This window comes from Ornithorhynchus anatinus, chromosome 4, assembly GCF_004115215.2.
Source record: "Ornithorhynchus anatinus isolate Pmale09 chromosome 4, mOrnAna1.pri.v4, whole genome shotgun sequence".
Lineage (NCBI taxonomy): Eukaryota > Metazoa > Chordata > Mammalia > Monotremata > Ornithorhynchidae > Ornithorhynchus > Ornithorhynchus anatinus.
This window is the reverse complement of record NC_041731.1, coordinates 53,326,276-53,398,364: the sequence shown is the minus strand read 5'-3', so window position 1 is coordinate 53,398,364 and position 72,089 is coordinate 53,326,276. Positions and strand designations below refer to the sequence as shown.

The 72,089-nt window shown below is 41.2% G+C and overlaps 1 long non-coding RNA gene across 1 annotated transcript; it reads right to left on the bottom strand.

Moving 5' to 3' along the window:
• Positions 1-47,521: 47,521 nt before the first annotated feature.
• On the bottom strand, positions 47,522-52,151 carry LOC114811071. Its single transcript, XR_003758767.2, has 4 exons — positions 52,030-52,151; positions 51,736-51,844; positions 48,616-48,681; positions 47,522-47,622 (listed from the first exon to the last, which is right to left on the bottom strand). It is a non-coding gene; the product is annotated as an uncharacterized LOC114811071 (long non-coding RNA).
• Between the last annotated feature and the right edge of the window lie 19,938 nt (positions 52,152-72,089).

Here is a 72,089-nt window from a genome sequence, read left to right as displayed (position 1 = left end):
GCTTGTCAACAGAACAGGAGACACCAAACTGGAAGTTGGGACAATCAAAAATGAGACTATTAAGTGAGCAAAGAAGATGAAAGGAGGAAATTCCTTATTAGACATGGTGGGTGTGAGTATTCAAATTGTCAGTGAGTTAAAGACCCTTGGTCCCAATTTGTTGGTATAAACTATGCTCTTCTGAAGATGATAGATAGGATCTTCTAGCTGCAAATCTATCTCCATAGTGTAACTGTTCCAAAGGGATGAGTATTATTTCCTTACAGTTAAATGTGTGGGCAGAAGTCTGGAGTTTATATCCATAGTTGTGGAAATTGATGGGATAAGGATTTTTAATTTCTTCAAGAGGCTAAACATCTTTTTTTAGATAGTGTTATCATTTGGCTCGAGATAGTTAAATGTCTCAGGCCTCATAAAGACAACAATTTTCCTGAGTTGTCAATAAAGAGCCAATATCTTGAAATATCATCAAACTGAATATTAAATAATATTTGCCAAATGAGCAGCAGCAATGCATGTCCATTTGAACAGCTCTGGGAGAAGGAATTTAAAACAATTCTGCATTTTGGGGCTTTTCCCAGAAATATCTTAAAGGACAGGGAGTAGGGGGTATAAAAGCAGCCTAACAGGACAAAGTAGAACAACTAATATAGGAATTTTAAACAGAGTAAATAAATGACTATTCATTTCTGGAGAAGAAAGTGTGCTCAAAATATACTATTTCTAGCAGATACATATGTCAACCTTTCATCATGGATCTTGGAATTCTTTTTTGAAACTGTAACAGAGCTGACAAAAGACTATAACTATTATCAGTGGACTTCTCACTGGAAGAGTGAGATTAATCTTTAAAATCTACAAAAATACTTTTTTCTGGATTCTTTTTCTAGAGGGATAATTAAAAATCTACAAAGATCACATATATTGATCTATTAAATGCCTGTAGACATATGATGAAGGCAGTGATGAGGGAATATTTCATATTTAAAGGCAGTATCAAATTCACATGGTTTGTTTTTCAAACTGGCACTTCTCCAAAATGCTGCCATTAAGAATGTGCTTAGATAGGGTTATATCTATAATGTTGACAAATAAGAGTGATAACAATGTAAAATACTATTTAGTGTTGAATGGCCTATACTTTATTCCTTTTTTCTGTTTGGAAAAAGAGTTTGTTCCCTGTGTTTCTAACTCTAGTCAAGTAAAATTAAGTGATGGGAAGATACAATCTTCATTGAAAACTCTGAAGAACCTTATAGCCAGTGGAACTAGTCCATTTTATTCCAACAACTCTTATTTAAACATAGACATTTAGATTTTAGCACTCTTTTTTCTAAGGAAAGGTTTTTTTTACTCAGTAACTCAATTTTTTACTCAAATAACTTTTTCTGCATAAAGACCAGAGGTTTCCAGCCATTCCCTTTGAAGAGACAAAGAGGATATTTAGCATGGCCTAATAAAAAAGCACAGGCCTGATAGCCAGGGGGTCTGGATTCTAATCCCCACTCTTCCACTTGACTGCTGTGAGCTTTGGACAAGTCACTTAAATTATCTCAGTTTCCTCATCTCCCTACCTCTTAAGGCTGTAACCTCCATGTGATGCAGGGACTAACATGATTATCTTGTACTTTGTCAGTGCTTAATACTGTACTCAGCACATAGTAATGCTTAACAAATGCCACAGTTATTAAGCAATTGTCAGAATCGTTATTTTTCTGGAAAAATCTACTATGGTCCAGAAATAGGTTTGTAGGCTGACACCTGAGTTTGGATGTTAATAATAGTCTGAGATGGTGTCGTATTAGTAGCATTTATAAAGCATCTTGTAGGGCAAGAAAATGGGAAATTGTCCAGGTGCTTATTATAGTACTCTGTCCACAGTAAGTGCTCAATAAATAACAGTGATTGACTGTTAACTCTGTGAAGGCACCCAGGGCTTAGAATAGTGCAGGCACATAGTAAGTGCTTAATAAATACCATAATAATTATTATTAAGGGAATATATGTGTATGTGTGCACATGCGCGCATGAGCATGCATCTGTCTATTCCCAGGATGAGCTGGTCCCGGGAATTTAGAGATTTAAATAACAATTTCAACAACCAAACATAATGGAATTGTCTACAAAATGCACGTATTCACTGAGCTTCTAAGGATATATTGTGCCCGCTCCTCTCCCCCTGGATTTCCCTTGATCTAGTTGAGTGCAATCGAGACAGAGGGAGAGAGGTATTCCTGCTGTTAGCTCTCTCTAATCCCATCTGGCAACCCATTTAAAGCTCAAGGCAGGCATCAATCTGTAGTCTTCCTGCCAGCTTCATTTTCCACCACTAGCTCTAATTTTTTGAAAAAAAAAAATCTTTCACCTCAGTTGAATCCACCACAGGAGCCGTAGTCATGTAACCAACGTGGACAGTGGAGCCCCTTGATTCTGGCGGGTTACTGAGGTGCTTGAGTAAACTTGCCTTGCAGTGTTCAGGGGCAAATGGCTCTCTCCAGTGGCTAGTGTGCCCTCCCTGCTTTTACTGTCAGTAGTGAGCCCTGTATGGGCGAGGGACTGGGGGCAGCTGTGCTCTTCAGTCCAGTGTTTGGCCCAGAGTAAGTGCTAAATCCATACTGTAAATAACTAATAATAATGATGGTATTTGTTAAGCGCTTACTATGTATCAAGCGCTACTCTAAGCGGTGGAGTAGAGACGAGCCAATCAGGTTGGACACAGTCCCTGTCCCACCTGGGGCTCACAGTTTTCATCTCCATTTTACAGATGAGGTAATTGAGGCACAGAGAATTTAAGTGACTGGACCAAGGTCACACAGAAGACAAATGGCAGAGCTGGGATTAGAATCCCAGGCCCGTCTCTATCCACTAGGCCATGCATAGCGGTGAGCCCCTTTTGGGCCAGGGAACCTGTCTAATTTTCATCTGTGTATCCCTTCCCAGCACTTAGTACTTTGCTGTGCACACACTGAGCACTTTACAAATACTATTACTATTTGTATGGGTGTGTATGGGTGTGTATATGTGGTGGGTACGTAACAGCATATTGTCTTTGTGGCCTACCAACTCTTTACTAAGTATTTGATAGAGTAAAACAGTGTTCTGCACATAGTAAGTGCTCAATCAATTGTGTATGGGACAAGAGTAAGCTTTGTGTTTACGTGTAGGTGCTCAGTGTGTATGAGTGCAATTGATGTGCATGTGTATGGTTCTGCTTAGGCAAAGAGCAGGAAGGATATGATCCATGAATGCAGAAACACAGGATGAAAATGAGAAATATTGAAAAGACAAGCAAGCCTATGATATAGCCACTAGCTCTGCCTCTTGAAAAGCCTTTACCTTCTGTATAATAAGGCTTTACCCTTTAAATAATAAGGCTTTACTTTCTAAAAATGAACCAAAGTGGGCCAAATGACACTTGTAAAGGGGAGGAATCTGTGCATCTCTCTAAGCAGAGAATTCAGTCTGCCCCCAAACTCCAGTCTAGCTGCTCTAGTGAAGGGTTCACAAAGGAAGGTAAAGGATCTCTGTTGATAAAAAGAGGAGGCTTCTCCAGAATGGGTTTTAAACAGACCTCTCTACACAGCAGAGCAGAAATAAAGGTGCAATTGAATCAACTCACTTTTCATACTGCTTAGCTAGGCAGTTTATTCCTATGGAAAGCAGTAAATATTGATTATAGGTTAAAGGCAATTAAAATAATGGACTTGTAGTTGGCCACCCGTACCAGAGAGTTCTTGGCACTCACAGCATTTACCACATAAGCAATGACTGTCAAATTTAATGAGCAAACACATTTTCCAGGAATAAGCATTTAATATTCATTTGACTGGCTTTTATGGAACACATGCTTTATTAAATCTGTGGGTTAACACTCTTAAAAAGTGAAGAGACTCAAACTGTGAGTCTTTTTTAAAAGAAAAAAAATGGGTCTCTAAAGAACCCAATTAGAATTAAAATTATTTCACAATGGATTTGCCATCGAAAAGCCAATAAAGTGAAATATAGCACTCTGACCCAGCAGAAAGTAGAGTAGGGAGTTCAGAACATCAGATGCAATTACTCCAACCCTCCTTTTTGCTGGGATGTTAGCGGTATTTGCCAAGGCAGCTTTATGTTATGATTGTGCAGACTTGGCACAAGGCAGTGGAAAAGTCAGCCTTTTCTTAAAGATAAGATGGCTGCAACTTACTGCAGATTAACTTATTGTTCCTAGCCCCCCAGCTCAAATGTATTTGTTTTCAGTGCGTACTGGTATTACTGCCTTAGACCTAAGGCTTTTGTAAACATTTACAGCTCACCTTGCCCAGGGAATTGATCAAATGCCACCTACTCCTGGAGACTTTGCCTAGTTAATTTTTCTTCTCCAACTCCTATCCTGTCAACTATCACCTGAAAATATTTGTGCCATTTATGAACACTTAATAATAATGGTATTCATTAAGTGTTTTCTATGTGTCATGCACTGCTCTAAGCACTGTGGTAGATACAAGCTAATCAGTTGTAACTCAGTCCCTCTCCAACAGTGCTCACAATCTAAATCCCCATTTTACAGATGGGGTAACTGAGGCACAAGAAAATGAGTGATTTGCCCAAGGTTACACTGCAGGCAAGTGGTAGTGCCAGGATTAGAACCAAGGTCCTTCTGATTCCCAGGCCCTTGCTCTATCCACTAGGCCATGCTGCTTTTCAATTATGCACTTACGCACTCATGAGTGTGTATATATACATAGTAGAGAATGTTGATACACACATACCCACACACCTTTATATATTCGCATTCTCTACTACTGAAATACTTAGTCAATTCAATCGTATTTATTGAGCACTTACTGTGTGCAGAGCAATGTCATCCACATATTCATTTGCTCATTTCCTTTTTCAATCTATCTGTAATTATTTTGTGTCCATCTTCACTACCAAATTGTAGACTATTTGAGGACAGGAATCATGTCCTCATGAATCATGAATTATATCTATTGATTACTGGATGTGAGTGCTGAGTTGACATGACCAGAATGGTGAAGACTGAATTAGTACAATGCTTGGCATTTAGTAGGCATTTGAGATACTACTATTATTATTGACCCTTTGAGGAGGATCCAGGAGTCTCCGGGAGAAGGGATACCAGGGCAAAGAAGGATGAAGCAAAGTTACTTCCCAATCAAATTTGATAAAGCAGAAATTAAATGTTTCAAATTAGAAAGAGAAGTGATTTTTTACCCCTTTGAGGTGGGGCCCTTCCTACTATTTTGGAAACCTATATTCTTCTTTGTGTACCCAACTATTGGATTGAGTATGCATCTCAAAATTTCCTTTCTAATGGCCGTGGTTGTATGTATTTTCTTGGTTTTGAATTTGGTGATCTGTAAAGAAGTTCCTTTAAGACTAAGCTCCTTCTGGGCATGGAACATGGCAACCGATGCTGTTATATTGTACTCTCCCAAGTGCTTAGTATATTGCTTTGCATGCAGTAAGCACTTAATAGATATGATTGATTGATTGCATAGTGAATGAACAATTTCCAGAATCAAAAAAATGTTACATTCTGGTGCTTTTGCTCAATGTCTGTGTCATTATTATCAACAAATTGGTTTTCATCAATTTGCTTAGTTTCTCAATTTCAGAACCTGAGACTTTTGGACTAGGGGAGAAGGTGAGGTAAAGTCACACTTGTCCTTTCTTATTCTAATATGTAGTAATTCACATGGCTCCACAAAATGCTCTCCCCCTTCTTATCCAGTAGGACATTACTCTACCCCCATCTTCAAAGCCCTACTAAAATCACACCTCTCTCAGGAGGCCTTCTATAACTGACCTCTCCCCTTCCCCATTCCATTTCACACCCTACTACAAAATCTACATGCATACCTACATACCTACTACCCCCCCCAAGTTCATCCACATATTCTCCCAACAGCACTTATGTACATGGGGGGAAAAGAGGGTTAAGCTGCAGAGAGGTGAAGGAGGGGCGGTAGAGGGAGTAGAGGGAGAAGGGGAGCTCAGTCTGGGAAGGCCTCTTGGATGAGGTGAGCTTTAAGTAGGGTTTTCAAGAGGGGAAGAGAATTAGTTTGGCAGAGGTGAGGAGGGAGGGCGTTCCAGGACCGCGGGAGGACGTGGCCCAGGGGTCGACGGCGGGATGGGCAAGACCGAGGGACGGTGAGGAGGTGGGCAGCAGAGGAGCAGAGTGTGCAGGGTGGGCAGTAGAAAGAGAGAAGGGAGGAGAGGTAATAATAATGTTGGTATTTGTTAAGCGCTTACTATGTGCCGAGCACTGTTCTAAGCGCTGGGGTAGACATAGGGGAATCAGGTTGTCCCACGTGGGGCTCACAGTCTTCATCCCCATTTTACAGATGAGGGAACTGAGGCCCAGAGAAGTGAAGTGACTCGCCCACAGTCACACAGCCGACAAGTGACAGAGCTGGGATTCGAACTCATGAGCCCTGACTCCAAAGCCCGTGCTCTTTCCACTGAGCCACGCTGCTTCTCTAGCAGCAAGGGAGGTAGCAAGGGGCAAGGTGATGTAGAGCCTTGCCAGTCCTTGCATAGGGCTCACAGTCTAAATCCCCATTTTATAGATGAGATAACTGAGGTACAGAGAAGCGAAGTCACTTTCCCTAGGTCATACAGCAGACAAGTTGCAGACCAGGGGTTAGAACCCAGGTTCCCAGGCCAGTGCTCTTTCCGTTATTCCAAGCTGCTAGACACTTATCCTACTTACGCAGATCTAGCCTGTAAGATCCAATGCAATTGCTCTAGTGTTCTCCAGAGAGTAACCTATAACATTTTGCTTGATTTTAAAACTCAGATGGTGGGGTTTCTATTACCTCCCTAGTGAAAACAGGCCAAAGCAAATAGAAATTGTACTGTTGGGAACAATTGTGCACCAGCTCAAGGGAATTACTCAACAATGAGATCCATTCTTAGGGCAGGGCTTCCTGATATCCAATCTAACATTTCCTTTTCTGGGATTTTTATCCTACTGTGCCCTAGAGTATACTCAGAAATATCTTCCTTCTTTGTTGCTGAGACCCAATTGCAGACAGTTATTGCTAAAGCAACACCAACAGAGATAGTAATTTATATTGCTCTGTGTGATGTACAAGAAAGTTCACTCTGCCAACTCAATATAGCTGCAGTTCTGCAAATATCAGTCTTAGAAATCCTGCTTTGTCATGCTTCTAATCCACTCCAGTGTAAAGGATGGATGGTGAGGGAGCCTCTGGAGGGCAGGCCTAGGGGGTGGAAAGGAAGGAGAAGAGGAAGGGAGCAAGGGAGAAGAGAAATGGAGAGAACATGACACTGGGTGTCAGAAAACTCAGGTCCTAGTCTTATGCCTGGTGTATGACCATGGGCAAGTAATAGTCCTCATTTTCCTATGAGTAAAATGGAGATTAGATACCAGTCCCTCTCTTCCTCTTGGATTATGAGTTAAGTGTGAGGCAGGGACTGTATTGGATCTGATTATATTCTATCTACCCTAGAGCTTAACACAATTATCTGGCATATAGTAAGTACTTAGTAAGCACTGTACTTATGATTAGAGGTGGGAAGATAACAGGAGAAAGAATTAGAGAAGAACTGTTAGAAAAGAAATTTACAGTCCTCTAGACTACCAGATCATTGAGAGCAGGGATCATGTCTATCATCTCTGTTCTCTTGTACTTTCCCAAGCATTAGTGCAGTGCTCTGCACAAAGGAAGTGCTCAATAAACATGAATGACTGAAACCTGAAGTGAGGGATAAGGAAAAAGATAAGGGCAGAGAGAAGGAAAGAAGAAAATAGAAAAGGAGGGAGAAGTGATGAGCTGAGACACTGTCATCATCCTGTGCTTTTAGGGACTACTGCAATCCCATACCAATTTTTAATATATCAATGGATTATATTTATTGAGCACTTACTATATGCAGAGCTCTGTACTAAGCATTTGGAAGAGTATAATATAGGAAAGTTGGGAGGCACATTCCTTGCTATTGGAGGAAACAAACCTTAAAATCAATTACAGATAAATCCTGGTGGGCCAGGGCATGCTAAATATCAAGTGCCTAAAGGGTGCAGATCTAAGTACACAGGTGAAACAGAGGGAGTGGAGAGATGAGGGCTTAGTTGGGATAGGTCGCTTGGAGGAGATGTGATTTTGATAAGGCTTTGATAACTGGGGAGAGGAAGGGAGCTCCAGGCCAGAGGGAGGATGTGGGAAAGTGATAAAAGGGGCAGACGGTGGGATAGATGAGCTTGAGGTACAGTGAGTAGGTTGTCATTAAAGGACCAAAGAGTATGGGCTGTGTTGTAGTAGGAAATCATAGAGGTAAGATAGGAGGGGGCAAGGGGATTGAATGATTTAAAGCCAGTAGAAATAAGTTTCAGTTTGATTAGGAGGTGGATAAGTAATCACTGGAGGTTCTTGAGGATGGGGGAGAGGTGGACTGAATTTCTTTTTAGAAAAATGATCTGGACAGTGGAGTGAAATATGGACTTAAGGGGAGAGAGTCAGGAGGCAGGGAGTCAGCAAGGAGGCTGATGATCAGTGAAAAGTGCTTGAATCAATGTAATAGCAGTTTGGATCAGTCAATCATGCAATCATATTTACTGAGCACTTACTATGTACAGAGCATTATACTAAGCACTTGGGAGAATAAAATACAACAGAGTTAGCAGAAATGTTCCCTGCCCATAAAGATCTTACATTCTAGTGGAGGAGATAGACATTAAAATGAATAATTAATTTATAATATGTAATTTAAAGATGTATATATAAAGATGTGTGCTATGGGGTTTCAGGTGAGTAGAATATCAAGCTTCCAAAGGTCACAGAATTGTGGTGCATAAATGACACAGAATGGAGAGTGTGCTGGGGAAAAGAGGGCTTAATCAGGAAAGGCCTGTTGGGGAAGATGTGACCTTAGTAATGCTTTGAAGGTGGAGAGAGTGGTGGTCTGGAGTATATGGAGGGGGAGGGAGTTCCAGGATAGGGGGAAATGATGGGAAAAGGGGTCAATGTCAAGATAGACAAGATTGGAGCACAGTGATAAGGGTGGTACTGGAGGAGTGGAGTATGGGGGCTAGGCAGCAGGAGATAAGTAAGGTGAGTTAGGGAGGGGAAAGCTGGTTGAGGGCTTTAAAGCAATTGGTAAAGCTAGAGTTTCTTCTGTTTGATGTGGAGGTGGATGGAAAGTCATTGGAGGTTCTTTAGGAGTAGGGAGACATGAAATGAATGTTTTTGTTGGAGAATGATTCATGATAAATGGGAAGAGACAGGAGACAAATGCAGTAGTCAGGGTGGAATAGGATAAGTGCTTGGATTAGTATGATAGTAGTTTGGATGGAGAAGCAAGGGTGAATTTTAGCAATGTTGTAAAGTTAAAACTGATAGGATTTGGTGACAGATTGAATATGTGGGTGTAATGAAAGCAATGAGTCAAAGACAGTGCCAAGGTAATAGGCTTGTGAGGTTGGAAGGATAGTGGTGTGTCTATAGCGATGGGAAAGACAGGGAGGACAGGGTTTGGGTGTAAAGATAAGGAGCTGAATTTTGGACATTTTTAATTTAAGGATTTGGTTGGACAATCAAGTAGATATGCCTTGAAGGCAGGAGGAAATGTGAGGTTGTGGGGATGGAGGGAGGACAGGGCTAAAGATATAGACTTGGGAATCTATTTGCATAGAGATGGTAATTGTAGCCATGGGAGCAGGTGTAGAGGGAGAATATAAGGAGACCTAGAACTGAGCTTTAAGGGACCCCTACTGTCAGAAGGTAGGAAGCAGAGGAGGAGCCAGGAAAAGAAACAGAGGAGTGGTCAGAAAAATAGGAGAACCAAAGGAAGATAATGTCAGTGAGTCCAAGGTTGGGTAGCATTTCAAGGAGAAGGGGATTGTCTAAAGCATCACATAAGGCTGAGAGGTATAGAAGCAATAGAGGCAGTCGAGGATGGAGAAAGGGAGGGGAGCAAGTGTTTTAAAATAGTATGAAGGGATGGAGTCAGAAGCACAGGTGTAGGGGGTGGATTTAGAGAGGAGGTAAGAGATTTTATCTTGAGTTACAGAAGGGAACATAAGGAAAATCAAAGAATTTGTGAAGGGATTGGAGAGGACCAGGGGAGATTTTCAGGGAGATCATGCATGACGGTGTTTCGATTTTGTTGATGTGGCCAGGTCATTAGGGGAAAAAGTTGGTGGGGCAGGGGAATAGGGGATTTGAGAAGGGATTTAATCAGGGGAGACAGACAAAAACAATAACAATAAATAGAATCAAAGGGATCTACATCTCATTAAAGCAATAGCAACAAATAGAATCAAGGTGATGTACATCTCATTAACAAAATAAATAGGGTAATAAAAATATATACGAATGAGCGGACAAGCACAGTGCTGAGGGGAGGGGAAGGGAGAGGAGCAGAGGGATAACATGAAGAATGTGGGTTCAGCTTTATCTCAAGAATGCTCATTTTTAGAGGCAAGCATGGGTGTCTGTCCTGGCTCCTTCTTTAATCACTAACCACTAAATTTTCAGACCAGCTGGCGGGGGCAGTGGGTATGGGAGAGAATTAGGAAGGATAAGTATTGATGTCAGGCAGTGGAGAGGGCCAAAATGAAACAGACCAGAATGAATTTAAGGTCAACAAGGCCAGAGAGATGTCTGGATTTCCTCCAACAGCACTCCACAGCTCTTCCACAGGAGTGGAAGAAGTGGACTGCAGAGGAGAGGTGCTCCAGGGTTTGGGTTAGTATTATGAGACTGAAGGAGGGTCAGGGATCAAGGGAGTTCAGTTCACTGGAGATCTGTGTGTCAGGAGAAGGAAGTTGGGTTGTGGAGATGAAATGAGATGGAGAGCAAAGGGCAGATTTTAGTGATGTGGTGAAGGTAGCATCGACAGGATTTGGTGACAGACCGAATAGATGGGTTGAATGAGAGAGATGAGTTGTACCACCTTCACTTTGACCTAGGAAATGACATCCACTGAAGTGAAACATCTGCCATCCCAGCTGAACTATTCCTTCCCATGTCATTCCTTAGAGGTCTTAGTGTAGTTGGAAATGTGTTGTTATGGAAACAGTGGGTGCCCCCCTCACCAAGGAATGGCCTGAAAGGACCAGTTCACTTGCAGCTGCTATTATTACTGAAGAGAAAAAGAAGGCCAGGCAGCCCCTTCTTCACTTGTTCTCCATGATATTAAACCACTTCCACCATCACCCTGACTTCCTCTAACCCACTGCTAGTTCCCTCCAGAGGCCATTGGTGTGAGGGAAGAATCTTAAAATTGTGATAATGTTACCCTCATTGGGATGCCTGGTCAATCAATCCATCAGTCATAATTATTGGGCACTTACCATGTGCAGATCACTGTACTAAGTACTTGGGAGAGTACAATACAACAGAGGTGGCAGACACACATTCCCTGCCCCCAGACAGCTTAAAGTCTAGTGGGGGAGACGGATATTCATATTAATAAATACATTACAAATTTGTACATATTGTACTTTCTCAAGTGCTTAGTACAGTGCTGTACATGCAGTAAGGGGCTTAATAAATACAATTGAATGAATGAATGAATGCTGGTCAATCGCATTACTCTAGGTCTGTATCTGTCCTTAGATTCCCAGCCCTGAATTCCTGGCTCCTAACCTAGCGATGTCATGCATCCTTGGCTAAATGCTCTTCTTCCTATCACCCAAGTTAACAATTATGCCTGGTTAACTAAGTGGTAGTCTGTGAAATAATACAATTCTAGCAGTGATTTTCCAGGTATCTTTCAAAAGTAGTTGGGGATCCCATAAAAGTAGACAGGATCCCTGTGTCTCTACCATTCATTCATTTAATAATATTAACTGAGCACTTACTATGTGCAGAGCACTGTACTAAGCACTTGGAATGTACAAATCGGCAACAGATATAGTCCCTGCCCATTGATGGGCTTACAGTCTAATCAGGGGAGACAGACAATAACAATAAATAGAATCAAAGGGATGTACATCTCATTAAAGCAATAGCAACAAATAGAATCAAGGTGATGTACATCTCATTAACAAAATAAATAGGGTAATAAAAATATGTAATAATAATAATAATGTTGGTATTTGTTAAGCGCTTACTATGTGCCGAGCACTGTTCTAAGCGCTGGGGGAGATACAGGGGAATCAGGTCGTCCCACGTGAGGCTCACAGTCTTAATCCCCATTTTACAGATGAGGGAACTGAGGCACAGAGAAGTTAAGTGACTTGCCCACAGTCACACAGCCAAGTGGCAGAGCTGTGATTCGAACTCATGAGCCCTGACTCCAAAGCCCATGCTCTTTCCACTGAGCCACGCTGCTTCTCCATATATACGAATGAGCGGACAAGCACAGTGCTGACGGGAGGGGAAGGGAGAGGAGCAGAGGGATACCATGAAGAGTGTGGGTTCAGCTCTATCTCAAGAATGCTCATTTTTAGAGGCAAGCATGGGTGTCTGTCCTGGCTCCTTCTTTAACCACTTACCGAGAGAGAGAAAGAGGCTTTATCATTCTCCTAAGGGATATTGTATGTTCATCCTCCCTATGGAAACTTTGACAGTCTATCATATTTATTGATAGATTACTATGTGCAAGTGCTTAGGAGAGTACAATATACCAGCATAGGCCCATTCCCTGCCCACAATAAATTTACCGTCTAGAGACTGCACATTACTCGATCAAACTGGCAAGAGGGCTAGACTTGATTGAACGAGAGTGGGTTTTTTGTGGGGTTTTTTTGGAGTAGGTACAAGCTAATCAGGTGGGACACAGTCCAAGTCCCATATGGGGCTCACAGTTTTAATCCCCGTTTTACAGATAACTGAGGCCCAGAGAAGTCAAGTGACTTGTCCAAGGTCACACAGCAGACCAGTGGCAAAGGTGGAATTAGAACCCAGATCCTTCTGATTTAAGCCTTTCTAGCATCCATATAAATTCGGACATTTCTTAGAATCACTGCTATGAGCTGTGGTTTTAAGATTAATTTTTAGACTGCTCAGGTGGCTTTGTGAAGGAGTCAAATGAACAATCAATCAATGATATTTATCGAGCACTTACTATGTGCAGCGCACTGTACTAAGAATTTGGGGGAGTACAATGTAACGGGATTAGTACAACTACATTGATAACCAGCATGGCCCAGTGGAAAGACACGAGTTTGGGAATCAAAGACCTTGTGTTCTAATGTTGGCCGCTTTTCTGCTGTGTGATCTTGGACAAATCCTGTAACTTCTCTCTATCCCAGTTCCTTCATTGGTAAAATGGGAATTAAATACCTGTTCTCCCTCCTACTTAGACTGTGAGCTCCCTGTGGGGAAGGGACTGTGTCCAACCTGATTAACTTATTTCACAAATAATATCATTATTATTATCATCATCATCATCTTAATCTCAGTGAAAATGCTTCACTACAGCATTTATCTAAGGATAACAAGATGGGGGAGGGGCTTCTCAGGCTTGTTTCCCTGTGCTACTTCCAGTCAAAAGACACCCATTTGAGGGATCAATGGAGCACAGAGGGTGAGTGAGTACAGATCTTTGCAAGAGAGAGAGAACATCAATGGAATACTGAATTGCTAAGGTGGCTCTTCACTGTGGTTGTTCATTTGACTTCTTCTTAAAGCAGTGGTCATCAAGGGCCACAGTGACAACCAAAAACACCATCTGCTAGCCTTGGATATACCCCATGAAAATGACACCTTGCTGGGTCAGTTGGGTTATATGCAAATCCTGTAGGTAAAAAACTCCAAAGAACAGAAAACACTTCTAAAATGTCTTTGTAGTGTGCTACACTCCTGCTCCCCTACTCCATTATTGGCCTCTGTGTCCCAGTGGGCACTGGACTGGCAGAGATACCCTCTTTTTGTACCTAGAGCTCATCTATCTCACCTCCAACCTCTTGCCCACAACCTGCTTCTGGCCTTGAACACCCTCTCTTTTCATATCTGACAGAAAATTACTCTCCCAACCTACAAAGCCCTACTTAAGGCACATTTCCGAGAGGCCCTCCCTGACTAAGCCCTCCTTTCCTCTTCTCCCACTCCTTTCTGCATCACCTTGACCTGCCCCCTTTATTCATCATCCCTCCCATCATAACACTTATGTACATATCTGTAATTTTATTTATATTAATATCTGTTTCCCCTTCTAGACTGTAAGCTTGTTGTGTGTAGGGGATGTTTCTGCTTTATTGTACTCTCCCAAGCAGCACACAGTAAGCTGTACATTCCAAGCACTTGGTACAGTGCTCTGCACACAGTAAGTGCTCAATAAATACAATTGAATGAATGAATGACTGTGCACACAGTAAGCGCTCAATAAATACAACTGACTGACTGGTATTACCCAAATCACCAACACAAAATTCAGTTCCTTTACAGCCTGTTGTTCCCAAAGTCTCAGTACTGAGGATTCTCCATCATTCCAGGTGGGAGATTCCATTGTCTTCATTCTCTTTTGGACTTGTCCCACATCCTGAACCCAGAAATTTGGTTTTAGTGGAATGTCTTCAGGAAATTTCTGCCAAGAGGTCAGAAGTCATTTGGTTATCCTGCTGGTGGACAGATATGTTACTATGTCCACCAATCAGAGCTCCCTTTTAACTTATGCAGATCTGAACATATTAAAGACCATATTTGCAACTTAAGAGACTTCATCTCATGTCCCAGCAAATAGAGCAATCCTGAAATTCTCAAATGTCAACAAGAAGATTAAGTGAAGTGTGTCTTTGAAAACTGGGTAAACAATCCCCCAGCCTTATTTCAAATGCAAAATAAATTCAATTTGAGCTTTCAATATATAATTTCAATTCAATTTATATTTAAATAAAATATTTCAAAGCATTAGACATTGCTATGAAAATTGAAAAGCCAATTACTACATTTAAGTCGAACACTAAATAATGTTACCTATTCACATGGCAAGTTACTGGAATAGGGATTCAAGGTAAGGCCCCTAAACCAGTAGCTATTTAGTTTAGAATAAGCAACTATCTGCTTTGGGTGGTCTTACATGTATAACTGCTGTAGGCAGTGGGCTTGACTTAGTAACTTCTTAAGTTCCCTTTCCAACTGAGGATTCAAGAAAGCAAGACTGAGTACAGAAAGATTTAATAGGCTTGATTGTTGACATATTACCCCAAATTATGAACACACTGGGTATGCTTACTTTAAATATCTCTGTTCACTTAGGCACAGTTTTGTATCATGATGCCTCACTATCTAAAAGATGGAGAGTTTTACAATGATTTTCTTGGAAAAAACATTTCTATCATCATTAATAAGATTGAGTATAGAGTTTCTCTTGCCCCTACCATTTATGCTTTCTGTTTGGAATTATTTTATAGGACTCTGAAATATGAGCATGGAATTATAAAATGCCTCAAGCATTCTGATTGGCAGATAACTGGCTTAAATTAAAGTTGAGTGAAGAAACTCAAACACTATACATTTCCATTTGAAATACCTCCAGAAATTCCATCACTATAAAGAATGGAATAGAAAGGTTGGCAGGGGCCTTGGGCATTAAGAACTCTATAACATTTCATATATTATATGAGGTTATGATCTTTTGGATTTTTCTTGTTGAAGTGCTGTTCCTAGGCCTTTCGTATAGAGTTCCAGTGTACTTGTACTTACCTTTAATATGGAAAGTCCATCCTACAGTGAGGTTGGTTGCCTGGAAGGGGGAAATGCTCAGGCAAACAAAACACTGACTCTTAAAAAGTCCTTTGGACAATTTTCCTTCTGTTCTTCTGGAAAGGCTGAAGGGGAGAAGCTTTGCCTCTGCCTCCCTTCAATCAGTCAAACAGTGGTATTTATTGAGAGCCTGCTGTATACAGAGTACTGCCATTCATTATCATTCTCTTTTGCAGGCTCTCCCTCTACCTCCTAACCCCTAGTTCTGAATCATCTTTTATTCTCCATCTACACCCACTCCCGTGGAGAACTCATTTGCTCCCATGGCTTCTACTACCATCTCTATGCAGATGATTTCCAATTCTATCTCTCCACCCTGATATATCTCTTCTGGAGTCTCATATTTTCCACTGTCTTCAGCCACTACTATGTGGATGTTCCATGCACCTCAAACTTAACCAAAACAGAACTCCTCATCTTCCCACCAAACCCTTTTCTCTTCCTGTCTTTCACATCACTGTAGACAGCATCATTAGAGCAAACTTTGCAGGCTTGGTTGTAAAAGGAAATGAGAGGAATGGTAGGAGGAAGAGAACTGATTGCCTTATAATGGATGGTAACAGTGTCTGATGTGGAGGAAAATGGGCAACAGTGGAGGTTTTTATGGAGTGGGGAGATATGGGATGAATTTTTTTTTAGAAAAATGATCTGCTCGGCAGAGGAAATGTTGACTGGAGAGGGAAAATACTGGAGGCAAGGAGGTCAGCAAGGAGGCAGATGCTGTAGTCAAGATGGGAGATAATAAGTGCTAGGATCAGAATGGTAACAATTTGGAATAGGTAAGAAAGATTAGATTCTAGAGATAGCGTGAAGGTAGAACTGACAGGATTTGGTGACCAATTGAGTCTTGCACCAACCTGCCCACTTCACTCCTCTAATACTCACCTATTCTATCTAGTTTCTCTTGCGGCCAACTCCTTATTCATACCATTCCTCTGGTCTTGAACTCCCGTCCCGCTCATATGCAGTAGACCACCACTCTTCCCATATTCAAAGCCCTACAAAAATCATATCTTCTCCCTGACTCTCTTTCCTTCTCCCTATTCCTCCTCCCTTCTGAGTCACCAGTGCACTTGATTGTATCCCCTAAGCACTTTAATACTCACCCCTACCAAACAGTACTTCTGTAACTCTTCCTATATTACTATGGTTCCCCTATCTGTAATTTATTTTACTTGCTAACTCCCCACCATAAGCTTCTTGAGGTCAGGGGTCATGTGTACTAACTCTTAGAGAAGCAGCGTGGCTTAGTGGAAAGAATACAGGCTGGGTAGTCAGCAGATGTAGGTTCTAATTCCAGCTCCACCACTTTTCTTCTGTGTGACCTTAGGCAAGTCACTTAACTTCTCTATGCCTCAGTTCCCTCATCTGTAAAATGTGGATTAGGACCGTGACAACCTCATTACCCTTGTATCTACCCTAGTGCTTAGAACAGTGCTGGGCACATAGTAAATGCTTAACAAATGCCATAATAAGAATAATAATCATTATATAATATTCTCCTTAGCTCTAGGTACAGTATTCTGCACACAATAAGACTGCCCCCACCCCTGCAAATGCCACTGATTTACTGATTGATTTGTTAACCACTTTCTTGTGCCAACCACTATCTATGTGCAGGTGTAAATAAAATGCAATGGGGCTCACATGTCAAAGGATAGGGAGATACAGGTAATTTAATTCCCATTTTACTAATGAGGAAATTGACTCAGAGAAATTGTGTGACCTGCCTAAAGATACACAGCAGGTAAGTGGGGAAGGAGAGTAGAATCCAGGGCTCTCGACTTCCAGGCCTAGGCTCTTTCCACAAGGCAACCTTGCTTCTACCAGTTAATTGAATCTGCAAGCCAGATCTGTGACTAGCCATCTGGAATTTGTTCTAAATGATCTATCATGTCATTGATTTGAGATTGCATTAAGATAACTGCACTAGTGAGTGTCTGCTCTCTCAGCCTATGGACACAGTAGTGATTCACTTTTATGGAAGGGATTTGGGAAAATACCCTTTCTCAATTCTTGTTCCTCAAGATATTTTAATGGTAAACTAAAATAACTTGTTTCCCTGACTTCATATTTCTGGTGCTAACAAACTCATTTTTAATTCATAGAATGAAATATTTTGGCAAAAGGGGTAAGGTTTTATTCCTCCTCCATTTAAAAATCTTCAAAATATTAATACTAATGATTTCTCTGTGAGGGGTGTTTTTTTCTTTTACTCCAAATGGGATTTGTTAAAGACTTACTACATTCTAGGCACTGTATTATGTCCTGGTGAAAATACAAGATCATCAGGTTAGGCACAATCCATATCCCACCTGGGGCTCACAGTCTTAATCCCCATTTTACAGATGAGGTAACTGAGGCACAGACAAGTGAAGCGACTTGCCCAAAGTCACAGAGCAGATAAGTGGTGGAGCCAAGATTGGAATCCAGATCCTTTTATTCCCAGGCCCATGCTTTTCCCAATAGGTCAAGCTGCTTTTCAGTTTTTCCATATACAGAGTAAATGAAAGAATGAAGACTTCTGGAAACTATAGCTGTCATCTGCAACTTCACTCTGGTTTCAGATTATTATCATTCTCTTATTTAATTGCTCTGCAGCCTGTTCTCCACCTGGCATATTTCAGAAAATATTAAGAAAATCATGGCTCTGAGTGTATATCCCTTCCAAAGAGGCTGAGAAATGCTAGGTCATAGTCTGATTTTGTAGAAAGGTTCCCAAAGGATCCAATATAAGTGGTATGGGCTAGTGGAAAGAACATGAGCCTGGGAGGCAGAGGACCTCAGTTCTAATTCTGGCATCACCACTTGTTTGCTATGGGCAGGTCACTTAATTTCTCTGTGCCTCAGTTAACTCACCAGTAAAATGGTGACTAAATCCTCCTCCTTCGGGCTTGAGACTGTAAGCCCTATGTGGCACAGGGTCTGTGTCCAACCTGATTATCTTGTATCTACCCCAGTACTTAACATAGTAGCATGGCATAATGGATGCATGCATGTTGCAGTCAATAGAGCACGGGCCTGGGAGTCAGAAAGTCATAGGTTCTATCCTGGCTCTGCCATTTGTCTGTTGTGTGACCTTGGGAAAGTCACTTTGCTTTTCTGTGCCTCAGTTACCTCATCTGTAAAATGGGGATTGAGACTGTAATAATAGTAATGATAAGAATAATTGTGGCATTTGTTAAATTCTTACTATATGCCAAGCACTGTACTAGCGCTATGGTGGAAACAAATTGAGTTGGACACAACTGTAAATGGGGTTTTTCTGTTCTTCCTTCTACTCAACTGTGAGCCACATATGGGTCAGGGATTGTATCTGATGATTCATTTGTATCTACCCTTAGAACACTATATGACACATAATAAGCATTTAACAAATACCATAAAAAGGAAAGAGCCTTTATAAATCTAAAAAAAATCCACTGTAATAATATTGGCAGTCCTTGAGCTGCATTTATTTGCTTGATTTTGGTCAATACCTCTTCTTCCTCCTATTAAAACTTTGAGACCCATATGTAACAAGGACTGTGTCTTACCTGCTTATCTTGTGTCTATCCCAGTGCTTTTTACAGTGCCTGGCACATAGTAAGTGCTAAACAGATGTCACAAGTATTATTATTTCATCTTTGTCCAGTATTTCTTGTTGGTCATGAATTCCACAGGTTGCCTGTGACTGCTAGTTGGAATTACTTTAAAAAAGGGGAGAACAGTCAGTGGTCTGCATAGAGGTATTATTACCCAGGAAAAGTTTGCCCAAATTTTCAAAGGTTATTAAAATTTGTTTGGTCTTTGACTCAATTTCTAGTTTCCTTTTGGCTCACCAATTTGGCAGAAAGGGATTCGGGGACAGCTCATAGGGTATGCATCCATTTCAGCTATTAGGAAGGTATTTATTTTTCTTATTGTTGGAAGGTTTGATTGGTTTGTACTGCACCAGATCTTTCCAATTCATAAACTACTGCTTGGACCAACAATTAAATATTTCCACTGTGGTATATGAGATGGGACCCTGGGGACATAGAAACTGGCATGTATTTTAGTGAAATATAAAGGGAGAGGTTCTGGTATCCAGTAAGATATTCATATTATCACCATTCATGCTGCTCCCATTTCTCCAGGAGTGCCCATCCCAATTTTTATTTTACAGATAAAAGGCAGGTTAGAAGCAGTGTGACCTAGTCAAAGGAGCACAGGCCTGGGAATCAGAGGACCTGGGTTTTAATTCTGAATTGCCACTTGTCTGCTGTGTGACCTTGGTCAAGTTACTCAACTTTCCTGTGCCTTGGTTAACTCATCTGTAAATTGGGGATTAAATCCACCTCCCTCTGATTTATGTGGGTCAGGGTCTCTGAACCAACTGATTATCTTATGTTTACTCCAATGCCTAAAATAGTGCTTGACACATGGTAAACTTTTAACAAATACCATAAAAACAGAAATGCCTGGCAACATTGCACCCCTTTGGTTTTTATGGGTTTCTTTCTTTCCATGACACTCAAAACTGCCAGCTTTACCAAGATCTTCACTAGCCACTTATTCACCTATTGTGTTTTGAAAGCATCCATATTCATTCATTCAATAGTATTTATTGAGCGCTTACTATGTGCAGATCACTGTACAAAGGGCTTGGAATGTACAAATCGGCAACAGATAGAAACAGTCCCTGCCCTTTGACGGGCTTACAGTCTAATCGGGGGAGACAGACAAGAACAATGGCAATAAATAGAGTCAAGGGGAAGATATTTTGGCAGTTCTTCTGTGGCCAATTTCTGATTCTTCCAGTTCTCCCATCTGACAGACAATCAAATCTTCCCTCCTTGTTTACACCAAATGTCTCACTGGATTCCTTTCAGAGGTCCATTATGTTTGCACTTAGCAGGCAGATCACCATATGGAGCAGGGATTCATAAACCTACCTCTCCAGTGCCTAATAATCTATTCTCACTTACTATAACATCTACTTCTGCTTACCCTGCAGGGATCTTTCCTTGCCCATAATGCAAGTAGAAAGTAGGGCATCAGCAATAGTTTCTTTCCCAACTAAAGGTATCTTGTGTCCTCCGCACTGGGTGTTCTTACTCAAAGCTTACTTTCTCTTCAGCAACAATATGTGGTCATTGCTTTGCAAACTGCTCATTCCTTTCAGCAGGTAGATATGAACTTTTGAGTTACTTTTCTTAAAGAATGCAGAATTATATCAAGGTTTGCAAACATCCTCAAGTAGAATTTTTTGATGGAGATTGGAGAAGTCTCTCCTTTCCTTTTTCGCTTATTCTTTTAGATATACAAAGATGAGCCTTGCTCCTAAACTCATAGCCATTAGCTGCATTTAAACAGTTATCTCAGTCCTGAACTCTCTAGCAGGCCACATGACAGGCAGAAAGAAATCCATGTAGTGTCAGCATAATTACACTTTATGTGGGATCACTGGAGTGTTCAATATGCCTGTCAGTGTTCCCTGAATGTGAATATGTGGAGAATCTCTAGTTCAGATACAAACTGAATAAGAATTGTAGATTTGTCAAATCTCTGACTGTAATTATTACTATCCATAAACAATATTTCACCTCTTAATAAGAACAAATGGAAATGAATTGATACAAGAAGCCAGATTAACTATTTCAGATCTATGCATCCTTAGTTCAGGATGAGTCAATTTTCTTGTTTGGTCTGAGATTTATAGGTTCATGTGAGGTGTGCCATTGTGATGGACTTTAAATCAATGTTGCATTATGCAGTTTTCTCAAGTCAACCCCCTTATATTTCCTATCACTTAATTTCTCTATTCTGTATGTTTGGTAGACACATTCCCTGCCCACAAACAGCTTACAGCCTAGATGTGGAGAAAGACATTGAAATAAACAAATAAATTATGGATATGTACATAGGTGCTGTAGGACTGAGGGAGGAATGAATAATAGGTTCAAATCCAAGTGCAAGGCTGATGCAGAATTGAGTGGGAGAAGAGGAAATGAGGGCCTAGTCAGGTAAGGTCTCTTGGAGGAGATGTGTCTTCAATAAGGCTTTGAAGGTGGGAAGACTGACAATCTATAAGATAGGAAAGAGGAGAGCTTCCAGGCCAGAGGCAGGTTGTGGGCAAGAGTTCAGTGGCAAGATAGAAGAGACTGGGGTACAGTGAGTAGATTTTTTAAATTGTATTTAAGTGCTACTATGTGTCAAACACTGTTCTAACACTGGGGTAGGTAAACATTAGGTTGGACACAATCCCCTCCCTCATGGCACTCAAAATCTAAGTAGAAGGGAGAACAGGTATCCTTGTGTGCCTGTTCTCTCATTCTACCATTGAGGAAACGGAAACACAGAGAAGTTGTGACTTGCCTGATGTCACACAGCAAGCATTTGGCAGAGCCAGTATTAAAATCCAGGGCCTTCTGATTCTCAGGCCCATGCTCTTTCCACTAGGTCACACTGCTTCTCATGTGCTATGTGACCTTCATTAAGTCACTTAACATCTCTGGGCCTCAGTTCCCTCATGTGTAAAATGGAGATTAATTACATGATCTCCCACTTATTTAGATTGTGAGTCCCATGTGAGACCGATTATCTTGTATCTACCCCAGTGTTTTGTACAGTGCTTGATACATAGTAAACATTTAATAAATTCCAGTTATTAATAATATGTATTGAGGAATTAAGCTCCTTTTGGGCAAGGATTGTGTCTACTATCTCTATTGTATTATATTCTCCCAAGTATTTAGTACAGTGTTCTCCACATGGTAAGTGCTCAATGAATACTATTAATTCCCTATTGTGAGCAGAGTAGTTTTCTCAGTGCCGGGGGCAGTACAACACGGAAGAGTAAGTACAGATAATCCCTGCACACCAGGAGTTCACAGACTAGAAGAGGGAGATGGTCAATAAAATAAATTACAGATGGATACATACAAAAATGCTCAGCTAAGGCCGACCCAGCTGCTGGTAGTTGCATTTTAGAAACACTACTACCTACCTGGTATATTTGCAGGACAGGTGGTAGTAATAGTAGTAGTAATGATGATGATGATAACCATGGTATTTCTTAAGTGCTTACCTAGAGTCACTCTAAGTAAGAGGAAACTGAGGCACAGAGAAGTGAAGTGACTTGTCCAAGGTCACCATACAGGTATATGGCTGAGATAGGATTAGAGCCTGGACCTCAGATTCCCAGGCCCATTCTCTTTCCACTAGGACTAATTGCTTCTCAGGAGCAAAAGCAGCATGGCTCAGTGGAAAGAGCCTGGGCTTGGGAGTCAGAGATCATGGGTTTGAATCCTGGCTCTGCCACTTGTCAGCTGTGTGACTGTGGGCAAGTCACTTCACTTCTCTGTGCCTCAGTTTCCTCATCTGTAAAATGGGGAGGAAGACTGTGAGCCTCACGTGGGACAACCTGATTACTTACCCTGTATCTACCTCAGCGCTTAGAACAGTGCTCTACACATAGTAAGCGCTTAAAAAATACCAACATTAATGGTACTGAATAGGGCACTTATTCAGGTCAATGCACTACATAATATTAGAAATAGTTATAGTATTTATCAAGCACTTACTGTGTGAAGAGCACAGTGTGAAACACTGGTAAAGAGAGTACTTAGGTGGAAAATAGATACCGATCCTTTCCCTCAAGGACAATTGATAGTCTTCATTGAATGATTACACTTTTCAAGCCGCTGTCCTAAGAGTTTGGTAAATTACAACAGAAAAATGTGAAAATAAATTCCTTACCCAAAAGTAACTTATACTTGTATTGTGAGCAACAGGATTATCAGAACAAAGGTTCTTCAGCTTTGGAGTCTCACTTCAACAGTGTAGGCAAGCCTCTAGTTAGAGATAGGCCATCTAGTGCCCCTAAATTTCCCTCTACATCCCTTTTGCACTTCCATATTTTTTAATCGTGTTTGTAAAGTGCTTACAGTGTGCCAGGCACTGTCCTAAGCACTGGGGTAGGTACAAGAAAATCATGTCCCACTTAGGGCTCACAGTATTAACCCCCCCATTTTATTCATTCATTCAATAATATTTATTGAGCGCTTACTATGTGCAGAGCACTGTACTAAGTGCTTGCAATGTACAATTTGGCAACAGATAGAGACGATCCCTGCCCAGTGACGGGCTTACAGTCTAATAGGGGGAGATAGATGGACAAAAACAAGACAACATAATCACGATAAATAGAATCAAGGGGATGTATACCTCATTAACAAAATAAATAGGGGAATAAAAATATTTACAAATGAGCACAGTGCTGAGGGTAGGGGAAGGGAGAAGGGGAAGAGCAGAGGGAAAGGGGGCTTAGCTCAGGGGAGGCGAAGGGGAGAAGGGGGAGGGAGCAGAGGGTGGAGGGGGAATAGAGGGAGCGGAGGGAGAAGGGGGGGGGAGCTCAGTCTGGGAAGGTCTCTTGGAGGAGGTGAGCTCTTAGTAGGGCTTTGAAGAGGGGAAGAGAGTTAGTTTGGCGGAGGTGAGGAGGGAGGGCATTCCAGGACAGCGGTAGGACATGGGCCAGAGGTCAACGGCGGGATAGGCATGAACGGGGGATGATGATGAGGTGAGCGGCAGAGGAGAGGAGCCTGCAGGGTGGGCAGTAGAAAGAGAGAAGGGAGGTGAGGTAGGAGGGGGCAAGGTGATTGAGAGCTTTGAATTCCAGAAAGAGGAGTTTTTGTTTCATGCAGAGGTTGATTGGCAACCACTGGAGGTTTTTAAGGAGGGGAGTGACATGCCCTGCAGTGTCATCCTTCTGCAGGAAGATGATCCAGGCAGTGGAATGAAGAATAGCCTGGAATGGGGTGAGACAGAAGGGGAGATCAGAGAGAAGGCTGACACATATTATGAGAGCTTGTACCAGTATGATGGCCATTTGGATGCAGAGGAAAGGGAGGATCTTGGCGATATTGTAAAGGTGAGACCGGCAGGCGTAGGAGACAGATTGTATGTGTGGGGTGAATGAAAGAGCTGAGTCAAGGATGACACCAAGGTTGCGGCCTTGAGAGATGGGAAGGATGGTCATACTGTCCACAGTGACAGGGAAGTCAGGAAGAGGACAGGGTCTGGGAGGGGAGATAAGGAGCTCAGTTCTGGACATACAGATGAGGTAAAAGAAGCACAGAGAAGTTAAGTGACTTACCAAAGGTCACCCATATTGTACTCTCCCAAGAGCTTAGTACAGTGCTCACACACAGTAAGCTCTTAGAAATATGATTGATTTATGTGGTAGAACTGGGATTAGAACCCAACTCCTCTGATTCCCAGATGTGTGCTCTTTCTACCAGGCCTCATTGCTTCTCTAAACCTTTCTTGAACCCACCATTGATTGGGCTTTGGTCTATGTCAAATACTGTTCTTAGCACTGGGGAAGATGAAAGTTGCCGAACTGTACTCTCCAAGTGCTTAGTACAGTGCTCTGCACACATTAAGCGCTCAATACATATGACTGAATGAATAAATGCAAGTTAATCAGTCTGGACACAGTCCCTGTGGCTCAGAGTTTAAGTAGGGGGGATAACAGCTATTAAATCCTTATTTTGCAGATGAGGAAACTGAGGCACAGAGAGGTTAAGTGACTTGAACAAGGTCACACAGCAGACAAGTGGCAGAGCTGGGATTAGAACCCAGGTCCTCTGATTCCCAGGCTCTTGCTCTTACCACTAAGCCACGCTGCTCTTGAGGGTAACAAATGGCACAAGTACTGGAGGAGGAGGAAGTTTTATAAATTATGGAAAAATGGAGTTTAGAGGAGGAAGAGCAGAAGCATCTAGGCAGCAGTTTTCTAAAAGCAATCATGGAGTTTATTTCTTCAGAATACAGTGTAAGCAGATATTTTAAAACGTCTATCATCTCCAGTACCTAGGCTCCCCTAGAGCCGACTCGTAGGTTTACAATTGTGTGGAGGGGAAATCATGAAGATTTTCATTTTTTCCCACTGTTCTCTTTTCTCCTTCACACTTCCATGCTTACTTTTCATCTCCATCCCTCCCCAGGAAACAAATCTAATTTTGACTTCTGTTTATTGTCAAGCATGACATTGGTCCTAAGGAAAAAAAAAAGAAAAAGATAATTATACCGGAGCTCGATTTTTCCCCCATTCACGCTAACAGCAGGACTCTAGCACTGGGCTGTCATGAGGGCATGGGAAACTCAAGGCAAAACACAAAACTTGGCATTATCCTCAACTTACCTCTCTCATTCAACCCACATATTCATCTATCACCAAATCTTGTCGGTTCTACCTTTACAACATCTCTAGAATCTAGGCGGAGACACACAGTCTACTGAATAGAATATGAGCCTGGGAGTCAGAAGGATCTGGGTTCTAATCCGGATCCCCCACTTTATCTGCTGTGTGACCTTGAACAATTCACTTCATTTCTCTGTGCCTCAGTTACCGCATCTGTAAAACGGGGATCTATCCTACTGCTTAGTACAACACGTGACAAATAGTAAGCCCTTAACATTTACCATAAAAAAAGAATACACCCCTTCTTCTCCATCCAAACTGTCACCATGCTGATCAAGTCACTCATCATTTCCCACCTTGGCCACTGCAGAGCAGCCTCCTCACTGACCTCCCTGCTATCTGTATCTCCCTTCTCTAGTCCACATTTCACTCTGCTGCCCAGATTATTTTTCTAAAACAATCTTCAGAGTGTACATCTCCCCACTCCTCAAAAATGCCCAAGGGTCACCCATCTATTTCTCTATCAGACTGTTTACCATTGGCTTTAAGACATTCAATCATCTACCCCCTTCCTACCTAACATCATACTTTTCTCCTCCAGTGCCGTGTTCATTTTATTCCGATCTCATCTTTCTTGCTGATGAACTCTTGCCCAGATTTTCCCTTTATCTTGGAACTCCCTCCCCTCCCATATTTCAGACCACCACTCTCCCCATCTTCAAAATCCAATTAAAATCACAACTTCTCCAAGAGACTTTCCCTAACTAATACTTAATTTCCCCTATCTGCCCTGACTTTTGTGTCCCCAGTGCACTTGGCTGCATAGCCCTTAAGCACACTGATACTCACCCCAGCCCCACAGCATTTCTGAGAATATCCTTAGTCTCCTATCTGTAATTTATTTTGTCTGACTCTCCCTCTATTCTTTAAGGTCCTTGAAGGCAGGAATTGTGTCCACCACCTCCATCATATTTACTCTCCCAAGTGCTTAGTACAGGACTCTGCACAAAGTAAGCACTCAATAAATACCATTGATTGATATTGATTGGTTAATTGCCTGCCTCTCCTCGATTCTTCCCTTCAGCTAGGCTGGTGGGGAGATCCAGTGAGCAATAGAAGAACAAGATGACTGCCTAGGGGTAGTAGAAAAAGCATGGGCTTGGGAGTCAGAGATTGTTCTAATCCTGGCTCTGCCACTTATCAGCTGGGTGACTCTGGGAAATCAGTTACCTTCTCTGTGCCTCAGTTACTTCATCTGTAAAATGGGGATTAGGACTGTGAACCACAAGTGGGACAACCTGATTACCTTGTATCTACCCCAGCTCTTAGAGCACTGCTTGGCACATAATAAGCAGTTAACAATTACCATCATCATCATCATCATATTTATCATTATCATCATCATTTCCCCTACTCTCCTTTATCAGTCTGAATTGGGATGTGAATCCAAGATGGATTTGGATTTAGCTCAGGAACTGTCAATGTGTTTTTCTATTCCAGTCCATTACACAGGAAGCTGTCTTAGTTCAGGGCTATAGATGCTCTCTGGATGTTTCTGGTGTGGCCCTGACTGAAATGAGTCAAAAGCTAAAGCTGTTGGACTCTGTGTCTCCAGAAACAGGCTGAGCAGTATATTCAAGGCTCTGGGACAGGAGATGAAGTTCTCCTAGAATTTGCCTGAGGGTATCCAATGCTTTGTCAGCCATGGGGCAAGCAGAATGTACCAGACAGAAGCTATTTCACTGTCTGCATTACCAGATGGAAATGGGGAAAGATGTGAAGTGACAGCTCCCCAATCAATATTCTGCAATTGGCTTTCATGTCATAAGGCCCTTCCACATGGCATCATCCTTGATTTGGAAAATTGGAATGTTTGGAATGAGATGCTTAGATTAGTGACCAGATTCTTTCCACAGATTTTGAGATGAGACATGTTGAACTCAGATCAATACCGTATTTATTTACATTATTGTCCACTTTTGTGCATAATTTTTGTAACATTTAAAAATAGGTGGACTGTTATACAAGTCAAAATAATTAAGTCTAACAACAAAGAAAAGAGGAGAAAAAAGAGGAGCGAAGGAGGCTAGAAGGAAGAGGAAGGTAAGAGGGCACTTGACATTACATGTCTTACTTCAAATTGCATTCTCTCTTGTGTGGCATGCAATTGGCAACTGTGAATTAAAGTTTACCACCTGCTTTGTTGATGTAGAATTCCCACCCTTCTTATCTTCCTCCTCTTAGCTACTGCATACTTGATGAATTAACCTCTAACCTGGTTGTGGTCACATTTTCACTCTCCTGCTCCTCCTGCAATTATCAATGCTTAAATATTCTTATCTCCTCCTAAAAATCAGGGTTGGACAGTCATTGAAGTAAATATGGTCATTATGGCATGTTGGATTAAGTACATGGTTATGAGATTCAACATAGTCTCTGTCCCAGTCAGTCTCCCAATCTATCACCCTCCTCAGTTTTCTCATCTGTAAAATGGGGATGTGTCTTGCCTAAGGTTATCCAGGAGGCCAGTGGCAGAGCTGAGACTTGAACTTGGCTCCCCCTGACTCCCAATCCCAAACTCATTCCACTAGGTTTTGCTGCCTTTATGATGCTAATAATAATGATAATTGTGGTATTTATTAAGAACTTACTGTGTGCCAGGCACAGTACTAAATGCTGGGGTGGATATAAGTAAATCAGGTTAGACACAGTCCCTTTCCCATGTGGGGCTCACAGTCTCAATCCCCATTTTCCAGATGAGGTAACTGAGGCACAAAGAAGTGAAGTGACTTGTTCAAGGTTGCACAGCAGACAAGTGGCAGAGTCAGGATTAGAGTCCACAACCGTCTGACTCCCAGGCCCGTGTTCTGCCCATTATTCCATGAAATACTAAATGGTAAAAATAAGCTTTGTCCCTTTTAATGCTGCATATAACACTTTCAAATTCCACACACACCAACAAGCCTCCAAGCACTCAGAGTAATTTCAACCCAAGTCACCTTTAGCATTCATAAATATAATTATAATAATTGTATCCAATAGGTGCTTACTATATGCCAATCACTATCCAAAATACTGAGGTAGTTCCAAGGTTAGACATGGTTCCTGCCTCACATGGGGCTCAAAGTCTAAGTGGGAGGGAGAACATAGATTTACTCCCCATTTTACAGATGAGGGAATTGAGGCACAGATAATTCAAGTGACTTGTCCAAGGTCACACTGCAGTCCAGTGGCATAACTGGGATTAGAAACAAGGTGTTCTGACTCCCAGGCCCTTGACCTTCCACTATTAAGTCATGCTGCTTCTCATTTTTAGCACTTGTGCATGTGTATATATTCAATGGAACATTCAACTATTCTAATTTCATTGCTTGCAAACAGTTTTGTCTATGCTTCCTCCATTAGAGTATAAGCACTCTGTGAGTAGGTAACATGTCTTTAGCATCTGTTGAATTTCCTCTGTGCTTAGTATCATGCAATATATCTTCAGTAGGTGTTCAGCAAATATCACTTCTTTTGATAGACCTTTCACCATAATGATCTTCTCGACATAGCTATACTGAATAAGTTGGTAACTCATGAACCACAGATAAATTATTATAGTCTGCTATTGAACGTCTCCCAGAATAAGAGTTGTCAGTTCTTTATGAAGTTGTTTGACCTCTGATTTTTACTATAACTCTGGTGCATGCGAAATGCATAATTTAAAGAAATCCTTTTATCATGAGTGTCACTGATACATTACAGCCATTGTAGAAAACTTCTAGTATATTTCATATTGAATTTTCTTTGAGGACTTATGTTTAATGGAAAAATAGTGAATTCAAATATCTGATGATGAACTTCTGTTAAGGTGCATAGGTAAACTTCACTGAAACTAAGTTTCTAGAGGGCAGGAAAAATGTCTGTTACTCATATTAGAGAAGGAGCATGGTGTAGTGGCTAAAGCACAGGCCAGAGAGTCAGAAGGTCATGGGTTCTAATCCCAGCACCGCCACTTATCTGCTGGGTGACCTTTGGCAAGTCACTTCACTTTGCTTTGCCTCAATTACCTCATCTGTAAAATGGGGATTGAGACTGTGTGCCCCACGTGGGAAAGAGATTGTGTCCAGCCCGATTTTCTTGTACCCACCTCAGCATTTAATACAGTGCCTGGCACATAGTAAGGACTTGACAAATATGATAATTATCATTTTTATTATATTGTATGTTCTCAAGTACTGAAATATCAGTTGATATTTTTGAGTTCTTACTCTGTGCAGAGCACTGTACTAACTGTTTAGGAGAGTGTAAGTGAATTAATAGGTATAATCCCTGCCCTTGAGGAGCTTATAATCAAGCAGGGGAGGCAGAAAATAAAATGAATTACAAGTAGCGTATTAGTAAAGTTTAAAGATATGTAAGTAATTTTTCCAGGGGTGGGAAACAACACATGTCTATCTAGTAGAGGGAAATGAGAGAGAGGTGAAAGGCCTCCTGGAGGAGGTGTGACTTCAGAAGGGCTTTAAAGATAGGGAAAACAGTAGCCTGTCGGGTATGAAGAAAGGAACTCCATGTAGAAGGAATGGCGTGAGCAGGAGGTCTGTGGCTAGAGAGATGAGAATGAGGCACTGGGAGGAGTTTGACTTGAGAGAAATAAAGTGAGTAAGATGGGGAGAGGAATCAGTAACCACTGGGGGGTTGTGAGGATGAGGAGAGAAGTGCAGATGTCAGTATATCAAATACAAAGGAAAACAATTACCCTTTAGTCACACTCTGCCCAAGAGTGGAATTTTGTAAAACATTATTCTGTTAGCCTACAACTCCTAGTCACTTTCAAATGTTTCACTCTGATATCATTCACATTTCAATTACCACAAACCCTAAGGTGGTAGGACTTAAGAAGACACAAATTTGCCACAGCACAGTTTACATGCACCTACCAAATCTCAAGAGATAATGTGGTTTGCACTGATAAGATGCAATTTGACAAGCCAAATTTCAACTTAACTCACAAGCTGATTTGGAGAGAAGACAGAGTAGAGAAAATAAAGAGCCAGCCACCTTTTCAGAAAATGCTTTAAAGCTTTATATGAGGCAGCTCCTGCTGTAGTCAAGCTGCTTTGGCCCAAAAGCCTCGATTGGTAAGAGAACAATGAAACTGAAAAAAAACCCAGATAATTATGCACATATAAAAGAAATGATAAAGGGCTATCTGGGTACTAACATAACCAGTAGTGAACCTATCCCTCACAAGGCTGGCCCAGACAAAAGAAGCTGGAATAGAGGGCTGCTGCTTGCCCTTGCTTTGAACCATTTCCTCTAGGTCCGGGTCCCTGGGAGTGGAGATTTTGTGTCTGGATCAACATTTCCCAGGCAGCTCTGCTCTCAAACCTTTCCAGGATCAGCATCCCTACGAAGTACTAAAGGGGATAGGAGGATGAGAAGAGAAGAAGAGAACAATGCGGAGAGGTCCATTGGATGAGGGAAAAATATTGCTTTCCTCTCTCTCTCCTCAATTATTTTAGACAATAAGAACAATGATAGGGGTTTATAAGTGTTCCCTGGGGCCCCAAGCCCTATACTAAGCCAGGCTAAGGAGGAGGGATAACAGGTAACCCATATTTTACAGGTAAGGAAACTGATGCCTAGAAAAGTTAAGTGACTTGTCTAAAGTCACTTAGTAAGCAAATGACAGAGCTGGGATGAGAATTCAGGTCTTCTAACTCCCAAGCCTCTGCTTTTTTCATTAGATCATGCTCCTTCAGGGCAGGAATTGTGTCTTCTTTTATTGTACTCCCCCAAGCACCTATTAGAGTCGTTGTTTTTAATGAATGAAATCTCTTAAATCGGGAGAATCTAACCTCTGATTGAGTGATCCATTAGAAGGGATCACTGGAATGTCTTGGGACAGAGATGGGGAGGAGGGAGCAGCAAGGTGATTACCTGGAATTCCAGGACAAGGGATGAGACCTAAAGTCTGGATTCTGGGGAATAACCACATAGTTGCAGTGCAGGCTCTTCAGGTTCAGCACAGGACAGAAGATCTTGGTGGGAAGGGACCATGTGCCTGGAAAAGGAAGTAATAGCAGATATGAGAAGTTCTTTCCTTCCCTACCTCCTTTTCTTCTGCATCACTTCCCCTCCCCTGACAAGGCCTCCTGCCCTCAAGGAACTGAAGTAGTGGGACCCATGTCATCAGGGTTCCTTAGCCAGCAGAGACGGGTAGATGCTTCTGGGTATGGAAATGCACGGGACACTAAGCAAGAGAGTGGGCACAAATCTGGAAGTGAAAGAGCCTCATTTTACTCACTATCCTGGCTCTACACATCCACAAGGTATCACACTTCCTGGTCATCTGTTCTCCTGCAACAGTGTTAGAATAAGCTCAAACACTAATTACTATATCCTCAGTTCTCCAGGAATGAGAGTGTGTGAGTGTAAGTTTGTGTGTGTGTGGGGGTGATTTACATTCAATCAAGTAATCAGTTGTTGAATACTTATTGTGTTCAGAGCACTGTGCTAAGTATTGGGGAGTGTATAATATAATAGGGTTGGCAGACATATTCCTTGCTCCAGGGAGCTCAGTCTCACAGGCCTTCAAATGATTGTGGGAGTGTTTAAGTGCTTAAAATAGTACAGATCTGCATGCAGATTTGACACAGAAGGGAAAAGGAGTAGGAGAAATAAGGGCTTATCTGGATGAACCAGATTTTAGCGTTGGTGATGAGGACCAGTGCCTGGATCAGGTACAGGTCATGAATGAGAGAAAGCTTTCCCATAATGGAGGAGGGAATCCACAGGCTGAACTTGGAGTAGGGGGAGGGCATGCTGCAAGAGATAGGGAGGGGTTGAATGGGAATGATCTGATGGGGTCTGGTGTGGAGGTGAGTGTCTGGGAAAGAAGGAAGGGGATGGTGCAAGAGATGTCATACTCTGCTAAATGGTAGCCTGTGGAAAAAATGTCTCATTTCAGCAAATATGCCAAAGGCAAAGAGCAAATGCAAGTAGGAGGTCATTCTATCAAAAATATCCCCAATTCATATGGGTACAAACTCACTCCAAATATTTCAATTTTTATAATAATAATTGTGGTATTTGTTAACCCCTTCCACTATTCTAAACGCTGGGGTAGATAAAAGAAAATTAGGTTGGACACAGTCTTTGTCCCTCATGGGGCTCACAATCTTGATCCCCATGGGGAAGCAGCATGGTGTAGTGGATAGAGCACGGGTAGAAGCTAGAAGGTCATGGGTTCTAATCCCAGCTCCACCACTTGTCTGCTGTGTGGTCTTAGGCAAGTCACTTCACTTTTCCGTGTTTCAGTTACCTCCTCTGTAAAATGGGGATTGAGACTGTGTGCCCCACAAGGGACAGGGATTGTTTCCAATGCAATTTGCTTGTATCCATCCCAGTGCTTAATTCAGTGCCTGGCACATAGTAAGTGCTTAACAAATACCACAGTTATTATTTTACAGATGAGGTAACTCAGAGAAGTGAAATGACATTCCCAAGATCACACAACAGACAATAATAATAATAATGTTGGTATTTGTTAAGCGCTTACTATGTGCAGAGCACTGTTCTAAGCGCTGGGGTAGACACAGGGAAATCAGGTTGTCCCACGTGGGGTTCACAGTCTTCATCCCCATTTTATAGATGAGGGAACTGAGGCACAGAGAAGTTAAGTGACTTGCCCACAGTCACACAGCTGACAAGTGGCAGAGCTGGGATTCGAACTCATGACCTCTGACTCCAAAGCCCGTGCTCTTTCCACTGAGCCACGCTGCTTCTCTGCCACAGACATGTGGCAGAGTTGGGATTGGAACCCACAACCTCTGACTCGCAGGCCCATGCTTTTTCCATTACAGTATGTCACAAACAGGAGTCTATGAAAACATGTTTTATGTATGTGAGAGCTAGAATTTTCAGGTATACCATAAAGATAGAGTTAGGGACCTGTTTTAAAAGTATTCTCAAGTCTTCACCTCTAAGCCTGAGGATGTAGCTTCATTACAGAATAGGCATGATCTCTAATGCCCAGCATCTTCATGAAGGGCATCTATTTTAAGCAGAAAGGAGAAAATAGGAAAGCAATAATTTTTATTGAATATTTACTGTGTGCAGAGAGACCAGTAGAGTTGGTACTGGTACAGTACAGTAGAGTTGGTAGACAAGATTCCTGACCACAAGGAGCTTACAGTCTAGATGAGGAAACAGACATTAAAATAAATGATAGGTGAAATGACAGAGTGTAAGGATGTGTATACACGTGCTCTGGTGCTGGAATGGGGTGAAAATCAATTATTCAATTGTATTTATCGAGGGTTTTTTTTAGGATAAGAGATATATAAGCGTATTTGAAAGCAGTGGGAAGAAGCTGGTAGAAAGTGAACAGTTGAACTTGGCAGTCAAGGAGGGAAGACGGGCGAGAGCGAGTGTTTTAAAAAGGTATGAAGGGATGGGGCCAGAAGCACAGGTAGAAGAGCCAGATTTAGAGAGGAGGCAAGAGATTTCATCTTCAGTTATTGCAGGGAACTTAGAAAGAGTCAAAGAGGATTGGGGGGGTAGAGGGGGTGTTGGAGAAGAGGAAGGGAGATTTTAGAACTATCAAGTGCTTAAGGTTATAGTAATGCTAACATGGAAGACTGTTGCCCTAAAAATGATTTATCATGATCTGTGCAGAACCAGAGTAGTGGAAATTGAGCAAATGTTGGAAGAGAAGTGAAGAACTATCCAAAGTATATGTTTTGTTGCAAAAACTTTCTTATCCAAAGGCTTGCTTCCATACTTTGTATTTGAAATGTTATCCACATGGGCAGCTGGTACTTTAAAGAAGCACCTGAGACCCATAGTTCTTTCTGCTCCGCAAACCTGGAAATGTACTTCAGTGTGGTTTGAAGAGCTTAATTCCGATTGGGGGATGTTGTCCCATAAAAGCACCTTCTCCTTCAGGTAGATACTTGGCAAAGCTAAAGATTCGACCCCCTCATCTGATCAGGCACATCCAGAAAGGAGGAATGGAGGGAGAGAAGGATGTAATCCCTTTTTCATACTAGGTCAAGTGATGTGGTAGGGAAACTGGGAAGTGAGGAATAGGGGCTGTTAGTCATCCCATCCTGATTTCCTTTAATTCTGCAATGCAGAGGTTACCCTACAATCAATCAGTGGTATTTACTAATCAATCAGCAGTATTTACTGAGTGCTTAACAGTGTGCCAAACACTGTACTAAGTGCTTGGGAAAGTACAATATAGTAGTTGTTGGCAAGGAATGTGCCTGCCAACTCTTTTACATTCAACTCTCCCAAGTGCTCAGTATACTGCTCTGCACACATTAAGTCCTCAATTAATACTATTGATTTATTGATTGAAAGAGTAGGTGTAGAAAAGCCCTGCTCACAAGAAATTAGCAGACTCCTCCTTCCCCCCAATATCTGGTTCCTAATGGCCTGGCCATGTACTTCATTATGTGGTTGTTAAGTGCTTACTTTGTGCCAATTAAGTGTTCACTTTGTGCCAACTCCTTACTAAGCCCTTGGGTAGACACAGCATAATCAGGTCAGGCAAAGCCCATGTCCCTTAGGGGTCTCACAGTCTAAAGAAGAGGAAAAGTGTATATTTAATCCCCATTTCACAGATGGGAGGAACTGAGACACTGGGAATTTAAGTGACTTGCTCAAGGTAATACAGCAACCAGTGGCAGAGCCAGGATTAGAACCCAGGTCCTCTGACTCCCACCTCTCTGTCTCATAAGCTCATAACCCTGGCATTATGCTAGACTCATTTCTCTTATTCAATCCACAGTTCAATCTGTCATGAAATACTATCGGTTCTACCATCATAACATCTAGAGAATTCACCTTTGCCATACCTCCAAACTGGTAAGAAGTAGTGTGGCCTAGTGGAAAGATCATGGGCCTGTTAGAGGACATGGGTTCTAATAATTGCTCTGCCACATGTCTGCTATGTGATCTTGGGCAAATCACTTCTCTGTGCCTCAGTAACTTCAAGTAACCTCAAACCCCATCTGGGAAAGTGCTGTGTCCTAGCTGATTAGTTTATATCTACCCCAGTGATTAGAACAGTGCTTGGCACATAGTAAGAACTTAAATACCACGATTTTTGTCCTTATTATTTTTACTATACTGATCCAAGCACTTACCATTTTCCACCTTGACTACTGTGTCAGGCTCCTTGTGGATCCCCTGCCTCTTATTTCCTCTCTCCAGTCCACACTTCACTCTGTTGCCTAGATCACTTTTCTGAAAATATGTTCTGTCCATAGCTCCCCACTGCTTAAGAACCTCCAGTGATTGCCCATCCGCCTTTGCATCAAACAGTAACTTAACAATATATGTTAACAGTAACACTTACTATGTGCCAAGCACAGTTCTAAGCACTGAGGTAGATATGAGGTAATCAGATTGTCCCCACATGGGGCTCACAGTCTTAATCCCTATTTTACAGATGAGGTAACTGAGGCACAGAAAAGTTAAGTGGCTTGTCCAAGGTCACACAACAGACAAGTGGCAGTCAGGATTAGAACACACATCCTGATTCCCAAACCCATGCTCTTGCTGCTAAGCCTCACTGCTACTCTGATCTCATCCCCACATTCTTTATCATGCCTGGAACTTCCTCCCTCTTCATATCTGACAGTCCCCTCTCTCCCCACCTTCAAAACCTTCCTGAAAGCATATTTTCCCCAACAAGCAGCCCCATACTTACACCCCCACAACTTATTTCTCATATCTGGTCTCCCTTCTGTGTCATTTGGTTGTGTCCTCCTTAGGCTCTTTGAGACTCACCCCCGCATCACAGCACTTAAATGAATATTCTTGTACTCTACCATTTCTCTTATCCAGAATCATTTATAATGTCCATCTCAATGTAGATTGTAAATCCTTGTGGGCAGGGATTGTATTTACCAACTCACAGGTACTTTCACAAGTGCTTAGTACAGTGCTCTGTTGATTAATTCATTGAATGATAGAAAGGAGGACAGACAAAATAAATTACAGGTGGGTTTGTACACAAGTGCTTGTAGGGCTGGGGAAGGGTGGATATCAAAGTGCTTAAGGAGAGCACTGCACTGCAGGTCTTCTTAATCAAAGTTATTTACTGAGTACTTTCTGGGTGCAGAGCACTGTACTAAGCACTTGGAAGAGTACAATACAGCAGAGACGGTAGACATATTCCCTGCCCTCACTGAGCTTACAGTCTAGAATATCTAGCATTTAGAAAAAACATGCTCCTCACTCTTTCACTGCCATTATGAGTAACTCAAATTGTACAACTGCTTTTATGATCTTAATGATTGGATTCTGAAATGGTAACACAAATGTTTCCTGTTAGTATCTTATGGAGTAAGGTGGGACTGATTTTTTTGAAAAGGAAAGATTCAGGATTGTGGAATTATTTCATGCTTTGGAAGTTAAAAGGAAGGAGAACAGTAGCAGGAAGCATTATTGCTTTAAGTTTTTATGATAATGTGGAACTCACAAATTTAATAAAAAGTGGAAATGATTGGGGGCTATAATCCACATTTTGATAATTATAATCTTAACACTTTTGATTTCCTTTTACAAGAAATTAACAGTTTTATGGGTGCTGCACAATGTAGAATTCACAGTTCAGAATCTTAGCTATTTTAAATCAGCTGAAAAAAAATAGACTATATTGCCAAAGAACAAAAGCATTGTTAAGGAATGATATTGTTGGTCTCTATAATAATTTTAGGCATCATAATCATACTTCCGAGAAAAAGCTTGAGCTTGCTAGCTAGTCTCATTTCTATGATAGATTGAAGTGCCAATTTTGAGGGTACAACAGAGGACCTTATTCCCCAAAGATTGATTTATTTTTTTTTTAGCTTGGCACTCTCCTAGCTTTAAAAATTTTAAAAATCGGGTGCTAGACACCCGTGAACAGACTAGCAAGTGGATCAGGGATAACAAGGTTCTGATGATTATTTGGGGATTAGTCTGTGATTAATTCTTCTGGTCATATGTAAAAGATGAAAAAGGCACAAGTTCAAACTACTTCCTATCTCCAAAGATAGCAACATTTCTATGCAGCATAATTGGAAATTGTAATAAGAACACCCTGTCTGCATGATGTGATACAACACAATGGACTCCTGGGAAATATGAAGCAGAAGGCCTGGGAAGATCCCAGCACAGCAGTTAATTTTAGGAACATTATTGGATGAGGAAACATGTAAAGCTTTCTTTCCACATGATTAGGAAGAGAATCTTCATGAGCAGTCAGCTTTCCCTTAAAAAGGCCCGTAGTTATTTTGTCTTAAATCTCAGTTAAAACTGTTTTCTGTTCTATATCCATGTTTGGAAAATGGCTGCACTGGATTTTTGAAGGTTGGTGTCAATTCAGCAGTCATTATTTGGGGCAAACAAACTGTGAAGGTGGTGACCAGAGCTTCTTAGTGATTGGCCTCAAAAAAGGGGACACATTAAGAGCAGAGAATAGTGTTCCCAAGCTATTAAATTCATTCATTCAATCATATTGAATAATAATAATAATGTTGGTATTCCTTAAGCACTTACTATGTGCCGAGCACTGTTCTAAGCACTGGGGTAGATACAAGGTAATTAAGTTGTCCCACATGAGGCTCACAGTCTTCATCCCCATTTTACAGACGAGGTAACTGAGGCACCAAGAAGTTATAGAGAAGCAGTGTGGTGCAATAGAAAGAGCCCGGGCTTGGGAGTCAGAGGCGATGGGTTCGGATCCCAGTCCTGTCACTTGTCAGCTGTGTGACTGTGGGCAATTCACTTCTCTGTGCCTCAGTTCCCTCATCTATAAAATGGGGATTAAGACTGTGAGCCTCACATGGGGCAACCTGATTACCCTGTATCTACCCCAGCGCTTAGAACAGTGCTCTGCACATAGTAAGCACTTAACAAATACCAACATTATTATTAAGTGACTTGTCCAAAGTCACACAGCTGACAAGTGGTGGAGCCAAGATTAGAACCCATGACCTCTGACTCCTATGCCTGTGCTCTTTCCACTGAGCCATGAGCACTTACTATGTGCAAAGCACTGTATTAAGCGCTTAGAATGTATTAAATGTTATGTTTTATCAAGTTGAACTACTGCTTTAATTTAGATAATAATAGTGATATTTGTTAAGTGCTTACTATGTGCGAAGCACTGTTCTAAGCACTGGGGGGGATACAAGGTGATCAGGTTGTCCCATGTGGGGCTCACAGTCTTAATCCCCATTTTACAGATGAGGTAACTGAGGCACAGAGAAGTTAAGTGAGTTGCCCAAAGTCACACAGCTGACAAGTAGTGGAGCCAGGAATTGAACCCATGACCTCTCACTCCCAAGCCTGGGTTCTTTCCACTGAGCCACACAACTTCTCTTCCAGGGGTTTTCAAGAAATTCTAAGATTCTGGTCTCAATATTCCATCTCATTACCCTCTTCTACCTACACACACACACACACACACACACACACACACACACACACATGCTCTCTAGAATATCACCTGACATATAGAGATTAAGAAAATTTGTGCTGCTGTCACCCACTCCCTAGATTATATCCTGATGCTGTGAGGTAAATTCCTGCTGATACCAGAAGAGCCATGCACTTTTAAGAGAGGACAATTATGTCAGGAATAGATTATTTTCTCACCTGGTCTTTGTGATGCCATGCAATTTCTAGCTGGCTCTCTAGAACACTCTCTTCACAAAATCCAGCAAGAATGGCTTGGGAATCAATAAGAGCTGTAAAACCTGTAGGATCTTTAAGTTCCTTGCATGTGTGTGCCCCTGATTGAAAGCCAAATCTAGACCCCCAAAAATATATACATCCATTAGTAGTACTTATTGAGTGTCAACTGTGTGCACAGCAATGAATTAAAGCAATAGAGGTAGAAAAGCTGATCCTTGATCTTGTAGATCTTATAATGGGCAAAACTTTAAAAGAAAACTGTTGTAAGAAGATGTATAGCTAGGAAAAACCATTCAAGGAGCTAATATAATTCTATAATTTCTAGCAAAGATTGAGAATCCTATTAACTTCCACACATTGAGCAACTAGTCTGACACACCATTTAATTGTTCACTTCAGGTACTAGTTGAATTGAGAACTCCTATCACCTAAACCCTCCACATGAACCCTATAGTTTGTTTTCCATTAGAACTATGCATGACACAGTGGATAGAGCACGAGCTTGGGAGTCAGAACATCATGGGTTCTAATCTTGGCTCTGACACTTGTCGGCTGTGTGATCATGGGCAAGTCACTTCTCTTCTCTGTGCCCCAGTTACCTCATCTGTAAAATGGGGACTGAGACTGTGACTCCTGTGTAGGACAGGGACTGTGTCCAACCTGATTTACTTATATCCACCCCAGCGCTTAGAACAGTGCCTGGCACATAGTAAGTGCTTAACAAATACCACAGTTATTATTATTATTAACTCTGCCCAGATGACTGAGGCCATCTTCCAATAACCCTTTCAGGAAGCCACTTTCTGATCTTCTAGATTGGAGTAGGGACTGTGGCCTCTATGAACACTCCTTACGTGAGCCATCACTTCCCAGCAGTTCCACTCCTGGAGGTTCTGCTCAGCGGTATATGTTCAACAAGATCTTCAACCTGCTCTCTCAATCTTCCCCATCCACCTGTGTCTGATCGCATCCCTTGGCACCTGAGCAAAACACTTGCCTCCTCCCTTCGTTCCTCCCTGACCACCATCTTCAACTGTTCACTTTTCTGTGGTTCCTTCCTTACTGCTTTCAAATATGCTTATGATTTCCCTATCCTTAAAAAGACCCTCCTTTGTAGCTACAGCTCAATCATTGTCCTATCTCCCTCCTCCCATTCCTCTCCGAGTTCTCTGAGCAAGTTGTCTGCACCTGCGGACTCCAATTCTACAGTGCAACTCTTTCATCGACACCCTGCAAGTAGCTAACACCCATTTCACTACTTGGAAACTGCCTTCTCTAAGCTCACCAGTGACTTCCTTCTTGGCAAATTCAAAGGCCTTTGGGTTTGGATTCCATACTTATCCTCCTTGATCTCTCAGCTGCCTTCTACACAGTGTGGAGCGATCCCTTCTACTTGAGATACTGTCTAACCTTGGCTTCACTGACACTATCCTATCCTGGTTCTCTTCCTATCTCTCTGGAAACTTCTTTTTAGTCTCTTTCACTAGCTCCTCCTCCAACTCTCATCCTCTAACTGTGGGAGTCCCCCTCAAGGCTCAATTCTGGATCCCCTTCTATTCTCCATTGTCATCAACTCCCTTAGAGAAATGATTCGCTCCCATGGCTTCAACTACCCACTCTATCCGGATGATTCCCAAATCTCCTTCTCTGCAGTCTCACATTTCCTTCTGCCTTAAGGACATCTCTACTTAAATGTACAACTGAAACCTCAAATGTAACACATCCAAAACAGAACACTTCTGAATTCCCACCCAAACCCTGTGTTCACCCTATCTTTTCCATCACTGTAGACGGCATCACTATCCTCCCTAACTTGCTAAGCCCATAACTTTGGCATTATCCTTGACTTATCACTCTTCAAACCACACTCATGTCAACAGATCCTGACGATTCTACCTTCACGATGTCTCTAGAAACCACCTTTTCCTTTTCATCTAAACTTCTACTACTCTGATCCAAGTACTTATTCTATCCCTTGATTACTGCATCAGCCTCCTTGCTGACCTTGCTGCCTCCTGTGTCTCCCCATTCTAGTCCTTATTCACTCTACTGCCAGGATACTTTTTCTTAAAAAAACCTAAAAAAATCCCAAAAGAATTCAGTCCATGTAGCTCCACTCCTGTAGACCTCCAGCTGATTGTCCATCTAACTGCATCAATCAGAAATCCCTTACCACCAGCTTTAAAGCAATCACCTTACCCCCTCCTTGTTATCTTCCTGGTTTCCTACAACAGCCTACCCTGCACACTTTGCTCCTCTACTTTCAACCTACTTATTGTACCTTAATCTCATCTGCATTGTCACCAACTCCTTGTCTATATTCACCCTGGGGCCTAGAACTTTCTCCCCCTTCATATCTGACAGCCCTCCACTCATCCCACTTTCAAAGCCTTACTACTACTAATAGTAATAATATATAGTATTTGTTAAGCACTTAATATGTGCCGGGCAATATACTAAGTGCTGGGATAGATGCAAGCTTATCAGTTTAAATAGAGATCCTGCCCCTCATGGGGCTCACAGTCCTCTTTCCCCCCTTTTACAGATGAGTTAACTGAAGCACAGATAAGTAAAGAGATTGCTCAAGGTCACACAGCAGAAAAATGGAAGAGTTGGGATTAGAATCCTGGTCCTTCTTACTCCCAGGCCGATGTTCTATCCACTAGATTCTCAATAATTCTGATTCTCAATTATTAAGTGTTTTCTTCCCGTTTTGAATCAGGGACCTTTTGCATGTGTGGCTAATATGATAACCACTACATTATGGAAACTGATATCACATCTATTTCCAAGACGCCTTCCTTGACTAAACCCTCATTTCCTCTCCTCCCTCTCTCATGTAGTCTCTATGTACTTGGTTCTGTAACCTTTAAGTAATTGACATTCACACCTTCTATGTGGATCATTTCCAAATCCACTTATCTCCAGTCTTGACCCCTTTCCTTCTCTATGGTCTCAGATTCCTTCCTGACTCCAGGACATCTCTATCACACTGACCCCTCAAATTTAACATGTCCAAAACAGAACTCCTCATCTCCCTACCCAAACCTTGTTCTCCCAATGACATTACCCAGCAAATGATTTTGACATGCACACAGATGTGCATGTGTGATGTGCTTTAATTAACAAAGGGGCATGTTCCCTTTGCCGAGGCTGACAAGGAAAATGAAAATTTTCCTTTACCTTTCACCCTGGTAAGCACTTTACAGCTCTTTGCTTTATTCTCCTGATCTCTCTCTCCAAATTCTCCCAACTACCTCATCTTTTTATACATTTCTATCCTTAGGAGTGATCTGCACCCTCCAACATGAAATCACTAGGCTGCTCTGGACACTTGAATGAGTTGCTGTTAAGTCTAAATCCTACTTTTTTATGGTGTTATTCACTGATTAAGTGTCAAGCACTGTTTTAACAGTTGGGGTAGATAAAAATTAATCAGGTCAGATATAGTCCTGTCCCATATGGGCTCACAGTCCAAGTAGGAGGGAGAACAGCTTTTTAATCCTCATTTCACAATTGAGGAAACTGAGGCTAAGAGAAATTAAGTGGCTTGCCCAAGGTCACAGAGCACGCAACTAGCAGAGCTGGGATTAGAATCCAGGTCTTCCAACTCCCAGGCCCATGATCTTTCCACTAGGCCAGACTGCTTCTCTCCCCATCTGTTCCATGCCAAACATCAGCAGAGGCCTCTCAACTGTCCCGTTTCACTGGGAAATCACTCTCATGGGTTGGGTGAGGGTGGACTCACCAACAGGCTTTGTAAATTCCCAGAAATGCAGACCACTGAGAGGTCAAGCAGTCATCCCTGTTGATGCCTCATCTATTGTCTAGGTGGTTTAAACTATGCAGTGGTTGGCCTAATAATAATAAGTGCTTACTATGTGCCGAGCACTGTTCTAAGTGCTGGGGTAGACACAGGGGAATCAGGATGTCCCATGTGGGGCTCACAGTCAATCCCCATTTTCCAGATGAGGTAACTGAGGCACAGAGAAGTGAAGTGACTTGCCCACAGTCACACAGCTGACAACTGGCAGAGCTGGGATTCGAACTCATGACCTCTGACTCCAAAGCCCGTGCTCTTTCCACTGAGCCACGCTGCTTCTCTAGCAATGAGGGGGTGGAGCTAGGGAAGAGGGAGGGTGGGGTGAGCCATGATCCTACCCTTCCCCCAATGGCTCAGTTTTCCCCTTCTCCCACCCCTCCTCTCTGTCTGCCAATGGAGCTGTGGCTATGACGCAGCATTTGTGGAGCCCGTGGAGCCCTTTTCCAGCATCTAGAGAAGTTGGGGGCAGAAATGACTTGGGACACAGCATTTGGAGGCTCAGGGACTTCCCAGCCCCATTGCCATATCAGATTATATCATGTGACCAGCAGAGAGGATGTGGCTAATTAGCAGGCTATAATCAGTCAACGCTACTTATTGCAATGGTGTTTACTGATTGCTTACTGAAACCCAAGCACTGTACTATGTGCTTGGAAGAGTGTAGTCCAAGAAAACTGGTAGACACATTCCCTGCCCACAAGGAGTTCACAGTCTAGATGGAAATTAATGCCTTCGGCTGAACGGAGATAGATAGAATAGAGGTGACCAGGCATACGTGTAATTAAATAAAATACCGCTTAGGCAAATAGCACCCTTGTCGTATACCCCACTGAGAAACACTCAAGAAACAGCATAGCCTTGGGGAAAGAGAATGGGACTGGGAGTCTAAAGACATGGGTTCTAATTCTGCCTCTACCACTTGTCTGCTGTGTGACACTGGGAAAATCACCTACCTTTTCAGTGCCTCAGTTTCCTCATCTGTAAAATGAGGGTTAAAAACCTTATGCTTTTCTCCCTCCTTTAGATTATGAACCCCAAGAGAGACAGGGACTGCATTCAACCTAATTATCTTCTATCTACCTTAGCACTTCTACCATGGTCTTCAGTCCATGATTCAGTCCATGATTCCCCATTCCTCAAGAACCTCAAGTGGCTGTCCATTCACCTCTCCCTTGGGCAGAATCTCCTTATGATTGGCTTTAAAGCCCTCAATCACCTTGCTCCCTCCTACCACACCTCACAACTCTCCTACTACAACCCAGAACACACACTTGGCTCCTCTAATGCCAACCTATTCACTTTACTATCTCATCTATCTGGCCACCAACCACTCCACTCGCTCAAGTCATGCCTCTGACCTGGAACACCCTACCTCTTCTTTTCCAACAGACAATTACTCTCCCCACCTTCAAAGCCTTACTGCAGGCTAATCTCCAAAAGACTCTCATTCAATCTTTTCCCACTTCCTTCTGTGTCACCCTGGCTTCCTCCTTTTATTCACCAACCTCTCCCACTCCAACAGCACTTAAGGGCATATCTGTAATTTATTCATATTAATGTCTGTCTTCCCCTCTAGATTGTAAGCTTTTTGTGGGCAGGGAATGTGTCTGTTTTCTTACTCATTCAGTAGTATTTATTGAGCGCTTACTATGTGCAGAGCACTGTACTAAGTGCTTGGAATGTACAATTCGGCAACAGATAGAGACAATCCCTGCCCATTGATGGGCTTATTGTGTGGTATGCTCCCAAGTACTTAGTACAGTGCTCTGCACATAGTAGAACTCAAGAAATATGATTGATTGACGTTATCTGTGAATAAATCCCTCTAGTCTGTAAGCTCAGTGTGGGCACGGAATGTCTACCTACTCTGCTATATTGTACCCTCTCAAGCTCTTAGCAATGTTCTCTGCCCACAATAAGTGCTCAGTAAATAAGATTGATTGATTGGATCCATAGTCAAGACAATGCCTTATGAAATATCTCCCAATGTCTTGGTCTCTCCCTCTTCAAATAGTTGGAGTAAACACCAGAGTTGGTTAAGGTTGAAGAAGAAAGGAGATTTCCTGTAGCAGAGCACCAGATTGACACAATTTGTAAATCACACTGAACATGATATTCTTTAGAAATCAGCAGATGGAGCAGAATGGACATGCCCTTAAGATATAGCCTTTTGAAAGCTGAGGGGCACCAGATCTCTGCTTTGGTTTGCACTGATATCGGAAGAACAATAAGATGCCTACTAACAGTTACTTTGAGAGTTCCAGCACTCCTGTGAAGGCCAGACTGGAGGGAGAACACTTTGGCACCCCTTGTTTAAACTCCTAAGCAGAATTGTCAATCATGGTCCTTGGCCAACTGTTATTTTGGGCAATTCAGCTTTTTGTTTGTATTTCTGGCTCAGAAAAATGTGTCCAGATGCATCTGTTCCCCAAAGCCTCTAATTCACTGTTACTTACCCAGGGCCGGAAAGCTGGAGGAGGATGTTTTTACGCAACTGAAGGCGATATTGAGATGCTTCCTGATGAGAAGCAGAGGAGATGCCACATTATGTTTTCAGGCAATTTGTCCTGCGAACAATTTACAAGAAAAAAAGGGTGTATTTTTAACGGGCAAGGAACAGGGGCCGAGGACTGACTACCTTTAGGCTTAATGTTTCGGCTCCTGAAGCGAGGCCCCTTGAAGAACGAACGCAACAGGACACTCAAATGGAGATGCTTTCAGCCTTTATATTAATGCCAATGTACTTTCGCTTAATGAAATACATTCTAGCTACTATCACAAAATGCACTCTAAGAGGAGCACTCTAGTATTAATACAAAGAATCCAACATTTCCAAATGCCTCACTTATCGATTGTTAAATATAACTACCATCATAATAGACATGAGCCCACATACACAATGCAAATTGGGCCCTCTCTCAGTTTATACCAGTGCATGAATTCATTTTGCAAAGTTCCTTCTAGGTTGTATTTTCCTCAGGAACAGCTAATCTGTGATTATGGTGAACTACTGAATTATGATGTTTAGGCCTCAAGATTGGGTGGTAAAGCAGTGGGGGCGGGGGGAATATGAAGCTAGTGGGAAAAGGAGAAGACGTTAGCCAAGAGTAACATGCAGTATGATAGGGACCTGGGAGTGAAAATTACCATAATTTGCAATGTTAATTGTCCTTGAATTTCACAGCTGCACAGCTGCATGCCTATGTTTAGTTGTAACAGGCTCATTAGGAGGGTTGATTTAGATTTACTTTATTCTGATTACCATATCTTAAAACTCCATTTTTAAATCATGAGCTCATATCATTTTGACACTTTGTGAAGCATCATCACTTTAAAGACTTTACAGCGAGACAGGCATCTTGATGCCTTATTTACACCAGATTCTGCTTCTTTGCCAAAAGCAACATTGACTTTGGTGACACATTTTTAATTCCTAGTCAGTAAGTGCATCATTTGATAGTATACTGCCAAAACAGAACCATTCAGGGAGAACCTTCAAAACAATTCTGCCAGTAAAGATTTTTTTTTATAGACGATAAGGTTGTTTTGTACTGCAGGCTGATATATGACTTTAATCCTCTTCAAGATGGTTGTAAAACTGTAAGGCTGTGCTGACTCTGCAAAAAAATCCATAATCTATTCTTATTCAACTTCTAAATTGAACATTTCCAGGAACCATCCATCAATAGATGAATGGTTTGAGGATTGTTGTGGAAGCTTCTAAGGGTTGGAAACCCTGAGAGTCTCAAGTGAACTGGACATGTTGCTAAGAAGATCAAGCTGTTGCTGTTCCCTTGTCTTTTGTGTACAATGTAGGCTAACATTATGTCAGCTGATTCTCTTTTTCGCAAACCAGGAATCTCAGTAATATACACACTCAAATTCTTCTGTTTAACTTTGTGGAATGAAAACAGAACCCATCATTAGGTACAGCAGAGGTGAGTGTCTCACTCAACAGTTGTGGGTAAATGAAATGAGGGAATATCTTGCATACGTATCTTAACCAACCATTTATCAAGGTGTGCTGTTGGCATCCAGAGGTTGAGGAAAGAGTGTGTGGATGGCTCACTGTAAACCATCACCAATATTGAAAAAACAATTCAAGCCTACGTCCAACTTACTACAGGCTGCCTCTTACCTGAACTAGACAAGTCTTACATGATTCAGCACAGCTTAGGCTATTGGCCACTAATGAGGAAGCAGAACTGCTTGACAGTTCACAGTATCTTCTAAACAGTTGTAGGCAGGAATAGATTGTTCACCTTGAAAAGGGGAAGAGAAAAGGTGTCCAAACACGTTGCCTTCCTCACCCTAACCTGGGTGAGGGTGTCTCAGTTCCCTCATTGACAAAATTGGGATTCAACAGACTGTGAGCTCCCTGTGGGACTGTCTGATGACATTTGTCTGCCTCTAAAGCAAAAGTGCACACGCCCCCACAGTGATGCACTGTGATGTTAGACAAAGAATCGTCTTCTAAAGATTTAAATAAACTAATCTCGGTGGGATCAATTTCAGACCACTGCACTCTAGTTGGAGCTTTCAATGATAGTGTTTAGAAGTGATGCCCGTGCATGAAGGAAGGTCATCAGGCCACATGGGACCAGTGAACTCAACAGCAGTGGCTTTTTGCTGAGTGACTACATCAAATATCACCTCACAATTGCCAGCTTTCATATTTTGCCCAACAATAAAAGAAAAACCTTCTGATGCCTCCCCAATATAAACTGTTCTAAGTGCTGGGATAGATTCAAGTTAATCAGGTCAGATGAGGTCCCTCTTCCACATGGGCTCACAATCTAACTAGGAAGGAGAACAGGTATTGAATGCCCATTTTACAGCTGAGGAAACTGAGGTGAAGAGAAGTTAAGTAACTCGCATGGGATCACACAGCAAAAAATTGGCAGAGGTAGGATTAGAATCCAGTTCCTCTGACTCCCAAGCCTGTGTTCCTTCCACTAGGTCATGCTGCATGATCTTACTGTGATTACATCATGATGCAGCAAAGCAAACACATAGATTTCCCGATCATAGTAACCGTGGTTGAAGCAGAACAGTGGATGGACCACCATTTCCGACACCACAAGCGCCTACTATCCTTTCAACTATTGCATCAAAAACTGGCTTCTAAATCAATTTGACCGATCAATCAATTACTGAGTGCTTACTGCATGCAGAGCCCTATACATAGTGCTTGGGAAAGTATAACAGTTGATAGACATGTTCCCTGTCAAAAGCAAGCTTACACTATAAAATACCTGAACCTTCAATTGCTGGAGAACAAAGACTCTCACAAGCAACTCCACAGCAACATCATAGCTTCCCTGTGAAAAAAGAAAAACAAATTGCAATCACCAACTTGCACAGTGATTGCGGATTTCACCAAGATGCTGTATCTCAGGCAACTGTAAGTACACTGGACACAGAGAAAGGGCCTCACAGTCTTAATCCCCATTTTCAGATGAAGGTACTGAGGCCCCGAGAAATGACGTGACTTGCCCGAGGTCAAACAGCAGACAAGTGACACAGCCTACCAACAGTGCCAGGCACTAGAAATAAGAAACATGACAGCACAGGAATGAACAGTCTTTTTGAGTGCATGGTATGGTTGGAGACTTTTGATCCCACATTGGTCTCATCTACTTCATCCACGGATGAACCTTAACTGTTAGAGCTAGCTCGAGTAACAGTATATACTTAGTTTCCATTTAATGCAGTTCCATGTACTAGGCCCTTGTGAAGTAGTTTCCTTCCCATGAAGAGTTTATAGTCTAACATGGGAAAAAGTACAAAAATATTTCCAAAAAAAGTAAAAATAAATGATTGCCTGAACAGTTTGACAAACATATATATGGGTGTTGAGGTTGGGCATAAATACATTCACAAATCCTAGAAGTGGCTGATGGTTTATATGACATAAGTTCCTGAGAAATTAATCAGATGCTTTCTATGAACAACCAAGTTCATACATTTTTAAAAAATTGGGCAGAATAGTTATGTGACTTGCTAGATAATTTTAAAGTCACAAACTAATCATATAACCCTTGACTTCACTACAGCTCTGCAAGAAGTCAATTTGTACCTTTTATGCATGTTCACAATCTGATCTGAATGGCAGGAAAACACAATCTGAAATAATATCAATGAGCGATGCGAACTGTTGAAAAGTGACAGCATCTTGGGTGTTAAAAATCTATGTCAGGCCATACAAAAACATAAGTGGAATACAGCTAAGGCTGTTCTTTCATGTGTCATGATTGTTGTATGGATCTTCCTCTATTATGACTTCACTGAATGGGAGCCAACATGCTTTTCTCCCAAACGTTTTTATTCCTGTCAGATTCTGCTATTTGACTTTTATGCTCTGGCTGTGACAATATTCTGAGCCCACTGACTTCTGTCAGAAATCTTCTAGGAGAAACCTTGGTTATGTGAAATGCCTCCTGAAACACTGAATATAACAGCCATCAAAATTCCAAGGAAAATGAATTCTTTTTTACTTCTGAAACCCTAGACTAATCAATTGCTTTGCACATATCCCAAAGTCTTCATCCCTGGGTCAAATTTTATCTGGTTTTCACAATAGATTTCTCAATCACCCCCACACTATGGAAAAGCCCTGTTCTCAGCCCTCGGAAAAGGCACAAAGTCATCAATTTAGACCCAATCTCTGATCCACAGGGGCCTCTCCTTCTAAAATGGGTCAAACTGGCTGCAGGCATACAACAAAAAAAAATAATGAACCAAACAGTGCAAAAATAACAATTAAGCTACAGTGGCCACAAAAACAGCAGTAGATTACTCCTGGAAACAATTGGCCTAGGGCCTCCTCAATGTTCCAGCAAGGTCAGCATTTGTCAAAACGTCACAATTCTGTAAAAGTTGGGAAGGTAAGCCCAATCGATCTCTATATATCCTTACACCCTGCCAATTCACCCATCTGCAAGTGATTAATAAAAATTATGGTATTTGTTAAGCCCTTATTTTATGCCAAGCATTGTAGACAAGCAGCATGGCCCAGTGGAATGAGCCCGGGCTTGGGAGTCAGAGGTCATGGATTCAAATCCCAGCTCTTCCACTTGTCAACTGAGTGACTGTGGGCAAGTCACTTCACTTCTCTGGGCCTCAGTTCCCTCATCTGTAAAATGGGGATTAAGACTGTGAGCCTCACGTGGGACAACCTGATTACCCTGTATCTACCCCAGTGCTTAGAATAGTGCTCTGCTCAAAGTAAGCACTTAACAAATAACATTATTATTATTATTATTACTAAGCACTGGGGTAGACACACACTAATCAGGTTCGACACAGTCCCTGTCCCACTGCAGGCTCACAATCTAAGTCGGGGGAAATAGGATTTAATCTGTAAAATTGGGATGAGGTAACTGAGGTCCAGAGAAGTGAAGTGACTGCCCAAGGTCACACAGCAGCCAAGAGGCAGAGACAAGATTAGAATCCAGGTCCTCTGACTCCCAGGCCTCTGCTCTTTCCGCTAGGCACCACTGCTTCAATGTCTGCATCTCCCTATAGACTGTAAGCACCTTGTGGACAGATATGTCTACAACTCAATTGTACTGTAATTTCCTAAGCTTACAGTACAATGCATGGCACACTACACAATAAGTGCTCAATAAATACTACTGATTGATATCGCTCTGCAAGATTGTAAGCTCCTTGATGGTAGGGATTTCTTCTACTTACTCTATAGTAATCTCAAATGCTTAGTATAGTGCTCAGCACACAGAAAGCACTCAATAAATAACAATGATTGATTGATTGGGGGGTGGGGGAGGGTGGTGCTTCCCTGTAAAAACCAAGTACCTAATGGAGAGTCTGGGTATATCTTCCTTTCAGTTCCCCATGTATTCATTCATTCATTCTTTCGTCATATTTATTGAGCACTTACTATGTGCACAGCATGGTATTGTGCACTGTGGAGAGTACAATATAACAATGAATCGACATGTTCCCTCCTCATCTCAAATTCAAAGTCTAGAGGGGGAGACAGACACCAATATAAATAAATTACAGATATATATCTATATATCTATATAGATATATATATAAGTGCTGTGGGGCTGGGAGGTGGGATGAATCAAGGTAGCGAGGCAGAAGGGAGTGGGAGAAGAGGAAATTAAGGCTTAGTCAGGGAAGCTCTCTTTATGTAGCTGGTTTGGTAATTTTACATGCCCCTTTGATATCGATTGGGGTTCTCCCAGCTCTCTTCCCATATGAGATAAATAAATATGACTGATTCATGAAAGGCACGCAAGGTCACTGAAAAAAAAAATCTTGGATGACTGCTTTTTGTTAGCACCATAAACCCTCGGGCTCTTTCCTTTCACAGAAGGGACAGTCATTAGGAGTCCAAAACTCACCCTTCATATTCATTGGTTGTTGATATATTGAAAAACTTATATCTAGCTTTTCTTCTCCTTTCCTCAGCAGCACATTCTCTCCAACATTCTTATGTGCTCTTTGACCTCCCTGATAAAAACACACAACCAGGTGAGTTACAGGGTTTCAGCTTTTACTAGACAGTGCACAAAGTAAGTTTTACCTCTTGGTCACAATAACAGTATGAAAAAAATCCATTACAAACCACCATCCCATAGTCTAACAGGTCTCCCAGGGATTTCAACACCCCTTCCTATCCCCAGGGTCCCACTTACATTCCTTGAGGAGCACTGGATTTGGTCAACTTGAGGTCACATGGTCAACAATCCTGTGGTTCGGCACTTCCTAAATTAGCTTTATTTCCTCCTGTTCATATGCTTATCCCTCTGGATAATGTCCCCAGAGAAGAAAGGGTTGTCTGAATAAAAAAAAAATAATTTGTGCTTTGATTTATTATTATCACTATGAAATATTAATAATCAATGTCTGTTTACTGTTTGATTGTACTACAAGTGCTTAGTACAGCTCTTTGCACACAGTAAGCACTCAATAATACATACATAAATAAATACAATTCATTCATTCATTCACTCAGTTGTATTTATTGAGCGCTTACTGTGTGCAAAGCACTGTACTAAGTACTTGGGGTAGTACAATCAAACTTACTGTGTGGAGAGTGCTTATTTTGTGTAGATGACTGTACTAAGCATTTGGCAGGATATAATACAATAGAGTTGGTAGACTTGATCCCCGCCCATAGGGATCTTAAAGTCTAGCAGGGTAGACAAACAATGCAATAAATTACAGATAAGGGATACAAAAGGCTAAAGGACCATATATGCTGTAGGTTTGTGGGTAGGATGAATATCAAGTAGTTAAAGGATACAAATCCAAGTGCAAAGGCATGGAAGAAGGGAGAGGGAATGGGGGAGTGGAGAGCTTAGTCAGGGAAAGCTCCTTGGAGGAGATATAATTTTAGAATTTTTCAGATGAGGTAACTGAGGCCCAGAGAAGTAAAGTGGCCCAAGGTTACACAGCATACAAGTGCCAAAGCCAGCATTAGAACCCATGACCTTCTAACTCCTGGGTTCCTGCTATATCCATTATGCCATGCTTCTTCTCAACTGTGCACTTGAGTTCATAGCTTTGAAGCACTCAGGTACTGACCCCACACATTTATACTTATACGATTACCTTAATACTTGTCCACATCTGTTATTTATCCTAATGACTGCCTCTCCAGCTAAATTGTAAACTCCGTAAGGGTTGTGATTATGTAGATACAAGGTAATGAGGTAGTCCCACATGGGGCTCCCAGTCTTAATCCCCATTTTACAGATGAGATAATTGAGGATCAGAGAAGTTAAATGACTTGCCCTAAGTCACACAGCTGACAAGTGGCAGAGCCAGGATTAGAACCCACAACCTCTGACTCCCAAACACTTGCTCCTTCCACTAAGCCATGCTGCTTCTCACTCAGTAAGCATGCATTAAATACCACTGATGGACTGTTGGAGGTGTGAAACTCTCTTCTCCTTCATAGACTAAAAAAAAATAAAGCAGCTTCTATTAAATTGAGAAGTTTATAAAACCCATTAGATTTCCTTTAACACTTGTGATGTGTTTCATCTTGAAAACCCTTAACACAAGCAGATGCTCTAATTATTAAAATAAAATTATGAAAATGATGTAATTGTAACATTATGGTTCATCATTTTACATTTAGGAAGACAAGTGGATAAATCTATTTTCAGAGCAGCAAACATTTGAATAATGTTGTAGGTCATAACATGGAGATTAAAACTCAAAAGTCTGGCAGTGTATTAAAGTTGAGATAAATCCAAAAAGGTTCATTGTAAAAAGAAATCTAGACCATCAACTGTTACCTACACATGACAAAGCATTACAATTCATTTGAACTCCAGATGACAAAAACTGAGTTGCATAACAATGTATAACAGGGGGAAAAACAAAGAGGAATTGCTTGAATATTAGCCAGTAAGATATACATATATCTCTGTGTAGCAGTATAGCACCAGGAGCTGAGGTCAATAAGAATAATTTATCATTTGTATAACCAAAAATCTTAAATCCCAGTAGGATAGTTTACAGCCTAATCCCCCTCTAGACTGTAAACTTTTTGAAAACAGGACACTAGTGTCACCGACACTGTTGAACTGTACTTTCTAACTCTATTGAACTGTACTTTCCCAAGTGCTTAGTGCAGTTCTCTGCATATAGTAAGTGCTCAACAAATGCCACTGATTTATTGAAATAATCTAATTATGAGAAATTACCTAAAAACAGCTTTGAAATAGTATTTATTAAGCATTTATATACCAATTCTTGGCTAAAGGCTGGGGTAGATAAAATATCATGAGACTGGACACAGCCCCTTCCTCTTATGGGGCTCGCAGTCCGAGAGAACGAGAACATATATTTTACTCCATTTTACAGATGAGAAAACAGAGGCACGAGGAAGTTAGGTGGCTTGAGCAAGGTCATCCAGGCAGGTAGTGAAGTGGGAGTTACCTGACTTTTAGCTCCCTCCTCTTTCCACTAGGTTACGCTGCCTCCCCAAAGATGTAGTATTTTTTAAATGGCTGATTCTTTATATTTAAAGCAGAATGAAGACTGGATTTTCAGCAGCTGATACCCCCAACTTCCACTCCTCTTCTTCCCCCAGTCCCTAGCTCTCTTCCAAGATTCCCCTGTCTGGTGCATTCCAGATCAGCCATCGTTCAGGTGGCATGAAGCCTGCTTCCTGCTGCTGGTTTATCCAGTCCCACCCACACCAGTAGGTAGCACTTGTCTGATGCTAAACACACTGTCCAGCATCCTGGAGCCTGACCCTTTCAGAGTGTCATGCCCTACTTTCTATCCTCTCCCATTGCACTATCTCTACTCAAAGTATGCAGGACAGAGGTAGAGTTATGATTAAACCTCTACTTGATGACAAACAGATGTTTCTTTTTTTGTTTGTTTGCTTAATGTTTTCATAGTGAATGCTTAAACATTAAGAAAGACCAAGAAGCAGCACGGCTTTATGGAAAAAGCATCAGCCTGGAAATCAGAGGACCTGGGTCCTAATTCCAGCCCTTCTACTCGCCTGTCATGCTACTTGACTTCTCTCTCCCTCAGTTTTCTCTTCAGTAAAATTTGGATTCAATATCTGTTCTCCTCTGTTAGACTATGAGCCCCATGTGGGATGGGGACTGTGTTCTCTAGACTGTAAGCTTGATGTGGGCAGGAAATGCATCTAGTGATAATAATAATTACGGTGTTTGTTAAGCACTTACTATGTGTACTAAGTAAATTGGATCGGACACAGTTCCTGTCCCACCTGGGCCCACAGTTTTAATGTCCACTTCACAAGTGAGGAAACTGAGGTACCAAAAAGTGAAATGACATACCCAGGATCACAAAGCCAACAAGGGATGGAGCTGGGATCAGAATCCATATCCTTCTGACTCAAAGGTCTCTGCTCTTTCCACTGAGCCATACTGCTTCTCTTTAACTCAGAGTTTACCAATCTCCCAGGAGCTTAGTATAGTTCCCTGCACATGTACATGTTCAATAAATATGACTGATTGATCATCTGGTACTCATTCCACCACTAAGTACAATGCTTTAAACATTATAAGTGCTAAACAAATACCACAATTATTATTACCTTTGCAAATCCAAAGAAATAAAGGCAAGGGTGAAAATAAATGTGACATAAATCACAAGGGGATGTAGTTCACTCACATTCTTGTTCTATAAGTAGGCAGTAAAACCCAGAATCTTATTGAGTATATTGAGCCATTGACTAAAATCTTCAGTACAAACAGGAGGCTTATATTTTCAAGGGTTAAATTTAGGGATGGCTATCCATGGACAAGATTTTATTTTTTATGACCTAAAAAAACCCTTTATTCTAGTTGGAAGACTTTTTTAAATGAGACTTCTGCTTCTGTCATTTTTATGAGGCAAAGTTATACACATTCATCAGACCACTCTGGTCTACATTCTAAACACACAGTTTGCCATTTGTAGCTGTCAGGAACAATGATGTGGCCACATCTTTATGTCACATAGGTGAACTTTCCATATGTTAATAAGAAGGTAACTTGCATGCCTATTGAGGATGTAAAGGGTCTATCCATTTCAATTAATTTTCCTCCTGCTCCTCCATCCAGAATGGGTGACAAGCCTGACAACAATTTCTCCACAGTTACATGAAAAGTTCACTTCAAAGTGCAAACTATTTTGTTCTAGACAACTAGTATAGAGACTATACCTCTTCCATGCAGGTTTTTCAACCCATCTTTTACTTTATTTGAATGTAGGCCAGCAGACATGATATTTGCAGGATGATAGGTAAAGAAGTATGGAAAACAAGATTTCCATACCATATCCATGTTTTTAATGCTAAGTTCCTAAAGAATGAAACATCTAAATTGGAACTCTTGGTGGATACCAGGGACCATGACATTACTGGCTTCTCTGAAATGTGGTATAGGAAAAAAATTAGTATAGGCTGACTCCAGTGAGAAACCACTTGAGAGTGGGAGGAATAAAAACTCCTAGTCATTAAGGAGAATGACTTGGAATACAGTGGGAAGCACCATGGCCTCGTTATAAGAGCACAGGCCTGAGAGTGAGAGGACCTGCATTCTAATCTCAGCTCCACCACTTGCCTTTTCTGTGACCATGGCAAGATATTTAACTGTAAGTTTCCTCATTTGTACAATGGGGATAAAATACTTGTTTTCACTCTTTCCCAGACTGTGAGCCCCATGTGGGATGGGGACTGTGTCTGACCTGAATACCTTAGATCTACCCCAGTGTTCAGTGCAGAGTCAGTGCTTAACTAAAAACATATTATTATTAATTCCAAATAATAATAGAAATTCCAATTTAGACAAAATGTCATAGAAGGAATATTCTACAGACCAACTGACAATGATGAGGAGAGTAACCAGGACATGTTAAATGAAATTTGGGAAGCTGTAAGAGTATCAGCTCCTCTCAGGATCTCACCTGAAGAGTTTACCGTACTTTACCAGTCTCAGCTATGGGACATAGAGTCCAGTGAAGGCATACCCATTGCTTTCCTAGCTTGGGCAGTGGCTAGCAAGTGGAAGGCAATTTGCTGCAAGTCAAAACTCACCTGTGCCGGGCAGCAGCAGCATGGGAGGGAGTCGAGGGTGGAGACTCAACTTTACTGTGTAGAGAAAATATTTCCATATTTTTACAAAGAAAACTCTATGGATACACTACTGGAATGATTGCAGATGGAGGTGGGGCATTCTGTGAGCGATGTGTCCGTGGAGTTGCTATTGGTCGGAGATGATTTGACAGTGTAAGACAGGACAAGAGTATCAGGTGGTAAGACTCATGGGGAACCTATAAAGCTAACACATAGATGAATAACATTAGGAAGAGGAGATGTAAAGTTTTGGGTGGTGTTCTGGATTATTGACGTGGTAGAGGAGACATTCAATCATATTTATTGAGCGCTTGCTGTGTGCAGAGCATTGTACTAAGAGCTTGGAAAGTACAATTCAACAATTGTAAAATGGAAATTAAGACTGTGAGCCCCATGTGTCCAACCTGTTCTTGCCTGGCACATAGTAAGCACTTAACAAATGCCACTATTATTATTAATAATATTACTATTATCATATGCTGAGGAAAAATATATGAGAAAAAAGGCAACCACCTCGAAAACCTGCGTGACTAAATTTGAAGGGGGAAAAGAGGTCATCAGACAGAAGATGTTTCCTTGTAAAAAATGGAAAGCTCACCTAAGTGATAATAGTTAAGTCCAAAAACATGCAAATTGGCAGATCTGATTAAAACAGGAAAGTAGATTGGCTAGCTCTCTTTAAAAAAAAAAGTAACAAAGGATGTCAGAGATAATAATCAAACAATAATCAAATATATAAAAAGTAATTCACTGACTAGGAAATCAGTGAAGCTCTTAATAATAACTAACAATTTATGATATTTGTTAACCACTTACTATGTGCCAGGCATTGTACTAAGCCCTGGGCTGGATACAAGTAGATCAGGTTGGACAAAGTCCCCATCCCATGTGGAGCTCACAGTCTCAATCCTCATTTTATAGATGAGGCATCCGAGGCCCAGAAAAGTGAAGTGACTTTACCAAGGTCACACAGGAAACATGTGGCAGAGCCAGAATTAGAACCCATGACCTTCTGACTCCCAGCACATGCTCTATCCACTACTCCATGCTGCTTCTCACTTGATTACAGTTAAAGGGAAAAGGAGGTAATGTAGAGGTTTAATGCATTATTAATTTGGTATTTACTGAAGAAACCATTGGTAAAATTAAGCACATCCAAATTAGTACTTGTATCCATAGAGGCCAGGACAACTTGACCAAATTCTGGTGACTATAAATAATGTTTTAGACCAGACTGATAAATAAGATGCTCTCATCCAAGACTGAAGCAGTGTGGCCTAGTGGAAAGAGTAGGGCTTGGGAGTCAAGGGACCTGGGATCTAATCCTAGCTCTGTTACTAGTCTGCTGTGTGATTTAGGGCAAGTCGCTTAACTTCTCTGTGCCTCAGTTACTTCATCTGTAAAATGGGGATTAAGCCTGTGAGACCCCTGTGGGTTATGGACTGTGTCTAACCTCATTAGTGTCTACCCCAGTGCTTAGTACAGTTTCTGGTACATAGTAAGTACTTAATCATATGTATTGAGCATTTACTGTGTGCAGAGCACTGTTCTAAGTGCTTGGGAGAGTACAATACAATTGAGTTGGGAGTCACGGTGCAAGTTCACAATTGAGATTACACACTAGAAGGGGAGACAATAATATGAAGATGTAAATTATGGATATGTATGTAATAATTATGGTATTTGTTACGTGCTTACTATGTGCCAGGCACTGTACTTAGGGCTGGAATGGATAAAAGCAAATCAGGTTGGACACAGTGCCTTGTCCCACGTGGGGCTCCCAATCTCAATCTCAATACCCATTTTACAGATGAGGTAACTGAGGCACAGAGAAGTGAAGTGTCTTGCCCAAGGTCACACAGCAGACAAGTAGGGCTGAAGTAGGAGTGAACGAAGGGAGAGGGAGAAGTGGAAATGAGACCTTAGTCAGGGAAAGCTTCCTGGAGGAGAGGTAGTTTTAATAAGGTTTTAAAGGTAGGGAGAGTGATGTGCTTTGGATATGAAGGAGGACATCCCAGGTCAGAGACAGAATTTGGGAGTAAGGTCGGTGACAAGATGAGATCGAGGTACAGTGAGTAGGTAAATACCATGAAAAAAGATTCCAAAGGAATTAGGAAGGAAAGTTGCAGAATTCCTAAAAAGGGTATGTGATCTATTTTCACAAATGACCACTGTAGCAGAAGACTGATTAATATTTAATATGTTTCCTATAATTTCAGAGCTGATCCTAAGCTGTAAAGGACTGCAAGTCACTTTTGTATTTAGCACATAAGTAGAATCTACAGTCAAGTTTAGGATCTGTGAATATTTACAGTAATCAATGGGATTCATTGATCAGCTCTGAACAGAGTACTGCATTAAGGGCTTAGGACAGTAAAATGGCATTAGCATGATCCCTACCCTCAAGGAGATGCAATCTAGTCAGAGAGACAGACAATAAAATAAATTACTGGTTCTTAAATAAGAAGCAATCAAGTAGGAATCAAGAGAGTGTAAATATGCGTACTAAATTGCATTTGGATAAAGGAGTGCGTAAACAATGAGTTAGGTAATGTGAAAGTGCTGAAGTGGCAGTAATGGAGGGGAATAAGGTTTGAAGAGCAGAGTTCAATTAGAGAAGGTCTCATGGAGGAGATGTAACATTAAAACAAACGTTGGGAAAACTAGAACACCAATAGACAGTTTTGTGCAGCTAAGCACAATATAAATATATACTCAGAGTAGAATGGAGCAGCAGTGAGAAATAGGAATTTTCTGTCACATTCACAGACGTGACTAAATCCTTACTGTCAGTAGCATCAACTTCAAACATGAAAGACAGCTGCTTGTGTGTGTGTGTGTGTGTGTGTGTGTGTGTTAGAGAGGATTTAACATATTTCAAATGGAGCTGAGGAATGATGTTCAACTGATACTAACAGAGATTGAAGGTCCTCCTAAACTGAGTTTCTACTGACATCTTAGATGTTGATAAACCACATTTAGAGGCTTAATCATTTCTCAGTGGTAAATTGCTTTCACTTCCTCACATAAAGGATCATCGCTTCCGGAAAGTCTGTTAGATTTAATCTAGTATTTCTGGAAAATACATTTTCATTCCTGAAGTAATAATTCGTTTTTCATTTCATTTGCAAAGTTTAACTTGCTTATTCAGCCTTCCATAACAAATGAGGCATTATGCTCTTTGAAAGCACATGGAATTTTGCACGTTTGAATCTCCATACCTCCTCAATTAGATAGAGTGGTCTAATAGGTCACTCTTGGAAAGTAGAAAAGAAGTAGAGATGGCAGTGATGGGCAGAAGTGATTAGTTATTGATCACTTAGACACTTGGAAATAAAGAAATATGTAAACCTTCATCCTCATGTGGTTATAGATTCTTTGCATGACATAGAATTCCATTTTTGGTGTGCTGCTGTTCAGTTGAAAAAGTCCATTATTTGTTGATATACTTATATTTCAGGTAAGCATATTCAAAATTATGTTTACTGTCTCTCCAAATAGGCTATAAACTTAAAGATAGGCTTTGCATCTTCTACTTTTTCTGCACATTCCACAAGGATGCAATATCATATTCTGAATGTGGCAAATGCATTACGGTGTCAAAGCATGTTTTCAAACAGCTTTTCCAAGAAAACCTTATTAAAATCATATTCCTTCTAAGAAGCTTTCCTTGACTATTTTTCATTTCTTTACCCTATTCTCTTTCTCTTCAGCATTCCTTATGCACTTTGACCTTCATCCCCCTAAGCACTTTGATACAGCATCCCCAACCCTACAGCATTTATAGACATATCTTCATACTCTCAAAATTATTTTATTGTCCATCTCACCCATCAGACTGTAAGCTCCTTGAGGGCAGGGATCCGTAACTACCAACTTCAACATACTGACCTTCTAAGCAGTTAGTAGAGTGCTCTGTGCATTGTAAATGCTCAATAAATACCACTGACTGATCTACTAATGCCTTCTTGCAGGTCTCCCAGCCTGCGGACTCCCCTACTCTAATTGATAGAGCTTGCTAGTGCACAATCTTCTTAGAGCTTTGGCTGGGCCTACATCGCTCCAGGGACTCTAACCAATTCACCTCATCTGCTGCCTCTTCTCTCCTCACCTGCTACCTGCAAGCTTGCTTTCTTGTGGTTCTCTCAAGCTAAACTAACTGAACCACTCTCTCACCTTCCCCTCCTTCATCCACTCACTGACATTATTTCCCTTGATAGGAACTCCATCCCTCCCCAAACTCCACCAGACTACAGCATGCCCCCTTCTAAAATAACACTTCCTTGCACACTGGACTGTAAGCTCCTTGTGGGTAGGGGGCATGCTACTTCTCTGATTTGTATTTTTCAAGTATTTATTACAGGGAATTGCAACCAGTAGGTGCTCAAATACTTTCTTTACTCTGACTACTACTATTGTGGTTATTTTTGTTTTTTCAAAGAAGGGAAGTTTCAGTAAACACCCTTTCTCATTAAAAAAAAAGTCATACTGGATGCCTCACAATCAATCAGTGAAGCAATGTGACCTAGTGGAAAGAGCATGGGCTTGGGATTCAGAGGACTTGGGTTTTAATTCTGGCTTCACCACATGTCTGCTGTGTGACTTTGGACAAGTCACTTCACTTCTCTGTGCTTCAGTTACCTCTTCTGTAAAATGGGGATTATGACTGTGAGCCCCACATGGGATATGGATTGTATCTACCTGAGTGCTTAGTACAGTGCCTGGCACATAATAAGAACTAAAATACCATTAAAAAAATTAGTGAGTGCTTACTTTGTGCAGAGCACTGTTCCAAGCTCTTGGAATAGGCATGATACTTTGCCCTTAAGGACCTTACAATCTAATGGGGAAGACAGACACTAAAATAAATTACAAGTGGAAAGGATGTGTGGGAGTTACTATCAAAATGTGCATAGGTCACAGAAAGGATGGGGGATAGGGTAGGGAGATGAGAAATAAATCAGGGAAAGCTTCTTGGAGGAGATATGACTTCAGTAAGACTTTAAAGATGGGGTAAATAGTGGTCCAGGCAGAAACCCAGGTTTATAACTGAAAATACAGATGGATCCTTAGCAACCAAATGGCAAACCAAATGGCAAATGGATTAGTTCGAGTGTCCAAAGAAAGTAACATATAAAATATCAAGCAATAGCACTTCTATAACTAAACTTGAGGGAGAGTAATTGTAACTTTCCTGACCTTAATCCATTTTAGGGCATGTGTGTTTAGGTTTTTTTTAAAAAAATCACTCAATATTTGTGAATGAAACCATTTAAACACAAGTTCATACACAGTTGAATTCTTGGGCAGTTTTAACATTTCAAATGTGCTACTTATAAAAGCTGATGTATGACATTTCAAATTCACCCATAAAAATTAACCTTGCCAGTTCACGTTCTAGTGACATGCATAATCCTTACACCCTTGAGAGTCAATAAGATCAAGTCAATAACAACATCGGTTTACATTGCTTTGACCATGCTTTAAAAAGTCAAACAAATGACAGATTAGCTACCTATGAATCATTCTCCTAGGGTACTATATTCATTCATCAATTTATTGCTCTTGATTAACAATCAATCAATCATATTTATTGGGCCCTTAATGTGTGCAGAGCACTATACTAAGCACTTGAAAGAGTATGACCTAACAGAGTTGGTAGACACCTTTCAAGTCCACAATAAGCTTATAGTCTAGAGGGGGAGGATGGAAGTTGTAAAGTTGAAAAGTGGTCAGTGAATAGAAAAAGTGTTATCAAAACCAAACAGCTGAAAGATACTACTATTACTATGAATAATAATTATAATAATAATAACTGCAATATTTTTAAGAACTGTACTGAGCACTGAGGTAGATTTTAGAAACTCAGGACAGACACAGTTTTTGTGTCAGTCCAACAGGGTGGAAGAACAAGTATTTAATGCCCATTTTATAAATGAAGAAACTGAGGTATAGAATAGTTGATAAACTTGCCCAAGGTCACAAAGCAGGCAAGTGGCAAAGGTGGGAGAGGGACCCAGGTCCCCTGACTCACTGGCTCATGCTCTTTCCACTAGGTTACATTTTCATAAACTTGTTTTTTCCCTTTTCAACTGATTCCAATCCATATTTTTGAACATATTTTTATTAAACTATTCATTCATTTGAGAGTGAAAGCACAAGCCATGAGTATCATTTTCATTATTTCCAATTCAACTGCTTTCAGATGCAGTAGAATGATATCCTACCTGATTTTATGGAAATCTCATGCCATCCTTTATGCCGTAGCACCTCAGCTTCCATTGAATTGTTCAAATTTATTATATAGTTCAAATATTCTAAAATGAAATTAAGATAATTAAGTTTATATGATTAAATCAGAAATCCTAAAATGCACTTGATCTCTTTTCCTGATGGCTATGTTGGCTTCCTGAGGTGAACTGATTCATACCTTTACAAAGAATAAGACTGACTTAAAACCCCTCTGGATAGCTCCTTAGCAATGGTGGATGGTTTTGAGGAAAATAAATCATAGACATTATAAAGGCTAGTGGATAAAGCATGGGCCTTGTATCCAGAGAAACTGGATTCATTCATTCATTCGTATTTATTGAGACCTTACTGTGTGCAGAGCACTGTACTAAGTGCTTGGGAGAGTACAAAAGAACGATTAATGCTTAGTACAGTAGCACTTAGCACACAGTAAGGGCTCAATAAATATGATCAAATTCATTCAATAGTATTTATTCAATAGTATTTATTGAGCCCTTACTATGTGCAGAGCACTGTACTAAGTGCTTGGAATGTACAAATCGGCAACAGATGGAGACAATCCCTGGCCATTGACGGGTTTACAGTCTAATCGGGGGATACAGACAGACAAAAACAATAGCAATAAATAGAACCAAATGAACAATAAACAGACACATTCCCCACCCACAGCAAGCTTACAGTATATGGTTGGGGGGCAGACATTAATATACATAAATAAATTACAGATATGTAGACAAGTGCTATGGAGCTGAGAGGGGGTAAAACAAAGGTAACTAGCCAGGACAACGCAGAAGGGAGTTGGAGAAGAGGAAAGGGGTCACTTAATCAGGGAAAGTTTCCTGGAAGAGATATGCCTTCAGTAAGGCTTTGAATGGGGGGACAGTGATTGCCTGTAGGATTGGAGGAGGAAGGGCATTGCAGGCCAGAGACAGGATGTGGGCAAGGGGTCAGCAGTGAGATAGGCGAGACAGGCATATTGAGAAGTTTAGCAGTAGAGAAGCGAAGTGTTCAGGCTGGGTTGTAGTAGGAGAGTAGTGAGGTGAGGTAGGATGGGTGATTGAGTGCTTTAAAGTCAGTGGTACAGAGTTTTGGGTTCTAATCCCAGCACTGCTACTTACCTGCTGGGTGAGCTTGGGCAAATCACTTAATTTAGCTGTGACTCAGTTTGCTCAACTGCAAAATGGGGATTCAGTACCTGCTCTCCCTCCTAATTAAACTGTGGACACCATGTGGGACAGCGGCTGTTTCTAACATGATCGACTTGTATCTCTCCCAAAGTTTATAACAGTGCTTTACACAGAGTACGCACTTAAATATCATTGGAAAAAAGTTTGATTTGAAATAAAAAATAGCAATAGAAGTCTCAATCTGAATAAAATAACATATTTAACCCAATTAAAGAAACATCTTAAAGGAAGCAGCATGACCTAGTGGAAAGACCTCGGGCCTGGGAGTCAGAAGTCCTGGGTTTTAATCCCAGCTCTGACATTTGTCTGCTGTGCGACCTTGGGCAGGTCACTTCACTTCTCTGTGCCTGAAACATCTGTAAAATGGGAATTTAATCCCACTTCCTCATACTTAGAACCCCATGTAAAACAGGGACTGTGTCTAGTCTGATTAACTTGTATCTACCTCAGCACTTAGAACAGTGCTTAGCACAGAGAAATCAATCAGTGGCATTTATTGCACACTTACTATATGCAGAACACAGTTCTAATCATTTGGGATGGTACAAGAGAATTAGCTGATATGTTTCCTGCCCAAAATGAGTTTACTGTCTAGAGGGGGAGATGGATGTTAATATGAATAAGTAATTAAATAAATAAGGAAGGTCTTAACAAGTACCATAATTATTATCTTTTACTTAAAAAGTATCATTTTGTAAGTTAAGGTAATTAACTCTCCCATAGGAAAACAGTTGATTGATAATCATAAGAATTTATTTCACATTCAATTCATTTTTAGGGCATTTTTTTTCTAGGTAACTAACCTGGATAAAAGAATGAATAAAGATAATTAAAATTACAGGGGTTTGAACCATAATTTCCTTTGTTTTCACTTTTTGAAATCCTGTGGTAGTTTGTATCTTTAATTATGACCTTACAATAATATTTTCCTGGAATGCCATGGGCATAAACTGCTTTATTACAAGAAAAGTCCTTAATCAACCTCAAAAACTGACAAGGCCCAGGTAGATTTATTGTGGGAAAATACTCTGCCAATTCTAATAATTAAAGGCATAAAACTGTTTGAAGATATAAATAATAGCACGTGGGGCTCTATTCATAAATTGACTCAGGGACAACAGCTTAGACAAAAGGAGACCTTAAATGGAAAATAAACTTTGGTCAGGACAAAAACTAGTACTTCTCATGCATAATACTGTAAACTACTTGAGAGCAGGTACCACATCTTTAACTTTTATTGAATTCCTCCATTGATTAGGTGAAACCATATGGCCTAATGGAAAGAGCACCTGCCTGAGAGTCCTGAGGTGTAAATTCTAATCCTTGCTCCACCACTTGTCTGCTGTGTGACCTTGGGAAAGTCACTTAACTTCTCTATGCCTCAGACACCTCGTCTGTAAAATGGGGATTAGATCCTCCCTTCTTCTGAATAGACTGTGAATACTATATGAGGCAGGGACTGTGTCCAACCTGATTATCTTGTATCTACATCAGCACTTAGTGTTGGGCTTGGCACGTAGTAGGCACTTAACAAATACCATAAAAAATAGTGTGGTGCTGAAGGTACAAAATAAATATCTTTGACCATGATTTAAAGGTACCGGTGGCTGTCCATGGCTGTAGGGAGAGTGATTTCAATTTTCAACATGCCTATGCACTGGGCTGTGTCAGGGCCTTTATACAGATGTCTCTTCTTCTCCCTCTGAAAGCCAAGTATGATGTTTGTACCACTCAATGAATTTCTCCTTATAGTTTCCAGTGGTTTCCTTATGAGATGCTAAAGAAGTTTTACAGTGACCTCTGGATTAAAATAGCAGATGAGAGTATGTCATCTCTTCTCCCACCCACCTACCACCAGATTTAGCTCAATAACCAAAAAATCCCAACCTTTCAAATATTTGCATAGGTTGAACTGCCCACTCATGTATCCTCTGCTCAGGAGGGGGTTAATTTGACTTTCCTTAGGAACAGGAAAGAAAAGAGAGTCTTTTTTTACCATAAGGCTCTCCTAAGCCCTTAAGAAAAAATCTAAGTTTTAAAACAAATTGCCATGTCTGTTTAAGATCACTGTTCTAGCAACTGTACCTAAAAGCAATTAATACAATTACAATTAACTTGTATCGTCCCTGGTGCTTATAACGTGTTTGTCATGGAGTAAGCACTTTAAAAACACCACAAAAAATGAAATATAAAACATTTTATGGAAGGTTGTGGGTGCATAAATGCTGAGATGACCTTTTTGAAGATGGAACCTGGGGGAGAAAGAAGATTAATCCAGCCAAGCTTCCAGAAGGAAGTGAGATTTCAGAAGGGCTTCGAGGAGGGAAGAATTGGGATCTGATGGATTTGAAAGTGAAGGAAGTTCTAGGAAGAAGGAAGGATATGTATGATCCAGGAGTCAGAGGAGGTAGAGTCAGGAATGAGGTATGGTGAGAAGGTGATGGGGAGTGCAAAGCTGGGGTGGAATAAAGGGAGAGAGTGGATAGGGAGGAGGGAGGGAGTCAGTGGATAGGAGTTTGATGCAGAGGAATGAGGATTAATCATTGAAGGTTTTTCAGAAGTGGAGAGAATAGAGTAGGTAGGCTATGTTTTAGCAAGACTGTCTTAGCCTGAGAATGAAGTATAAACTGGAGAACAGAGGGGCTGGAAGCCAGAAGAAAGTGAGAAGGCTGATGCAGTGGTCTAAGCCTGGCTATGAGCCACTTGGATGGTCAGAAAATGGAAAGTCTGGGAATTGTTTTCGATCATAAACTGATTTGCTTATAGCTGGATGGGACAGTTGAGAGTGAGGAGTCCAAAATAATGTGCTGGTTATGGGCTTCATACAGAGTATTGACTAGGTGAAGCGTAGATGAAGAAAAATATCTGATCAGTGCCTTTAAGATGCTTACAATCTAATGCTAAGGTCTTAGTTTAATAAATAGAAGTAAATAAATTGATAGTATAACAAGAGATAAATAAGTGAATGCTGAGATGGTTAATCCGTTAACATGATTGGGGAAAGTAGAAAAAATGATCAGAAATGATTTATTTTCTCTATGGTCATCAGCAAATAGCTGCCTGCTATACTGGTGCATTTATTTAGATTTCTCAAATTTCCTATTTGGAAGGAAGACAGGGCCCATATTTTCAAACAATATAAAAGCTAGTAAAGTGTCTTACTCATAAATCAATGACATTCCTACACAGTGCCCAGAGTACTACAAGTTTGGAAATGGCAATTTCACTTTTTATTTATCAAGTAGATTGTGATGAACCTCATTATGATTCCTAAGAATCATGAAGTGGAAAAACTTGTTTTTTAATTGCTAGTTGGCATACACAATTTTTCTCTGTATCTGTTGTAACATTTCTATTTGCTATGAGACCCAAAGAAATCTCTGTCAGCTGTCATAGATTACATATTCTCCCCATCAGTCGTCACACTGCATAAATGCCACTGGACCCCGGGGTCACGGGCAAAGAGAGAATGGATCGAAGAGTAAACTATCCAGGCCAAAATCAGCTGATAATAGAATGTCCAGTGCAAGAAAAATGCTTTGTTACATCAACGTTGACTACAAAGAGAACATAAAGTGAACTAATTATTAAATGTATAGGATGATAACATTCCTAATGAAAGTCAAGAGAGAAAAATATGGTCATCTACCTAAGAAAAATTCCATTTCCCTACAGATGGAATCAATTTCTGGCTTTCAGCTCATAGTTATCTGAATTAACTCAAGCTAATCTAACTGAAGATGTTGAAATGAAGGTGATTCTTCTAATGGGCCCAGGATACCTGGTAGCTGCTATTCACAGCCGATCTAAAATACATTTCTAGAAATCAGACTTGTGCTAGATACTAATGGAAAAGATGATTAAATCACCCAAGTCATTCTGGCAAGAAAGAAATCAGTCAGTTTGGCATCCCCTTTCAAATTACTTCTCCCCCACTATTTGAGCCCATCAGAAATAGGTTTGATCATAACCAAAATTTACATATTCCAAAGGATGTCAGTGCCCCCCATATTTAATAACTTGATTTAATCCAATTGTAAACTGAAAGGCTGCTTTGATATGTGGATTCTGTTTCAAACTTTCATTTAGGAAACTTGATTGCTTCTGTTACTAGAATTTCAAATGACTCCTGGAGCTGAACAAGCTAGGTATTACTAGAGCAATTTAACAGTCCAAAATATGCAGGATCCAAACCCATGAGTGATGATGATGATGGTAATGATATTTGTTAAGCACTTACTATGTGTCAAGCTCTGTTCAAAGCACTGGGGTAGTTGCAAGCTAATCAGGTTGGACACCTTCTCTTTCCCACATGGGGCTCACAGTCTTAATCCCTATTTTACAGTTAGGGAAATGAGGCACAGAGAAATGAAGTGACTTGCTCAAGGTCACACAGCCTACAAGCCAGGTCCTTCTGACTCCCAGGGCCAGGTACTATCCACTAGGCCACACTGCTTCTAAAGCACATGAACAACAATGCTTTAAAACTGAGTTCCTGCAAAGTTTAAGCTCCTATTTCTGCTGTGGCTGAGGAACTTCTCAGCTTCTTCATTAAAGGAAATTCAGAAAGCTATTTCTTAATTCAGCTCCATCAATCCTACTAATGGGATAGTTCCCAGAAAATAAAATGCAATAAACATTTCATGAAAATGTTGACCCATTGTCAATTTGACTTCTTTAATGGCTGTTTAGGAAAGGCATAGTCTCAGACACAATAGAAGAAATAGTGTCTTCTAATTCATAATATAGGAAAAGACCTGGCCTCCAACATCTCCTATCAGCTAATATCACTTATAGATGAGGATAGTGAAGCCCAATGCAGTGTCTCTTAATCTTATGATGCACTTACCAGTCATCATTCACCAAGACCAGACAGGCTTTATTAACAACCAGAGCTCAGCCAGCAGAATCTACAGAAGACTTAGTTTAATTTATTTTTTCCCAGAGATCTAAGAAACCCTTACATTAATACTAACTGTGGATGCCAAGAAAGCTTTTGATTAAATTGAGATTTGATGATTAAAGTTTAGAAGCTATATAGCTTTAAAAATATTTTTTCTAAATGGCTGGACACCATATATTCAGACAAGAAAATTCCTGTGGTCTCTAATTCTTTGAGATATTTTGCTTTACGAGGAAAAGGTGCCTGAGAGAGAGTTTTCAGGTCTTGCTTTTTTCTTTCATTCATTCATTCATTAGTATTTATTGAGCGCTTACTATGTGCAAAGCACTGTACTAAGCACTTGGAATGTACAGATCGGTAACAGATAGAGACAGTCCCTGCCCTTTGATGGGCTTACAGTCTAATCCATTCAATCACCTTGAATGAAGAACAAATTTAAAATCTTATACCGTCAAAAGGAGAGAGTGCCTTTATGTTAATTATAGCATGGTTGGAAGGTCTATTGACCACCTATCTAGTCCCTTCCTGGTCTTGAATTCGGACTTGGGCAAGGGTTCACTGGTGGAATAGACAAGATCAGGTACAGAGAGTAGCTTGGCATCGAAGGAGTAAAGTGGGCAGGCAGGGTTGTAGTAGGAGATCTTTGCAGTGTGGTAGGCAGGAGAGAACTGATTGAGTGCCTTAAACCCAATGGTATTAAGATTCTGTTTGATGAGAAAGTGGATGTGCAACTGCTAGGGGTTTATGAGGAATGGGGAGAAATGGACTAATTTTTTTTTTTCAAAAAAATGACCCAGGCAGTAGAGTGAAATATGGACTAGTTTGGGGAGAGAAAGGAGGCAGGGAGGTCAGTGAGGAGGCTGATGCATTAGTTCAGGAAGGATATGATAAGTCTTTGGATCAGTGTGGTCTGAATGGGGAAGACAGGCCAGATTTTAATGGTTATGAAGGAAGAACCTAAATACAAATATTTATTTATATTGATGTCTGTTTCCTTGTACTGATGTCTATCTCCCCCCTTCTAGACTGTGAGCTTGTTGTGGTCAGGGATTGCCTCTATAGCTTTATTGTACTTTCCCAAGCACTTAGTATAGTGCTGTGTAAACAGTAAGTGCTCAATAAATCTGATTGAATGAATGAATGACAGGTGAAAAAATGAATATGTGGGTTGAATGAGAGAGCTAAGTCTACGATAATGACAAATTTTGGGGTCTCTGAGACAGGGAGAATGATGGTAAGGTCTACAGTGATGGGAAAGTTAGCTGGAGGACAGAGCTGGGAAAGAATAATGTTGGTATTTGTTATGCATTTACTATGTGCAGAGCACTGTTTTAAATGCTGGGGTAGATACAGGGTAGTTAGGTTGTCCCACATGAGGCTCACAGTCTTAATCCCCATTTTACAGATGAGGAACTGAGGCTCAGAGAAGTTAAGTGATTTGCCCTAATTCACACAGCTGAGAAATGGCAGAGCAGGGATTCGAACCCATGACCTCTGACTCCCAAGCCCGGGCTCTTTCCACTGAGCCACGCTGATGATGAGGAGTTCTGTTTTGGACATGTTAAGTTTGAGATGTTGGTGGGCCATTCAATTAGAGATGTCCTGAAGGCAGGAGGAAATAAGAGACTTGAGAGGAGAGAGATCAGGGCTGAAGACATAGATTTGGGAATCATCTGCATGGAGGTGGTAGTTGAAGCCATGGGAACAAATGAGTTCCCCAAGGGAGTGGATGTAGATGGAGAATAGAAGGCTGCCTCTCTCTCCTCATTCATGGCATTCATCACAGCTTAAAACTCCCTTCTCCAACAAATCAGGCAGAACACAGTTCTCACATTTGAAGCCCTCCTAAAAATCCCACCTCCTCCAACAAGGCTTCTACATGAATTCTCCCAACACCCTGAGACATATGGCTTAGAACAGTACTTGGCACACAGCACTTAAATACCATTATTATTAATTAATTCATTCAATAGTATTTATTGAGCGCTTACTATGTGCAGACCACTGTACTAAGCACTTGGGATGAACAAGTCGGCAACAGATAGAGATGGTCCCTGCCGTTTGACGGGCTTACGGTCTAATCGGGGGAGACGGACAGACGAGAACAATGGCAATAAACAGAGTCAAGGGGAAGAACATCTCGTAAAAACAATGGCAACTAAATAGAATCAAGGCGATGTACAATTCATTAACAAAATAAATAGGGTAACGAAAATATATACAGTTGAGCGGACGAGTACAGTGCTGTGGGGATGGGAAGGGAGAGGTGGAGGAGCAGAGGGAAAAGGGGAAAATGAGGGTTTAGCTGCGGAGAGGTAAAGGGGGGATGGCAGAGGGAGTAGAGGGAGAAGAGGAGCTCAGTCTGGGAAGGCCTCTTGGAGGAGGTGAGTTTTAAGTAGGGTTTTGAAGAAGGAAAGAGAATCAGTTTGGTGGAGGTGAGGAGGGAGGGCGTTCCAGGACCGCGGGAGGACGTGACCCGGGGGTCGACGGCGGGATGGGCGAGACCGAGGGACGGTGAGGAGGTGGGCGGCAGAGGAGCGGAGCGTGCGGGGTGGGCGGTAGAAAGAGAGAAGGGAGGAGAGGTAGGAAGGGGCAAGGTGATGGAGAGCCTTGAAGCCTAGAGTGAGGAGTTTTTGTTTGGAGCGGAGGTTGATAGGCAACCATTGGAGTTGTTTAAGAAGGGGAGTGACATGCCCAGATCGTTTCGGCAGGAAGATGAGCCGGGCAGCGGAGTGAAGAATAGACCGGAGCGGGGCGAGAGAGGAGGAAGGGAGGTCAGAGAGAAGGCCGACACAGTAG